General features: G+C 42.4%; 1 protein-coding gene across 2 annotated transcripts; it reads left to right on the top strand.

The window, feature by feature from the left end:
* Positions 1 to 12,584: 12,584 nt before the first annotated feature.
* snx2 (sorting nexin 2) lies at positions 12,585 to 40,001 on the top strand. Of its 2 annotated transcripts, none has more exons than XM_063194797.1 (15): positions 12,585 to 12,752; positions 15,898 to 16,018; positions 18,694 to 18,836; positions 19,324 to 19,390; positions 19,977 to 20,020; positions 20,299 to 20,440; positions 21,582 to 21,660; positions 24,021 to 24,096; positions 26,526 to 26,639; positions 28,754 to 28,847; positions 30,051 to 30,256; positions 32,187 to 32,330; positions 35,534 to 35,614; positions 37,500 to 37,571; positions 38,420 to 40,001. In XM_063194797.1, the coding sequence occupies exons 1-15, from the start codon at positions 12,645 to 12,647 to the stop codon at positions 38,468 to 38,470; spliced, it is 1,542 nt and encodes a 513-aa protein (XP_063050867.1). In that variant the 5' UTR covers positions 12,585 to 12,644; the 3' UTR covers positions 38,471 to 40,001. The 2 variants fall into 2 exon arrangements, with proteins under 2 accessions (XP_063050867.1, XP_063050866.1); XM_063194796.1 differs by having other exon boundaries at positions 18,691 to 18,836.
* Positions 40,002 to 52,500: the final 12,499 nt, after the last annotated feature.

Here is a 52,500-nt window from a genome sequence, read left to right as displayed (position 1 = left end):
TCTCTGTCTGACCTGCACCACCCTCCTCCCCCCCAGGAGAGAGCGGTGGCACCGACGCCATCATTTAGGTCTGTGTTCCTCGGCCACCTTATGTGTTGTAAACAGCAGCTCATTACGCCTCTCTAGACAAGTGAGCTAGCGTTATGGCTCAATGCCTCTGGCCGACAGTCTTTTGCAATTCTGTGTGTGTATGTCTGAGTGTGTGTGTGTGTGTGTGTGTGTGTGTGTGTGTGTGTGTGTGTGTGTGTGTGTGTGTGTGTGTGAGAGAGAGAGAGAGAGAGAGAGAGAGAGAGAGAGAGAGAGAGAGAGAGAGAGAGAGAGAGAGAGAGAGAGAGAGAGAGAGAGAGATGGGGAGGATGTCCCTTGGGTGGTGTAACGGAGGGTCTGGAGTTGTCGTCGTCACAGACTGTCAAGGTGTGTGTGTGTGTGTGTGTGTGTGTGTGTGTGTGTGTGTGTGTGTGTGTGTGTGTGTGTGTGTGTGTGTGTGTGTGTGTGTGTGTGTGTGTGTGCGTGTGCGTATCCATTCGTACGTGCAAGCGTGTGTGTTGGCAAGCGAGCGCGCGAGTGGAGTTTCTGTTTGAGGCCTTTAAAACAATCGCTCTCCCTCATCCTCACTACATCCTGGGCAAATGGCTTTTACTGCTGACATTTCGTTAAGAGGGAAGACAGATGGAGGTGGCCAGTTTTCTCTAAATCACCCGCATGGCCCTGTACAGAGCAATTCATCCTGCTCAATTTTATACATCCAAAAAAGGAAGTAACAGCGTTTTGGGTTGTTTGAGCACTCTTTGTGTTTTATTTGACATCAATGAAAACATCTTTCTCTTTCTTTTTATGCCTCTAGTGATCATAGTTTTTTTGTTTTCTTCTTTTCTCTGTCTTCTCTGTGTCTGCATGTGGTCGTTGTCCCCTAGTGTTATTTTTCTGACGTGTGCGTCTTTCCTTCTTTGTGCATTGCTTTCCCACCATGTAAAAAAAACTCCCTTTGTTATTCTTTTTCTTGTTATTCTTTTTCAAGTATTCAACTTGCTCTTTTTATACCCCCCACCACTCCCTTGTCAGTATAAAATACCCACACATTCGTTTTTATCAGCAGCGCTTGCTTGAGTCCAACCAGACGTTGGTTGGACTGGGCAGTGAACATGTCCCCTGTATTTGCCAAATAGTCTTAATGTTAACGGTTAATGTAACACGGGTGTGTTCTCGTCTACACTGCTTCAAAGTGTGATAAATGATGTTGTTACATTTTAAATCAAAGTGGTTAAAAAAAACCCTTCAAGACACACAGCCATTCTGTTTGCCATCCGTTTCATTTAGGCTACAATACAGGGTGGACTTCTTCTGTCTCGGTTTCAGAGGAACTCCTTGACTACAGGGAGCATACACTAAGGTATGAGTTACAATGTCTTTTTTTACTTGCACACTACTGTACAGACTGTGAGCCACATTCCATACATTATATGCATGATTGGCATTCCAGTATTCCCTTTATTGGGCATTATAAATGTGTGAAGGATGGATGATGATAGAGCAGTGTTTCTCAAACTTTTTCAAACCAAGGACCACCAACCAAGTCCCCCCGAAAATGTTCAAGGACCTCCTGTCAACTGAATTGACAATTGACGGTTGCAAATTTGACACTGCTAATTTTGATGCAGATCATACTTTTTTCTTATTGTGGTGAAAATGAGACCACACTTTGAGAATCAATGTGATATAGCTTATAGAGCTTTAATCACACTGGTGGGATTGGGAAAACTGGAGCATCCACATTTAACCCTTGTAAAGTGGTCAGGTCACTATATATTTTTTTCATATTCATGTTCCTCACTGAAAATGAGCCAAAGCCAATTAATCTCAGAGTGAAAGAATAATAACTGATACTATTTTTCTTAAGCTAAAAACTGAAAACGGGTCAAAATGACCCGAACCAAGGTAGTTAAAATAGAAATTGCAATCTTCCATTGTGGTGGAACATTGTTGTATAGAATGCTCAGAAAGCCACCACCTTAAATGTCCTCTGAGTGCTCAAAGCCAGCTCCGTCATGGTTCAGTCACAGCCAGACTGAGATTGATGAATAGACCCCCATCCTCCAAATATATTTGGAAAGGGGGAATTCACTGCACTACTAAAACAAGCAATTAAGACGCATTATTTCAGACAGACCATGGAATGGATAATGACCAAGAAATAAAGAAACAGGCTTTTTTAATTTTTTGTCTTCTTTCAAACAGAGAGCAATTATGATTTGTCAGACCTGAAAACGACTGTGGTTAAAATGATTCAGTTTTGGGGCACGGTGACACAATATGCTAATGCCAATGATCCTCCTCTCCACCTCTCACACTGTTTCTTTAGCTCTTTTTCTCAGCTACCTTTTTAAAAGGTCAATCAAGGTAGTTGATTGTGTGTAATTTCACATCATGCTGCAGGCATGACTGAGAGCAACAGGTTTTACAGGCAGGACATCATGTTATAGTTTTCACGGTGAGAGTGAGTGGATAAAGGCAGATCCAAGTGTCTGCGTGAACTTCCACAAACTTACTCAACAACAACTACCCAGACAGGCCCTCTGTATGCACTGCAGCAGGTCTCGTTTACCAGGCAGGGTTTGGTAGACATGTTTGTGAGGAGGTGAAATTTCACGGGGAGAGATTAGTTATGTAAATGTCATGAATCAGACAATGTGGTGAAAGGTGAATGCACACAGTACATGAGGTGGGACAATATTCATGGCTGAAACGTGTCAGTTGAGAGCAGTCAACAGTTAGCCCTGTAACTGAACGCCTGGTGATGATATTGTAAAACTAACAGATCATGTGTGAACAGTAAGAATGGATCAATAGCTATATTTTTTCTTTTGGTATGTGTAATATAGGCTATATTAAAACATTTTATGTTCAAAAGCTAATTTAAAAAGGAATACACATACATTAACTAAATGATACATAAACATCATACTGTAGTACACACACACACACACACACACACACACACACACACACACACACACACACACACACACACACACACACACACACACACACACTGAAGATATCTGAGTCATATATTAGCATGTCATGTTTACTAGTAAACAACTGTGGTTTATACAGCCTATTCATATGTTTCATTAAAATAATTTCATATTGCGTGCGCATAATGAAGAACCTACACTTGACACAGAAAACTATGTATATGGATGAAGAAGTTAAGGAATGTTGACATTAAGAATACAACTTGTCACCTATTGTCTTCATGTGGACACCAAAGTCCAAAGTTCCTATGTTGATTGGATCACTTACTTAACTACACTGATTGAATCTATTGCTGAAATGTGTGTGTATGGATCGGTCTGAAACAGTTGCAAATGTAAAGGTACCCTTCAATCCTTGCACGTATAACCTCATGATTAATGGAGGAACAGTTTATTATTCTCCTATGAAAGAATGAATAAGGTTGGCTTGCAGTAAAGTGTAGGCCTAATTCTACTACTTCTATCAACTTCATTCTGCTCACCTCATATCAACATTTGGTTCTTGAGTTCTTGGGGTTGCTTAATCAATAGGGTTACAACAGTGACTAATCAAATCAAATGCCTTCAGGAAATAGATAAGGACTTAGGAACTGAAAGGTAAAACGGAAAAGCCCCATGGATCCTGGACCAAGAGGTGACATCCCAAGAAACCTACAAAAGACCAGCTTTTGGAGAAAGAAGACAGTTCTGCTTTCGTGGCTGCGAGGTCAAGATGCAGGCTCCAGAGCCCTGCAATGCTTTAAACATTTGTACTTTTTTATATGCTGGATGCTTTGGATAAATAAACCAGCCAATTTTAAGAATTTGACACCATGCTCTCTGACTCTTTTAAAAGAACACGCTGGATTCTAGCTAATCATAGAAAGTTTGCAAAATGGATTTTTTAAAATGATTTTCATGGTTTGGAGTAAAATGGCTAAAATCCAACAACACACACACACACACACACACACACACACACACACACACGCACGCACGCACGCACGCACACACACGCACGCACACACATGCACACCTTCAAAGACTGAAGCATAAACATGCAAATATTACTCTGCAGTCGTTATGGTTCAAATAGCTTCTGCACTACCTTGGCCAACTCTAAGACCAATTAAACCAATTAAGACCAAAAAAACTTTTTATTAGCCAAAGCAACTCTGCTGTCTCCACTGTCCTGCCAAAACCAGCCCCAAAGATTCAAATCAGGTGGGAAAAAACCTTGCATTGTCATTGGTGGGTACGGTGATCTTGCAAGGACCAGGCCTCATGGACTAAGACTTCCGTGTGAATTTCCAACTAAATATGTGCAGACATGAACATCTAGAAAGATGTGTGTTTCGTTTGGATTGTGGGTTCTTCAATAAACACACCGGTACTTGAAGAGAACGGTCTTTATAGTAAATTGGTTGCACTTCATATTACAGGCGTACACAACTGTGTTACTACTACATTGTACTGCTCTGAACACTGTATGTTCTAACACTAGTCTTTTATACAATGCACAGGCGCCACCTATCTAGCACATAGGGAATTACACCATTCAGGATGACCAATCACTGGTTCATATCATTACATCTCCCTTCTTTAGATAAAAGTATTATACTTTTAAAATGGTAGCTCATGTACATTTAAACCTTATGAACTTACTTTAACTTAACTTTGAATCTATTGAAATGTACTTACTTTAATCTGAAAATCCATCCAACTATATAAAACTTTATTTCAAAATGTTACCTCATCCTGACCGAACTGCAATACTAAATCTGTTCAATCAGTCTCTCTGGTGGTCGTATAACCCTTGACGATCTCTTGAGGGGTTGTCCTGGACTCGGAGCAGGATCTGGACTCGGCTCCGGAACTGTTGCCTCAGATGATGGATTCTCTGGTTGCTGATGTTGCTCGGCTGCTTCATCAGGCGGTTGATCTGCTTTTGCTGGCCCCAGGATGTCACGGCGATTCCTTCTCAGCACAGCGCCATCTTCTGTCTGAATGTTGTATGATCTTGGTTGAACTTCTTTCAGGACAGTTGCTTTCTGTGACCATGTGTTGGCTTTGTCTTTGAGTCTCACCATGTCGCCAGTATGCAGTTCAGGTAAGTCATGTGTTCCTCTGTCGTAGTAGAACTTTTGTTTTGATTTCTGCTGTTCTTTGTATTGCTTTACCTTTCCTCCCTCCTTCGTTTTCAGCAGCTTTTCCTGGATCGGCAGGTTTGATCTCAGTCTGCGCCCCATGAGGAGTCTTGCAGGTGACATACCACACTCCAGTGGCGTCGTGCGGTACACAAGCAGGCTTTGGTAGTAGTCTGTTCCACTGTCTTTGGCTTTGTACAACAGTCTTTTCACAGTCTGAACTGACTTTTCAACTAGGCCATTCGACTGTGGGTAATGCGGACTCGATGTTGTGTGCACAAAGTTCCAGTCCTCTGCAAAGCGTCTGAAGCTCTCACTGGAAAATTGCGGGCCGTTATCAGAGAAGACCTCGCTTGGCGCTCCATGCCTCGCAAATACGGCTTTCATGGCTGTTATCACTGCCTCTGCTGTTGTAGAATTCAGCCTACTAACCTCTGGATACAAAGAATAGTAATCTGTCACGACAATGTAATCTTTTCCAGCACATTCAAACAGGTCAGCACCTACTTTTTGGTATGGTCTGTCGGGCACTGTGTGCGGTTTGAGTGGTTCAGCTGGATTGCGTGGTCGATATTTCAGACATATTTTACAACCAGACACTTCATTTGTGATGTGTTGATTAAGCTGTGGCCAGTACATCACCTCACGAGCTCTTTTACGACACGTTTCAATTCCAAGATGCCCTGCATGAATTCTCTTGAGCATGTCATGCCGTAGACTCTTTGGAATGACAATCCTGCTGCCCTTGTAGATGAGGTCATCGACTATAGACAACTCTGCTCTGCAATCCCAGTATTCTGTGATGTCGGGTGAACAATTTTGTTTTGTGTTGGGCCATCCATCTTTAATGATTTGGCGTAATCTTTTCAATGTTTCATCTTTGTTTGTCTCTGTCTTTATCAGTTCCATCTTGGTATCAGAAACAGGTAAGGCACTTGTGATCATGTCCACATAAGCATTCACATCATCATTCACGTTACTGCTCACCGGTTCCTTTGGGTCAACTGCTCTTGACAAGGTGTCGGCTGTGTACATCAGCTTGCCTGGTGTATACGTCACTGTCAATGAGTAGCGTTGAAGGCGAATCATCATTCTCTGGATTCTCAGTGGGCAGTCATTGAGTGGTTTTTTAAACAGTGCAATTAATGGCTTATGATCAGTTTCGACACTTACTTCCTGTCCTGATATGAACTGGTGAAATCTCTCGCATGCGTAAGTTATGCTCAAAAGCTCCTTCTCAATTTGTGCATAACGCGTCTCCGCATCTGTCATAGAGCGCGATGCATATGCAATGGGTTGCCATTCATCATACAGCTGCAGGAGAACAGCTCCTAGACCACTTTGTGATGCATCGGACGAGATCTTGATGGGCTTTGCTGGATCATAGAATCTCAGTACCGGTTCAAGTGTAAGCTGTGTCTTCAGGTCTTTCCATGCTTTTTCATGTTCATGACTCCACTCCCACTCTGTTTTCTTTTCAGTTAGTTGTCTCAATGGTGCCATGCGTTCAGATAGATTAGGTATAAACTTTCCCATGTAGTTTACCATTCCATTGAATCTCTGCACATCTTTTTTGCATTGTGGCCTTGGCATGTTTTCTATTGCTGTCACTTTTCGGGGATCAGGCCTAACTCCCTCACTGCTCAGTATATCTCCAACAAATGTCAGTTCTTTCACGCCCAGCTGGCATTTCTCTTTGTTCAATTTCAGGTTTGCTTTTCTTGTCGCCTCTAGGACACTTTTCAGCCTCTGATCGTGCTCAGCTTTTGTACTTCCCCACACGATTATGTCATCCATGGAGGTGTCTACACCTTCCAAGTGCTCATAGATCATATGAATTGTCTTGTGATACACTTCAGGCGCTGAGGCTATGCCAAATGGTAATCTCAAAAATCGGTATCTGCCAAAAGGACTGTTAAACGTGCACAATTTTGAGCTTGCACTGTCCAATTTCAGTTGCCAAAATCCCGAAGATGCATCTAACTTGCTAAAGTATTGTGCATTGGCGAACTGTGACATTATTTCTTCTCTTGTGGGTAATTTGAAATGTTCACGCTTTATAGCTCTGTTCAAATTTCTCGGGTCCATGCATACTCTCGGCTTGCCATTCTTTTTGTTCACAATGACCAGTGAACTCACCCAGTCAGTTGGTTCGTCTATTCTCTCGATCACTTCCAGCCTTTCCATCCTGTCCAATTCATCTTTCATGGGCTTTTGAAGAGCAAATGGCACTTTTCGGCATGGATTTATGACTGGTGGCACTGTCTTGTCGACTTGGATCGTGTGCTCTCCGGGAAGACAGCCTAGACCCTGAAACAGGTCCTTGTAATCTTCCATCAGTTCATCATATTTTGTATTTGCATTTTCCACTGCTAGCACTCTCTTTACTAGATTCAGTCTCTCACAGGCAGCTAATCCTAATATGGTCTGCACATTTCCAGCCGCTACTATGAACGCCAGTGTATGCTCTTTCTCTTTGTGTGTCACTTTGACCATGCATTTTCCTTTAACAGGTATTGCTGCGCCGGAATATCCACTCACTTTCACTTTTGTTGCATGTAATTTTGGTCTGGGTCTGATTTTGTTAAACACAGTCTCTGAAATCACATTTGCTTGTGCTCCTGTGTCTAATTTCATCACAATGTTTGTGTCATTCACTTTTAGGTTCAGCATCCAATCTTTCTTGTCTGTATTTTCTTCTGTTACTACATCCACATAGAATTCCTCAGAGTCACTCTCATTCACTGTATGCACTTTGCTTTGTTGTGCCTGACTCTTGCACTGCCTTGCATAATGGTTCTTTCTGTTGCAATTATTACACACTTTACCATACGCGGGGCATTTCTTGGGAGGATGCTGCGTGCCACATCGACTACATGCGTTTGCTTGCACGTCTCTGCGCGCCGGTTTCGTTTCACGATTGATGTCGGGAGCGCCGCCTTTCTTCCTGACTGCTCCTCGTTCTTCTCTCCTCACTGCGTCAACGTTGCAACTCTCGCTGACCAGTGCTTTTGCTTGCGTTCTGACTGTTTCCGCTGCTCTACACAGAGTTAGTGCTTTAGTTAGATCCAAATTTTCCTCTCTCAGTAGCCTTTCTCGCAGAACGTTATCTGAAATTCCGCAAACAAGCCTGTCTTTTATCAACGAGTCTGTCAGCCCTCCAAATTCACACGTCTTGCTTCTGTTCCTCAATTCGGTTACATACTGATCAATGGTTTCTCCCGTTTTCTGAACACATGTAAAGAATCTGTGCCTCTCAAACGTGACGTTTCTTTTTGGAATACAGTAATCCTCAAACTTCTGTAGTATTTTGTCCAGTTTCATTTTGTCATCATCATTATCAAACTTAAAGGTGTTATAAACTTCAAGTGCATCTTCGCCCACTACATGTAAAAATACGGATGCCTTCACTTTTGGAGGTTTATCGTCGGCACCAATAGCTGATACATACAATTGAAATCGTTGCTTAAACTTTCTCCAATTCTCAGCCACATTACCTGTCAGCAGCAGATTAGGTGGTGGTTGTAGCGCTTGCATCTTTGCTTTTGTTATGCTCTTTTTCTCCCGCGGAAAACAGGCTAACAATCCTTGGTTGACTTAGCTGGCTATGTTCTCTGTCCGGACTAGCATCAGGCGTTTTCAGTCAATCCTCTTCGATTTGCCGTTAATTTTTAAGTTTCTCCCCAAGTCCATCTTCTGACACCGTGTTTCGTTTGTGTTGTGGGATCTTCAATAAACACACCGGTACTTGAAGAGAACGGTCTTTATATAGTAAACTGGTTGCACTTCATATTACAGGCGTACACAACTGTGTTACTACTACATTGTACTGCTCTGAACACTGTATGTTCTAACACTAGTCTTTTATACAATGCACAGGCGCCACCTATCTAGCACATAGGGAATTACACCATTCAGGATGACCAATCACTGGTTCATATCATTACAATGTGTATGTACAAACAATCTAGATGAAGCTACATCAAACCGTGCATGAACAGATTTTCAAGTGACATCTTGTGCACATGTACAAGGCAATGCGAGGCCAACTCTGCACATTGCCTCCTCCCTTCATTATTCTAAAGCCAGCAGCCAACGAACACCAAACAGCTCAACTGCCTTTTATTTTATCCCCCTATTTGTTATGCTTATCAAATGTATGGAATGTATGTATTGTTGAGAGAGAGAGAGAGGAGGAAAGCTGTACGCCAGGAGCAGATGGGCAGTGAGACTGGCCACTCACTGTGGGCCCACCAGCTGGAGTGGTGTTGTGGTTCAGGGCCGAAACACCGCAGAGAAGGCTGGACACCACCTGATGACATCTGCTTCTGGCGTAAGGCTACAGCTACCTGCGAAGGTGGTTGAGGAAGGCACCTCCTGTGCATGCATTATGAATGTGTATTCCCTATGTTTGCCTATAATTGATACAATAAAGATGTTTGTGTCACAAGTCTAATTTCTCACGCTGACCCATGGGCACCGGAGGAGGTGCGACAGGCAGCAATGCCCAGCAAGTATTAACAGCTACCTGTACAATCCTGATACCAGAAGTGAGGTGGCGTACAGTGGATGATGGGAAGAGGAGAAAGCAGTTGAGGAGAGAGCAGTGATGTCAGATAAGTATACAGTGCAGCCGTTGACACTTTCAAATAAAAGTTCGCTTAGAAACACCTTGTGAATAATGAGTAAATAATCAACAAAACATTCACCAATGTTTGTGAATGTGTAAGAAATGCTATTTTAACACAATACACACCTCATGCAGCAGTCCTGGAAGTTTGCGCTCCAAAGACCAAAAAGATGAAGCCACTGGGTATAGAAGTGTCCGGCAGGCAAACAAACATCATACTCATCCAGCAGCAGGAGCAGAGTCCCACTCTGCTGTGAACATGTAGGCTGGTTCTTACTCATTTACAAACACTTGTTTTGTTTATAATAAGCTGTGATGGAGTGACCATCACTAGGGTTGTGGGTGTGTTCTGACTAACATGCCAATGAGCCTGGCTCTTTGGTGTAGCAGTCAGAGCCCTGGTTTACTACCCCAGAAGGTCTGGGTTCAAGTCCCAGCTGGGCAACTCTACTCCCCTTCGCTACATAAGCTCATTAAAATATGTTAATAAAGTGTTAAGGGACTGTTATTCCCTAAGTGTTACCCAGAGGCCTACTGTGATTATTATTTAAACCCATCAAAAGTTATTCTTGTTCAGGTTTCTTTCTCCCTTTCTTTTCACGTTTTAAACATTTGTTTGAGGAAATAGCTCACATCAATTCTTCTATGTCTTCATTTCATGGGTAAGTGGTTAAGGTGTCAGGCTTGTAGGCCAAGGGTTGCCGTTTTGATTCCCTGCCCACCATCTTCCCCATGACCGAGATACCTGATACCTAGTGTAGCAAAGGGAAGTAGAGTTGCCCAGCTGGGACTTGAACCCAGACCTTCTGGGGTAGTAAACCGGGGCTCTCTGATCACTACACCAAAGAGCCAGGCTCATTGGTGTGACAGTCAGAACACACCCACAACCCTAGTGATGGTCAATCCATCACACTGCCTTCCCCTTCGGGAAGCGCACCCGTGCGCTTCACACACTCATGGTGTCCCTCACGCAACTGCCCATCATGCTTCTCCCATCATCAATGCTTCACCCATCACTGGGGTCCCTCCCACTGGGGTCACCAATCCTGGGGTCCCTCACACTCAAACCCGGACCTTCTGGGGTAGTAAACCGGGGCTCTGACCGTTACACCAAAGAGCCAGGCTCATTGGCGTGACAATCAGAAGACACCCACAACCCTAGTGATGGTCACTCCATCACACCTAGCCTGATTATCATGACTTTCAAATCTCTTCGAGACTTGGTCTGACCAAGAGCATAACAACTAACATTCTTAAACGGCATGGTTGACTCACCTCCCTTGGTTTGCTACTGGTCGAGGGCAGAAAAGGCTGAGCCAAAAATTTAAACCAAACATTTTGTTAGTCCCAATAGAACGTCTCTGCTTAAACCACGTCACTGCCTTGAACATGCCTCTACCTATTACCGTTGGTGATTCTTAAAGGGGTATGCCACTATTTTGGGGCATGCTACACGGATCCATTGACTTTCACTAGCTTAGCGACATACTCCCTCTTTTAACTTGTCTTAAAGCAAGACAACGCTTAACATGAAAAATAAGACACTTTACCACCTTTAGAAACCCCGGCCAACGATTTTAACTGTATTAAGCCCCAAAATAGTGGCATACCCCTTTAAAGTTGATTGCTTCCCAACAAAGTGGGTGGAGTTCCCACTCCAGGGGGAACCTGATTGTAGGCCTACTGAACAAGCAATTTTTCTGAGCGTGTGCAGCTGAGCCGAAGGTGTTGCGTCACTGCGAGGGCAGAGCCTGAGTATCTGATACCGTCCCGTCGCATTGCTCAGTTTGGGGCTACCTCGGGTGGGCTTGCATGGGTGAGGCATGAATGCAATTTTATTGTGTGCAGTGAGCACTGTGTGCTGACTTTCCCGGTGGGATTTATTTATAGTCCAAAATTAACTAAAAGGATTGAACTAAAACCCAAGTCTCTCTAGCAGAGAGCCTTGTGAAAGAAATGATGTAGGCCTAGGCTACATGGACTCCGTCGTGGTCACTGACAGGCTGGGCCCAGGACAAAATCATCTGAAAGGGACCCCCCTCATAGATTGTTTATTTTTTTCATAATCATTGACATTTTTATCGTTTTTTCCACAATTACATAAGCTTATACACAGACAAGTAGGCCTATCTTCTCAAAAAACAAAAACATTAAAAAAAAAAAAAAAAAACAGGAGGGTAGGGTTGAGAGATAGGGCTGCCTGTTCGATAGCAAGGGTGTCCTACAGAAGACCCCTTCATAGAATGTAATGGTAGCACAGTCACAGTGACAGAAGAAATCTGGACAAACCCTTGCTGGAAGTGCAATAGGCTATCCCTGCACTGGCAGCCTGGTTATGGCACACTGAAGTCTCATCTGGCATGGTGTGGAGGCTGTAGGCTATTTGAGCAGTGGACATGTTGGATTAAAACGTATCCTAACTGCTTTTGTTATTGAAATTCTGCAATATAGGCCTATTCCATGAGGTTTAGGGATTTAAAAAAATGATACACTGAACAATAATGCCATTTGAACTATAAAAGTGGGCTGCATAAGACAAGCTCTCTCTCTACCCCCCATCCCATCCAACATGCTCAGTCAGATCTAACTAGCCTATTTTGCTCTGAAGTCGGATCGCCATCTTCGCCTATTAATAATAGGCTACTATATTATTGTCCCCCAATGCACATAGGCTACATTGTCCCCCAATGCAGACCACACAGGCCTGCCTGCGACATTTGGGGCGGAGCACGATATCCACGAAACCGGCAGCTGTCATAAGACCAAATTGTTACTGATCACATGACAGTTGGGCAGCCTCCCTATTCTGTCCCATTGAGTTCTGGTCCTCGCGTTTATTATTCTTCCACAGTCATGGCGGCGGAGATGGAACCTCCACCGCTGGGAGATGGGGAACAGACAGATTTCAGAGAGTTGGATGACACAGACGATCTCTTTGTGAGCACTGTAGATCAACTGGAGGTAAGACTATATTGTGGGAAACGCAAACAATCGTACAGCCGTGTTGTGTTATGTGCATCCTCGGGAGCGATCGGCCGCGATTGATTTCCTGTTGTGTTGTGTTTGTGGGACGCATGTTGAGGTGCGTGATGATGAAAGTGGTAACATCTGATGTCCGTTCTGCAGCATTGTGAATGTGTTCATTGAAAATTCTATTTAATTTTCTATCAAGAAAACAATCCTAAAAGAACTACGCATGTGTAGATGAGGTGGTCACGAGGATCAATGTCGCGTTACAACAGCGCAGTAATTGTTGGCGCTGATCTCTGCTGGCAAGAGATGCCAGGCACGCATTTCATATACAGTATTCTTTATCTAAAGTAGCCACGTCGTTCCATCTAAAGGGTGCAAGCAGATCAGTTACATTGTTCCCGTGAAATGTGTCGAGATTTGCCATAGTCAGAAATTGGGAAACCGGAAGCCAAATCAGCACTTTCCCCTGTAGGCCATCAGCAAAATCCGGAAAATTTGTCCTCGTTTCCACTTTAGAGCTGTCGCAATAATATCAGCGAATCGATGGGCTTGGCTGTCTCATTGAAACCTGTCTTTATTGTAATGTGAATATTCTACTACTCTGTGAAATCAATTTGTAATGTCATTTCAAATATTTGAATAGAACTAACAAGAATTAAAAAGACATTGACTGCACATAGGCCTACCTACACTCAATCAAGCAATAGTAATAGGCAGTAATCAGTAATAGGCTATCAACCCCCTGTGCAACACTGGTGTAGACTATTGAAAAATATATTAAAAATATGCTGGCCTATTGTATAGAACCAACAAGCATCGTGCCGTTCTCAAACAAACAAAAAAACTGAGGCTCTAGGCCCAAGGTTAGAATTCCAATGGAATTTATTATAGGCCTACCTGAGTATGGCTTAGCTCTGAAGGGCTAGGAACCATTAAAACCTTTTCAAAGTAGGCCTAGGCCTTAACAGTAAGCAGTTGTGGTTTAATATGCGATTGACCCGTCTTTCAAACAAAAGCCTGAATCCTAACTAAACTTATTGCAAGTTATTTAGGTAACTTTTCCAGTCCTGCAGTGGTAGCAATCCGTCATGTCAGCAACACCCTCTGATTGGCCAGGATGTCCCTCTTCCTGTCCAGGTAGTCATGGGGTTTTCTTGTGATTTTTTGCAAGGTTGGGTGTGTTTATGGGTTTTAAAACGGCCTCTTAAAGTTACAAGGGGGAAAATAAACAATTTAAACGTTAACCCACCTGACCACCTAGTTTGATATGATTGATTTTAGTCCCACAGTGATTTTACATTACCAGCTACTGACAAGGACGTAATGGCAACGAGCCATAAGCCATATTACATAAAATGGCTTTTTGCATTATTCTGTAGCCTACTGGGTCATTTGGGTCTGTGCTGCTCCAGAAACATAAGCACTGACAGAAAAAGCCTTCATTTGCTCCTACGGTCTTCATGTGTCTTTTTCCCCCCTTTTTTGTACAAATCCAGCTGGAAAAATAATGCAAAACTATAGAAATAACTACAGAATCTGATGGGACAGGCTCAGAACGAGGCGACATGGCAGTTTAAGGCCTGTATATGTCTTCAAGGCACTCAAACTTTGGAGGGCCTCATCTCCAAAACTGTTTGGTTTGATGTACAGCAGCATGCTAACACTGGGGATTCCGTCAGTCTGCACCAAAGGGTGCCTATACATGAAAAACTAGGCAAATTTAACAGGGTCGTTTGGGTAGGTTCATGTGAATTGATATGGAATGACCCATGTTCCATCAAATACTGAAGAGCTGTTAGACACTGTGAGGGATGACCTTTGTTAAGCAAAAACTCTGACCTTTGAGTAATTCCACCTGTGTTTTGCTCATAAACTGGAGTGGAAAACATGGCATGTATTGATTGCAACACCAGACAACACATGCACAGATCTACACACTGTTTTTTCCCTTTGGCAGCTTTTCCATTTCAGGCTTCTCTTTGAATCAGCATCATATCACGTGGGGGAAGCTGCACCGTGTGTTAGTGGTTAGGGAGGTGGTCTTTGGATCAGAGGGTTGCAGGTTCAAATCTCACCATGATCTATATCAGGGGTGGGGAGCCTATGTCTCGAGTACCGGATAACACAGCCTCAAGACATAATGTGAAGCAGCTTAATGTTATGCAGTTTCACATGGAATATGACATGTTTTGTAAAGGACTCTTGCATTTGCATCTTAATTAAGTTACATTTCAGGGGACCTAGAGAAGCTGGGGTCTGTTATAAAGGTGGCTGCCTTCAATATAGGCCTAAATTGCAGGGGGAAATCCTGGTTTGTGTTCATATTACAGCCCTTTGTTGGACTTTTACAGCCCTTGGAGGAATTTGAAGTGTCCCCTCGAATGAAAAAGCTTCCCCACCACTGATCTATACATATACACCTTCATGCACAACTAAAGTGCCCTTGAGCAAGGCACCTAAGCCTGGGAATAACTGTGTGGCACTGTATGGCGGATAACAGCTGGGACTTAATGTAGTATAATGTTATGTAATGGCATGCATAACCAGAGAGAGTAGAGAGAGAGAGAGAGGTTCCGTTGGCCCATTGTTTCCGGGTTCTATTATTGCAGACCTAAGGACTGTTCTATTCAATGCTAGGAGTATTATGACATGCCCCTTTAGGCAGACCGGAACCTGGTCACGTTAGCTGCCCATAGCAACCTATTACATTGGCACATCTCTATATAGTTAAAGAATCTCTTGCATAACCATCAAGACTTCTGGGGGACTGGCTGAATACTGTATGTCAGGTGATACACACAGGCGATCTTTTAGAAATCACAGTATTTTTTCCAAAGCTTATTAATAGTATGTAGTTATTTTTGTCTGTTTTGCATCAGTGGTGAATCTAGGGGTAGTTGGGAAGAATTCTTAGTTTCAGTACCGAAAAGAGGTCATTTGAGGACACTGAGTTATCATTTTTTTGTTTGTTTGTTTTTTTATACTTGAGTGTCCCATGAAGTATGCTGGCATAACCACATGATTGGGAATGTGTGATTCTAGGTTATTTTAGGTTGTTGCTTCTACAATGAAAGTTGTCTATATGGCATGTTTTGAGGTTGTTGTATGTGTGTTTGTGTTTGTGTTTGTGCAGTCAAGTCCGTCTCCTCCCCCGGAGTCAGCCAACCTGCTGGTGGAGGATGTCAGCGTCAACACCAACGGGCCCAAGCCGGTCGAGGTCCTACTGGATGATGATCCAGAGGATCTGTTTGCTGGTACGAGAGGCACATCACACACACACACACACACACACACACACACACACACACACACACACACACACACACACACACACACACACACACACACACACACACACACACACACACACACCTACATATAACTCATTTAGTCTCTTACAGTGTATTAATAAAAATGGTGAAAATAACTATTATTATAAACTGTGTTTGGACATCACAATCTCTACAAAACTGCTGCTCAAAGGGTATGGTGTATGGAGAGGCTGTGGTCGTCAGAGCGGTCTGAATGTGGATACGGATAGGGCGATAATGGTGTGACCTGTGTGGGCTCTCCAAGGGGATCAGATGGTCAATGGATTGGGCTCCTCTGATGCACTGAGCTGATGTGTGAAGTAGAAAGCAGATTCCCAGGACCTTTTGTGTGAGGTGGCTCTGGTAGCATCCGCTGATCTACTGTTAGGGCTTGTGCGTAAAAGGACAATGTGAGATGCATCATGGTGCAGTGGCATTTACAGCTTTCAATATAGGTAGGGCTGCTGGCAGCTTTAGCTGGGCCCGGGACTAAGTCTTTTGAAAGGGCCCCCGTTGCATTACATACAGTGTAATGAGGACACAATTTTGGGCCCCCTCTCTCCTTGGGCCTGGGACAGCTGACCCCTTTGTTGCCCCCTGTCGAGTTTCCTGAATACTGTAAGAGTAGTGAGCAGTATTTTAAAATCAGTTCTGTTGGATTCCGGCAACCAGTAGGCTACGAAGAATGGAAATTGTGCGTATGTTTTAACTTATAATCAGCTGATTTTTAAATCAGTTCTGTTGAATTCAGGCATCCAGTGTGGATCTGCCCTAGTGGAGTAATGTGCTCCCTCCTCCTAGTGTTTTGAACTGTCTTGTGGCCAAGTTTTGAGTAAGCTGTAATTTTTCCAAGTGATTTTTTGCAAGGGTTGCAAATAGTGAATTCTGGTAATCCAGTCTACTTCAGATAAATGCTTGCGTGTATTGTCAGCGCCCTGGTGGGTCAGGAAGCAGCAAGGGGCTGACTTGGGCAGTTTTCCTTGGATGTTAGTTTGCAGTCTTCATTATGTCTTGGTGTCAGGTTCAAAACTTAAAGGGACAGTTTGGTCAATTTCAACATGCAGTTGTAATGCTCACACTACCCTGGACTTGTCAGTGCCTGAGATTTTTTTTTCTTCTTCTTCAGCCGTTTCCGAGATCCTGGTCATTGTAATGGGGGCAGCTCTTTGTTTACATTTCAAAAAAACATTTTTAGTTATTCCCAAAAACATCCAAAAGGTTATAAAACATCAGCAGACAACTAGCAAACAGCAGTACCTTTTGGGAAAATATTTGGAGTTGGCCTACGTTTCATTTTTTAAAAATTTAAACAAACGCTGCCCCCATTAGAATTGCTCATATCTCGGAAAGGGCTGAGCCGAAAAATGTGGCATCACCAGGTACTGACAAGTCAAGGGTAGCGTGAGCAATACAACTGCATGTTGAAATTGACCAAACTGTCCCTTTAATCCACAGCCAAAGACAAAACCTAGCCTTGGTGCCTTGTCTTTGACGTGGTGGTTTAGGTTTCCAAAGGGAGAGAGGTACTCAGGTTAGATCTTTTTCGGCCTTAGTCTGATCCTCTTCATTTAGTTTTAAGGATTTATTAGTCATCCATTGTGTAGTAGCTGAGAAACAAGATGTTTGGGTGCATAGCAGTGTTACGGTACATGTACATGTATGTAATAAGTATTACTGATAGACTTTGTCATAGCTGTAATTTTATTTAATGGCTTAGCAAAGGCTTCATGAGCCTTAGGATGAGTGAAACATTTTCACTTTATATTGCACTATATCTGTGTGAAATGAATGAATATTTTAGGTTTAAAAAAAAGTGTTGTGGGAGAGGTCAAATTACTTCCTACCGTCCTTTCCTGTTGCTTATGGCCTTGCGATGCAAGGCTTGACGTCATTGGTTGTCAAAGTTTTATTCATTATCTTGCAAAAGAACAACTAAAAGGACATTATAGCATTTCTTTTTTTAAAAGATTTTTTTGGGGCTTTTTTGCCTTTATTTCAGATAGGACAGTGAAGAGCGATTGGAAACAAATGTGGAGAGGGGGATGGGAAATGGGAAATCAACTGATGGGAAACCCTGGGTGCAAACCTTGGGCATGCAAGCCCAAGTGGGGGTGGCTTAGCGCGCTGCGCCACAGCGCCCCCTAGGACATGATATAATTTCTAATCGGTGTTGTTGAATGGGGAGCAGCCCCCCTAAAAGTTGCTCTGCCTAGGTTGACAGCAGTAACGTTGATTGTTCTCTCCATGGAGGCAGGCCTACACAGAAGCAATACAACTCTAGCAAAAGGAAAGGATGGTAGCAAGTAGTAGTTGACTTGCTGAAACCTGTGATGTTGATGATCGATGGAGGCAAAAGGTGGCCTGTGGTTGTCATATACCTACAAGTGTCTCTGGATATTTAATAATGAACAAAGGTAAACTTTTTTTTCACCATTCATCAGACTGATCATAAAGTGAATATTTCCATCCCATAATTCCATAAGTCCATAATTACACGTCAACAAACTAAAAATATACAAATGATCTTCTCTGGAAGGATAATGATGAAACGGTAACCACAGGTTTTTGGTGTATGCACCAAAATAAAAAGTAATAATTTTGTTGTTTGTTGTCAGAAGCCACTGAAGAGGTGTCCCTGGACAGCCCAGAGAGAGAACCCATCCTATCCGACGGCCCATCCCCCGCCATTACCCCAGTCACCCCAACGGTTATGATCACGCCCCGTCTCGAACCTTCAATGTTTGACCGCTCCCCAGACGAGGTCTCCAAATGTTTCTCATATTTTGTCATTTAGTGTTTTTGTGTTTTTTTTTAAATTATCTGGGTTAAAATTACAGGGTACTTTTAAAAGCCTTATGTCTTGCAATATCAGAATGATCTCGAGTTACAGGTGTTTGTTGGAGATGTGTTTTGCTGTGCTTTGGTACTAGGGAGGAGCCCACATAGCTGAGATTTTAAAGATCTTGAATTGGCTTCCAAAGTATTGTACGGAGGAATATCTATGTTCACGAACATAGTCTTACCCCCCTGTCCTGTTTAGGTTCCAAGATGGCAATATTGTATATTTAATTATATATTGTCCCTCCCAGTACCGTTACTGGTAGATGGGTTACTAAATTGCAATCAATGCATCAAAGTATGGCTGAACAAAATGAGAATCATTGTAAAATGTTGAAATCGTTGCATGGTTCTAAAGTTGAATGGGTTTATGAATATATGAACTGACAGTATTGTTGGTATGACTGCAGGAGGAAGAGGAGGAGAATGGTGATACATTTGACATAAATATATCCGTGTCTGATCCAGAGAAAGTTGGTAAGTACTTGTGTATTTTTACAATCAATCACTCATAAGTATTGTAATAATATATCAAATGTCTTGCTCCCATCTTTAAGAAGTAAGCAAGGCTTTATATGAAGAAAATCACATTCTCAGAGGGCTCCTAATGTTGCCTAAAATTACTTGCGAGGAGTTTTGAATGATTCTGAAAATATCTTGGAGCAACTCTCCAGGAGGGAACAGAACCTTTTAAATTTACTTAGGATTTGAGGTTGACACATTTGCTTGCCCTGACATCTTGTTCTGTAAAATATCTGAACGTTTTTTGCTATCAGGAACAAAAAAAAAAGGTGGGAGTCCAGCAAGGAATAGCCAGTGAAATCAACAGATCATACAATCTGTTGGCCACTAGTTAATGCTCCACACTATGTAAACATATTCTTTCCCTCATTTGTGCTAATAAATGTATTGACTTGCTCATAGTTGTGTGTTTGTGTATTTTTGTACTATACTAGTAAATGTACTACGACATTATTCTTAATATTATTATTTGTAGAGATATCATTGATGTAAGGAGTAATATTTTCACTGACTGTTCCCCTTCCTCTTTCTCTCTTTGTAGGTGATGGGATGAATGCTTACATGGCATATAAAGTCACCACAAAGGTAGATACCACTTTCTCCAGGAATTATGAAGGCTTTTCCCATCAGAGATGTACATCGATTTTAAACAATATGCATTAAAAAGTTGATGTGGCACACATGATTGAAAAAGAGTTTCCCCAAACCTACCGCATCTCTCTTCTCCACTCTTTTCCTGTCTCACTCTTCCACTGACTATCCCAGCGAATAACAGTGCCCAAAAGGCGAAAAAGCGAGAGAAAAAAACAAAGATAGACAGATCAATGATTAGCCATTATAATGTCCCTCTTCTCCATTTTTAGACTTCGTTGAGGATCTTCAACCACAACGAGTTCTCTGTGAAGAGAAGGTTCAGCGACTTCCTGGGCCTGCACAGCAAGCTGGCCTCCAAGTACCTCCACATCGGTTACATAGTCCCACCTGCCCCAGAGAAAAGCATTGTGGGTAAGGGCAGCCTGTTCATATATGGAAGAAGAGATGGGTCATGTGGAAACATACGGCGCAAGCAGAAAAAGTGTTAAAGTTATCTACAAAGCAACTTTAGGCCTACTGCAGGAAAGTGACCTTACAATATGTTTCATGTATAGAACTTGCTTTTAAAACCCATTTCAAGATTTTTGCAGAACATGGAACTGTGCAAATAGAAAATGTTGTCGAGTTACTTTATTAATCCCAAAGGGAAATGAAGGTGTCAAGTCGCTCTGGTCAAAAGCGCCTGCTATGTAATGTAAATAGCAGCCTACACATAATACACATTGCAAGGCCAATCAAACACATTGCAAGGCTGATCAAACATACTGTACTGCAGTGGTTCTCAACTGGAATAGTCTTGTGACCCACAATTTGCCGTGGTCAATACGTTGTGACCCAAACTGCGTGTCGCACCGTCAAATTCTTCCAATAATAATGAAAAATATTATCATGCATTTCATAATAGGCATTATTTTTTGCATTGTATGCTGATATACAATGTGTCTTATGAAGTAGTGGAGAGGAAAAGGCCTATTAACCATGTTTCACTCTGTCTTCAACATCATAGTCATTTTTAGTGCATTGCATCACAGCTCCGCGACCCACCAAGGAACCCTCCGCGACCCACTTTTGAGTCCCGACCCACCAGTTGAGAATCACTGCTGTACTGCACACATACACATATATATGGCTCAAACATGCTACACAGCTCTTTGTACACACAAGCTGCTTGGGGGGAAAAGTACTAATGGTAGTCCAACATGATGCACAAGTGTCCTGATCATGTGCCTAAAAGCTAGTCAAATAGATTAAAGTGACCAAACTGGGTTGTCTAGTATTAAAGTGTTGTGCACAGTGTAATAGAAGTCTGGGGTGCATTTCTCGAAACCAAAGTTGCTTACTACATTAGCTACTTCGTTGTTTTCAATGCATTTTCCCATTGGCAACTACCGAAGTTGCTAACAGGCTAACAACTTCTCTTTTGAGAAACTCACCCCTGAGCTACAATAGAAATTGTCCAAAAAAGTAGGAAGTGTTCTGATCTAACAAGGTGGCTTGTAAGACACAATTGCAAAGGGCAATGAGCTCAAGAATTCTTTGTATACTTTTTCAGGAATGACGAAGGTCAAAGTGGGAAAAGACGACTCGTCATCAACTGAGTTTGTGGAGAAGAGAAGATCGGCCCTGGAGAGGTATCTAAACTAATTCCTTCTATGCCTGTAAAGATTCTCATTCTTCCAGGTCATCGTAGTCACAGCCACAGCGCCCCCTATACAATAATTTAGTTTTAAGCATATTGTTGTAACTTGGAAACGGTTCAAGACTGCTCAACTGATGGATGAAGATGTCCGTTTTAATTCTAATGTGGGAGTCAGATCTATTTAACACTGGAAAGTATCTGTCAGAGCAGTGGTTTTCAAAGTGGGGGCCGGGGACCCATGAGGGGCCGCGAGGGGATGCCAGGTGGGCCGCGGCAGGCTGGCAGGAAAAATGTAGCTAAATAAAATCAATAGCTTAATGAATTGAATCATTTAGATAAGCCAAAATAAACCAAAAATAATATTAACTATCCCAGTGGAATCATTTTCTTTACAATGTTTACGTCTCATGCTTTCTGTAGTAGGCTACTTGAATGGGTTTAGGGATGCACCAACTTAATTGAGTTTTGAAACTGGGTGCACAGAAAAAAATAATGTGGCACGGCCCATGTTATCGGGGCCTTGGCTGGAATCTACCGGTATAGGGGGGGTCTTGTCATGGTTAAGTTTGGGAACCCCTGTGTTAGAGGACCAACCCCTTTCCTCGCGACCAGGTGTGAACTGGCTTCAGTTGTCAGTTCAAGTAGTCATACATTTTAAAGCTACAAAAAGAAGTCCAGTTTTCTACACTCTACACCAGTGGTTCCCAAACTTTTTCCCCTGCGCACCCCCTTGTACATTTCAATGTGGTTCGCGCACCCCCTGAGCGAATATTTTGGTGTGCTGATGGCCGCGCAAGTATGGATTCACTGCTCATTCACTGCATATTAAGCACAGTCGTTTTTGGGAATCCTCTTTTCCAATAGCCTTGGAATTAAACTCCACTTCAGATGGACCCTTCCAGCACACAATGCAACATACAATTAAAAAACTACTTAATGTTCATTAATACTGGATAAAAACTACCATATCCGCCATTGCTCTATTCAGCTCGCGCACCCCCTTAAGGCAGGCCGCGCACCCCCAGGGGTGCACGTACCCCAGTTTGGGAAACCCTGCTCTACACCTATACTCCTTTGGCTAGATTGTCCTATATTTAGTATGGGGCCAGCGGTTCCCTGTCTCTTTAATGTTATTTTTACATTTGCTGTGAAGCCTAGCAAGGATAATAATGCCATAGCAGAGAGAATGCAGGAAGTATCTTAGTAGAATGTAAAAATACCATCGGCCATAGCGCTTCAGCTTGTCTTAATACTTTGCCAACCAATCAGAGTAGAATTTGAAGGTAGAAACGATCGGCTTCAAATTAAAGTCCAGTCCACCAGGCTGTAAAGAACATCCCCCATGTCAGCCCATTTCTCCTCTGCATCAACTGCCTCTAACTCCCCAACCTCAATCCAGACATGAAGCCACTTGAGCACAGGAAAAGAGCATTCTTGTTCTGGTGTTTTGTTGGTGGAAAGGTTAACCAGCCAAATATTAGACAGGCCATAATCTCAAAGCGCCTGGGCATTTACTATATGTCAACATCAGGTGGAGGAGAGGCCAGGGGGGTGGTGTGTGCGTGTGTGTGTGTATGCGCGTGTGTGTGTGTGTGCGTGTGTGTGCGACTTACTGTAGAGCACTACAGGAAGCTGGAGGTTTTCCTGCCAGGTGGTTTGACCTACTGTATTCACTGTTTTCCCCACTCACCTCCTTTTTAATCACTCTCTCCCCTCTCTTCCTCTCGCATTTATATCTATATTCTTCCTTTCCCTGGCTTTCATTTGGCTCTGTTTTTTTATCATTTTAATTTTAGCGTCTGAAAGGTGTTCATGAAATGAAATCAAGCAAACTGTCTTTTACCTTGACCTTTTTTCCTGTTCGGCTAGAAGGTCAGGTGTGTGTCTGTGTGCCTGTGCGTGCGTGCGTGCGTGCGTATGTTTGCGCGTATATTCGTGTAGAGTGAAAGATAACATGGCAGGCCAGTTTTCATCACCCGTCTTAGAACTGTACTGTGATGACTGTGGGCAGTTAAATCAGCCATGGAGCACTGCTGGGTTAAAAAGCTGTGGAGCTGGCGCAGCACGCTAAGCCCTCCACATTTGGGCTTGCATGCCCACCCACGGGGACCCCGGTTCGAGTCCGGCTGGGGTCATTTCCCGATCCTCCCCTGTCTCTCTGTCCCATTCGCTTCCTGTCTCTCTTTCACTATCCTGTCTCACAAAAACCAATAAAGGCTGAAAAGACCCAAAAAAATACTTTAAAAAAAAGAACTGTACTGTGATGACTGTGGACAGTTAAATCAGCCATGGAGCACTGTCTGCTGGGTTAAAAAGCTGTGGAGCTAACTAACTGTCTGTGTTTCTCTGAAGGTACCTGATGAGGACAGTGAAGCACCCCACCTTGAGGAAGGACACAGACGTCCAGCAGTTTCTGGAGAACAATGAGGTACTTGGAATGAGCATGACACTTACACTTGAAAACTCTGTGGCGATCACAGTCCAGGACTATAGACTCAAATATTCAAACTTGTCCACCTCTATAATGCCTTGTGTATACCAAGCGCGACCTACTCTATGCGACCCATGTAGCGGAGGTCATTGAAGAAGTTTCTCCATGAATTCGCTTTATTCGCTCTGGATGTGACATTGACGTGTTTGATTTAGCTAATCACATAATGGCTCCGACTTGACAGCCTGGGACATTCAGAGATATGAGCATTCCAATTGGTCTTCGCCGAACTGCGTCATAGCTCATTGCCATAACATTAGCTTGAATTTAATCGTTGAAATTCGCTCTGGTCGCTCTGTTCGCTCAGTTTGCTCCGCTCCTGGCGAATTTGCTTTGGTCGCCAAGTTCGCTCACCCTCCATAGAGAAATAATGACTTCTGGCGCTCAGTTAGTGCAGGTCGCTTTTGGTGTACACAAGGCTATAGACTAGCCCGGAGATGACTGGAGCACCCCTCAGTCTTTTTTGGTTTCGTTTTTTACATTTTATTATTATGGTGCAAACACACACCATGACTGTTTTGACGGCAGCTATGTCAATTTTCTCATCAACATGCTACTACCATGATGTTGTTTGTATCATCAAAAGGCTATTTCAGGAACAAAAAATTGATTGAAATTGTGTAGTAAACCCCTGTATGTCTATACTTCTTGTGTTTTGTTAGCATAGGTGCATAAAGTGCTGTTTACTCTAAAAGGCTATGTTTCTTAGTGCTGTAATTCACAGATCACAAGTGGGCACTTTATAATAGCATTATGTATTATTCAACCCATTGTGTCCTGGAGACACGTATACGCTGCATTCAGAATTTTGAGATATGAGCTGTGGGTATGTTGGAGCTGAATGAACACATTATAATGTAAGAGGAGGGTCTAGGCTTTTAAATGTTACTCATTTCATGTTTGTATGTGCTTCGGAGGCTAACATATTTAGAATTTAATAGGCAGAGGGCACCCTTTCCCAAAAAGGGCTTAGGACAAAATGGGTTGAGCAGATTCGCTTAAATAGTTCTATGACATTTACTAGAGCCCCAACTTGAACAAAATGTCTGTAACATTAAGAATGCGAGAGTTGGGTTTTTAGAACAGAACATGCGTGCAATGCCCTTTTTTAAAATGTATTTTTGGGGGCTTTTAAGCCTTCATTTTTCGAGATGGTACAATGGAGGAGAGACAGGAAATGAGTTGGGGAAGAGAGCGAGAGACTGGGAAAGATTGTCAAATGACCCGGGTTGGATTCGAACCTGGGTCGCCGGCTTAGCAGTCCAGTGCCCAGCCGTTAGAGCCAGCCGGCTGGGCTGTACAGTGCCTTTCTGTAGGATGTAGTGTAGTAGGGTTCTTCTATGTTTTTGTTATTCTATTCTGTGGCTCCCAAGATAATTTGGAACATTCATCCACATCCATCCTCAGCATTTCCATTAGCCCTGTGTGGGACTGTACACCCTGAAAGGTTAAGAGGAGGTGGGTTTCGTCCATTGCAAAGCAATTACTGTATTAACACTCCTCCTAATAAAGCGCCCAGGCAGGGAGGCAGGGTAGGGGGGGAGGGAAAGGGCCCTTCAGCAGGAACAATTGAAAGCTATTTCTCCCCTAGCTTGCCTCTCTCCCTGGGGCCAGTTTTCAACTCTCCAATGTATGAAATTAGATCGAGCATTGAAATGTATGGGAGTGGAGAAAACACCAAGGAGTAGAAAGGGAGGGAGAGAGAAGGAAGGAGAGGAAAGGATGGAGGGAGGGAGAAGAGAAGATGGAGGGGGGGGGGGGAGGGGGGTAGATAGGTGTGCAAGTGTATGGGGGTGTGGAGTTTGAGGGGCTCCGTCAGGATTGGGTCAGAGCCTTCGCCCTGTTAACAGAGCAGGAGAGAGAGAAAGAAAGGGAGGAAGACAGGAGGGATAGATGTGTGGGGGGGGGGGGGGGGGGGGTGGGGGGGGGGAGAGACGGGGGACTGGGGCTGGGGCTGGGGCTGGGGGGTGGTGGTCAGTTGCTATCAGAAGGTATTTGGTTGGCGCCCCTCGGCCTGTAAACCAGTTTGTTTCCCCCTCCTCAGATCTAGCATTGAAATGTATGGGAGTGGAGAAAACCCAGAGGCGAGAGAGAGAGAGAGAGAGAGAGAGAGAGAGAGAGAGAGAGAGAGAGAGAGACAGACAGAGACAGAGAGTGAAAGCGAGAGAGAGCGAGAGATGGAGAGAGAGACAGCGAGAGAGCGAGATGGAGAGAGAGAGAGGGTGAGAAGGAGAGGAATGGAGGAGGATGGATGGATGGGGTGGGGTGTGACGAGATGGGGTGGGGTGTGGTCCCGGGGGAAGCGGGTCGCAGCCCTGTTGCCTGTTAACTGGTTTGTTTGTCCTTATTTGTCATGTCTTCCCCAGCTGCCGCGCGCCGTTAGCACACAGGCCCTGAGCGGAGCTGGGCTACTGAGGATGGTAAACAAGGCCGCCGACGCTGTCAACAAGATGACAATCAAGATGAATGAATCGGATGTGGTGAGCGCTGATTTTTAAGGCTTTGAATAATGAGACGAATTAATGAGCCTCTCGCCCTCAAGAATTGCTAAACCGAGGGAGAGGGGGAGGCGAGCAGGCAGGCAGTTAAAGGTAGAGCGAGAGAAGAGAAGAAAAAAGAAGAGAAGAGAAGAAAAAAGAAGAGAAGAGAAGAAAAAAGAAGAGAATGGGAGAACAAAAGGCCATAAGGCTGGCCAGAGTCACCTCTGCATCTGGCTAGCCAGTTTTTTAAGTTTTGTTGTATTGATGGAATTTTATTGTTCCTTCAACCTAATTATTTCTTCTTGTGTGTAGATGTTTTTTATTTATTTGATATTTTTACATTTAGAAACCCTTTCATAATGTGGAAAGTGAATGACATGTGAAAAGAGAAATTAAGCAAAGACCATTATATATAGTACATATTATTGTAGAGCAGTGGTTTTCAAATTGGGGGCCAGGGGCCGCGAAGGGGTGCTAGGGGGGCCGCGGCAGGTTGGCAGGAAAACTATAGCACAATTTTTATTTAAACTAGACTGCATTCTTGTAGACGATGCAAAAAGTGGGCTTGCCTTTTGGACCTAAGCATACATGTTTTTTTGTTTATAAAACGGTGTTGTGAGGAGGGGCAAGACACTGGCAGCCAACCATGTGAGCTAATTTTTTGACCGACAGCGGTCTCCAACAATCAAAGGTTGAGTTGTGTGCAGCCAGGCTTGTGCAGGCAGGGGCCAGGGCAAAACAGAAAATGAGAACCCATGTATACATGGATTTTGAGTGTTTATCAACACAATGTTATGAGGAGGGGCAAGACAGCGGCAGCCAACCACGTGAGCTAATTTTTTAACCGACAGCGGTTTCCAACAATCAGAGGTTGAGTTGTGCGCAGTTAGTTTCGCGCAGTCAGGTTATAAACAAATTTTAGAATGTATAGCATTTGTAGTAAAAATAACAATCTAACTTGGCTAATGAACACTGAAGAGTAACTGTCAGAACCATTAATTGGCAACACCTGTTCTGGTTGACTCACTAGGCCCAGCAGCTAACTAATCCTCACAGCAAGCAGTGGTTGCCATTGAGGTGGTTGTTCTACAGCAGAGTTCTAAAATTAAAATATTGACAGTTACTCTTCAGTGTTCCATGCCTCCTTTGATTAAAAAAATTGGCCACACCTGTTTTGGTTCTGAGTAGTCTACTGACAGTTAATGTTGTGCAGTAAAAAGTACACCAAAATAAACCAAAATAACCTTAACAATATTCCCAATAGTCAAGAGCTGCATTATAATAATCTTATTGCATCTCTGAACATTACTTCTATTGTTGTCAAGTTATTATTTTATATATTCCAGTGGGGCACTAACAGACCTAGACTATGATTGTGAAAAGGGATGCAAAGAAAAATAGTGTGGCATGACCCATGTAAGGGGGCCTTGGCTGCAATATACCGGTATGTGGGGGGCCTTGCGATGGTTAAGTTTGGGAACGCTTTTTGTGGAGCATTTACTCAGACTAAAATTAGAACAGAGTTGCCTTCATCTTGGACGCCTGTGAAAACCCTGAACTGAAAGTGATTTTGATCTGTACAGCAAAACCAATGAGGTTTTCATTTCAAGAGAAGCGATTAGGCTAAGGGCTTTATTCAGGGTAGTTGCAGGTGTACGTACAATGCTGGCCTGGTTAAGAGAACTAATGGGAACTGAAAGCAGAGGGTTGCAGTTTGAATTCAACCAGAAGTGCCCCTGCGATAGCCTGGCAAACCAGGGGTGAGTTTCTCAAAAGAGAAGCTGTTAGCCTGTTAGCAACTTCGGTAGTTGCCAATGGGAAAATGCATTGAAAACAACAAAGTAGCTAATGTCGTAAGCAACTTTGGTTTTGAGAAATTCACCCCAGGCTATACCATGAAAAGTATAGTCTAGTATCGCGCCACTGACTGAGCTATGGAACCGGTGGTTAACATTCAAACCGGTTCAAACTGCTGGGTACTTTGATTTACAATTTATGGTGGTGGTAAATAAACATGAAAAAGATCCTGAATGGGCAGCATAAATATATACATTTCACTGTCTTTTTTACTTTTCATAATGTAAGAGAAACTGAGGTGTGTGTGTTTCTTGCAGTGGTTTGAGGAGAAGCAGCAGCAATTTGAGAATCTGGATGCCCAGCTACGTAAACTTCATGCCAGCGTGGAGTCGTTGGTCTGCCACAGGAAAGGTACGGTACAGTCTTAGCACGTCTGAGCTTTACTTTCACAACTGTTTTTTTGTTCCGACACAAGCCCTGGACTGACACAAATTCTTGCCATTGCTCCAGGATTGTGTTCAGATGTACAGTATATTTAGAGAGGAAGAAATAAGGATATATGTACACTGTTAATGAATGGTTCTAAAGGTTGATGAAAGTGAGCTGACTCCAAAAGCCCATGCAACTGGTCTGGAACAGTTTGTTTTGATCTTCAACAGAGGACAATTGTTTCCAATAAACCCAGTCCCTGGGGGCAAGCATATGTGTGAACATGCAGCTCTGGCAAAAATTGGGACCACCTCGAAAATGAGCAGTTTTTCTGGTCTTACTACTTATTGGCATGTGTGTCAGTAAAATAAACATTGTCGTTTCATTCTATAAACTACTGACCACATTTCCTCCGAATCTCGAATAAAAATATTGTCATTTAGAGCATTTATTTGCAGAAAGCTAGGTCAAAATAATACAAAAGATGCAATGTTTTTAGACCTCAAAAATCCAAAGAAAACATGATGATATTCACTTTAAAGGGACACTGTGCAAGAAATGGTCAAAAAAGGTACTGCAACTATGCTGCTCATTGAAACTGGGCTGCCTATTGCCAAATTTGATCTTTACATGAAAGTTTACTAAGTAATAAATACATATTTTCTAGTAGTGTCCAAGTAGAGTCATTTTTGCAGCTAAAAATGGCTATTTTTGGAAATTCAAAATGGCGGACCATGTAGAAGATCCCCCTTTTCATGTATGAAAAGTGCAATTTTTCCAGTCATAATGAATACTTAGAATTTGATGGTGGTGGTAAGTATTCATGAAAAAGGTAGCATTAGTGAATGGGCAGCATGAATTCTGGAAATAAACAACTAAAAATCTCACACAGTGTCCCTTTTAAAACAACATAATAGTAATGTGTTAACTTAGGAGTTCAGAAATCTATATTTGGTAGAATAACCCTGGATTTTAATCACAGCTGTGTCATGCATATTGGCATTCTCTTCCTTCGTTGTCCTGTTAGAAAGATGAAGATGAAGAGGAAAGAAGACTGGGCTAATATTGCCTCATCAATATGTGTGCTGATTGACTCCTACCGAAAAAAAAGACGCATGCTTTTCATTTGTGCATAAGTTCATTTTATGTGTGTGTCCGCGTGTGTTTACATGCTTTTCCTTTTAGAGTTGTCCCTGAACACGGCATCCTTTGCGAAGAGTGCGGCGATGTTGGGGAACTCGGAGGACCACACGGCCCTGTCTCGGGCCCTTTCTCAGCTGGCTGAGGTGGAGGAGAAAATTGATCAGCTGCACCAGGATCAGGCCTACGCCGATTTCTACCTGTTCTCAGAGCTGGTGGGGGACTATGTCCGCCTTCTTACTGCCGTCAAGGTATGCTCATATTCATAATATATATATATTATATCAAGCTGTCCACATACACTGCTATGTGACTCGGTTATCCTCCACACTTGCTATGATATGAATAAGTTTCCACATACAGTGACAAGTCCTAGTCTGGCCCACAATTCCAGTGTGCCATTTGGCTCCTGTGATGCTCCACAAACTCTCACTTCTAAGTTAGTCTAGCCAGGCGACAATCTAGAACATTTCAGATTTTACCAGGACTCAAAACCAATTCATTTTCGAGCGTTTCCAGCAGCTCAGTGTGACGTTTACGGTAATCACGTTCTAGCTCTATTGGTCTGATTGACTCAACCTCCAGTCAGTAGTACATGGAGGCCTTTCTATGCATAACATATGACAAAGAACAACATGTCTACACCTTTTTGATTACCTATGTAATACATTACACAACAGTACATTTAGACTTTTTCCGTTCAATGGGGGAAAAGTAATGAATTTCAGGTATTTTCTGAGATTAAAGGGTAAGTAGGGTTTGGCATGTCATGTGAGCGTAAGGCAATGAGTGTAAGGCTACTGTTCACACAACTTCCATTCACCTCCGAACACAAGAGTCTGAAGCAGTTACACAATCCAGTGTGTAAAAAGCTGGGAGATGTGATGTTTAACTCATTGAGTGCCAGCCATTTTCAAATTCAGACCGGGGGGTTGCCAGGGTTTTTTCAACATTTGAGTGTTTTTTCAAGAGCCATAGAAATTGAGCTCTTTGTCCATGAGAACAACAAACATACCAGATCAACGTGTTAGGCCCCACCCCCCATAAAAAAACGCAATTGACTTGATATCAAGTTTTTGGCACTGTGCCATACATTCTGAAAAGACTCGTTTTCAAGTCCATGGCACTCAAAGAGCTACTTTGCCGTTGCTGTATAACATAAGGTGTTCCAACAGTTTATTGTTTATCTTCTTAAAATGGCTGTTCACCGGTCAGTGAAGCTACACAGTAGCGTAATGTTGGAGGGAAAGACCCCACAAGATGAAAAGATTTTAATTTCGAGTGCTTCACATTTTCAGATGGCCTTTTCTGCTTTTCTGCCAGTGCCCAGCTGGGTTGCTGTGTGAATAACACCGGACATATTAAATGTTTCTGCCTGTTTTTTATTTAAATTTTACGCACGATAGGACACCTGACACAAAATATACAGATGCGTGCGTGTGGTGCAGTATTGACACAACCACAAGGGGCGATCTTCCAAACTTCCAAGTTAAGGTTATGGTACAGTCAGAGGAAAATATGAATGAGAGCCCCGTTGGCTGTCTGGCCTCTACATGATGCCTCTAGTATCACGCTTAGCGCTTTGTTGGCTCACATGATGGTCACCCCTCGTGAGTGAATCGCACAGTTTCGCGTTTTGCTCTTGAGCGCATCCTCGCCTCCACCTCAGGTGCGCGTTTCTACTTCCACGTGTTTGTCATCCGGAAAAAAAAGTCTGTCGTGTTGTACAAGGCAAGGCAAGGCAAGTTTATTTGTATAGCGCATTTCATACACAGGTGCAACTCAATGTGCTTCACAAAACTAACAAATGCAAAAAGAAAGGAAACGGGGAAGAAAGAAGGAAATAAAGAGTCAAAGAACATTTAAAACATTAAGATAAAACATGAGGTAAAAATAATAATAATAAAATAAAAAATAAACATAAACAATGTCAGCACTCTGGTCGCATCCAATCCTTGGGTCCTATAGTGTGAGGACGTGAGTCATGAGATGTGAAGTTTTAAACCCTGCAACTCGCTCGTTCAGTGTGGAGGAAGCAGGAGCTGAATACCTGGGACTGTGAATATTGCACAGTGTATGCCTGACTTTAGGGTGCATTTGACCAGCACGTGATGACCTGGTCCAAGTGTCTTTATAATAAATGTGTCTGCTTTGGTTTGCCTTTCTTCCTCCCTTGTCTAGGGTGTGTTTGACCAGCGTATGAAGACCTGGTCCAAGTGGCAGGATGCCCAGGTGATGCTGCAGAGGAAGAGGGAGGCGGAGGCCAAGCTCCAGTACGCCAACAAACCTGACAAGTTGCAGCAGGCCAAGGATGAGATCAAGGAGGTAAAGATCCCGTGTAGACACACGCACCGATACCCATGCACAAACACTATACTGTTGAAAAAACATATGTCTGTAATATGGCTGTGTTGGTACTGACACACACACACACACACACACACACACACACACACACACACACACACACAGCACTAGCTGTTTATGGTGAATTTTTGGGCTGAGTCCTAACTAACCAGGCGAATAGACCGGCCGCGACGAGATTCAAGCGACAGAGAATCGCTTCTGTGCAGCAAGAGCGATTGAAGCGACTAGAGTCTGTCCGTTGAAAGCAGAATGCAAGCTTTCCAACATTCCTATTGGCTGTGGCGGCTGTCGTCGAGCCTCGTCATAACTGTCGCTCTCATCGCGTGAATCATGGCCTTTAGTCACCCTACTCGCTTTTGTCGTGTGATTCAATACAAAGCCAACTACTTCCGTTCCTCACCTCGCTCAGGTCGTGGCTAGTGTATTCGCACGGTAAGGACTGATGCTTGTGCCGAGACAGCTGTGGTCTGTGCCCTGGAGGACATCCATCAGAGGAATGTCTTGGGAGCTACAGTAATACACCACAAACATGAATGACTTAATAATAAGCAAATAATCTCAGATCCTTATGATCGCACAGCATTTCTGCTTTTTCCGCCTCTATAATTTGCTCATTTCTTTTATCATGCTTGCCCCAAACCAAAGGAGATTGTGGAGGTAGGACTCTGGCTTTCACTGAATTCTGTGTACATTTGTCTGTTTTCACTCACGTAGTTTTTACACACATGCATTATGCACATTCATACCAGGGCGTTCACCTCATTAGCATGGGTGGGGATTAGTGGAGTTGGCCGTACAGTGCTGAAAGATGAGGGCAAATGAGTTGTTGGAAGGTTGAGTTTTGACGAGTTGGGGCGTTGTCTTCACTAAGGATGCTTGCGCATTGCCTCAACAGACATAAATAAACTGACAATGACAACAGTATGTGGTTTTTATTCCGAATAAAAATACAAAGAAAAAAGGATTTTGAGTGTGTGGATTCCTCACGCTAAAATTGCAGTCAGCCTTTTCCTAACATGTGCGCAATCTTCACCTACATCGTTGAAGGATTCCATGTGTGGTAGAGTTGATGGTTGACTCCTGGGCTGAGCTGCTAAGAACAAGGCTCGTTGGCGTGAAAGTCAGAACACGCCCACAGTCCTAGTGATGGTCACTCCTCCATCACCCAGGTTTGGTCAGGGGGTGTTCACTCACGGAACTAGCTACTAGCCACAACTGGCTAACCCTAATCCTACCTAAGTGCAAAATGAATGGGTGTCAACGGAGTTTCCTACTTTATAATTTTTGTGATTTTTTTTACAATTTTTTGTCCTGAAATATTAATATTCAGTTCAAAGCTAGAAATAATAAGACTCCATTTGAGTAGCGTTTCGATTATTTTGCGCCACTAGATTATTATATACTGGGTCACAAAGCTCAATTTTTATCAGTCCAAACCCATAAACATTAGCGGGATGCTAGCGAGTACAGGTCGAAATCTTCTAACCTGCTGTAAAACTACACACCTGAACGATTTGTCAATACAGCCTATTGTTAAACACCAGTCATAGTGCTTACCAGGAATGTTTTGTTGATGATGTTTGTGACTGGAAATCGCAGGAGCAATGTATTTAGCATATGGGTTCCCCTTTCCATTCAATACGTTTTCCCACATGAAGGACTTACTGACGCTCGCCAACTAGTGGACACTCCATAGGAACTGCAGTATGCATGCAAAGTTAACTGGCTGCAATGGGAACCAATCAGTGTGAACATCCTCCCTGTTAGAGATTCTCTGGTTTGGTGAATAGCATGTTCCAAAACGACAACTGTGCGTGGAACACTTACAGCTTCCATGGGGGAGTTGTGCAGCATAACTACACTGATCTGGCAAGAAGCAGGTTACATAAGTTATGCAACTTCTTCTAAGAATGGGGTTTGTTTAGGCGTAACAGTTAATTTGTGCAAAGGTAGTTTGTCCAGTGGGATCTAAGAATAGTGCCACGACTCAAGAGAGGGCTTGCAATAGAATCACTGTTCATTTATTTTCAGAATCATTGAACCATTGTCTTATTTTTTTAAATGTATTGTTAATTTTAAGTTTTTGATATTTATATCAGGGCTTTGAACCAGAATTATTTCCCGAACAGAAACGGAATTTTGACGTTTTCGGTTTTGTGTTCCACCATTAAATAGACATTTCCAAACCGATTAGAACAAAAACGTTTTTTTTTTCCCGGAACGGTTAATTACGTTCCCTGACAGCTCTGAAACAAATGGCAATACAATTATGTCTCATCCATCTTAAACTAAATGTAATACTATAACAACCTTCATTAAATAACACAGGAATAATCAGAAACAATTATTATGTCAAATATGTTGTTAATTGTCAACCGAAGGATTTTTTTATACAAACGTTAACAACATTATAAAGTCACGTGACTATGCCACTCAGTGGGCAACAACAAAATCCCACATCTTTGAGGAACAAAATAAAAGCCAGTCCATTATTTTGGTACCAGAACATAAAAATAATAAAGTTTTTGGTTCCATGTAAAATAGGAAAAGTTCCTGGTTTTTGTTTTTGTCCTTGAACGGTTTCAAAGCCCTGATTTATATTTTATATACACATTACACATCAGTTGTCGTATAGGTACAATATACCTCAGTGGTTTTGTGTAGGTACTTATACGCATGACTATGTTTTAGTGTTGCATGCTCATCCCATCCATTGAGTTCTATATTGTTGTGTATGTCAAGGTTTTTATCATCTCATCCTTCATTTTAAGAACATTTTACTTTATCTAGTTGTAGATACATTACGTTCAGTATGTCTTCTTGTTAAATAGTCATTAGTTCTCTTGTTAAATATAGTAGCCTAATCCGTTCTCTTGTTAAATCTAGTCATTAGTTGTCTTTTGTTTTAGACATGTAGATTTGTCAGGTAAAGCACAACACTTTTACAAAAGAAAACTGATGACTATATTTATCTAGTAATTTATGAGCAGTATCTTTCACTTATCCATTATGTCAACAATCTGAAGGCTTTCGTTGAGCAGTTCTTCATTGCTTACACAGAGAAAAAAGAACATTATAGAAAAGAAGAGCCCCAAAACAAAAACAAAACAAAGACTGATTCATCTGGATGGAAATGTATTTCTTTTTTTCTCTCCTTGTAGTGGGAAGGTAAAGTGGAACAAGGAGAGCGAGACTTTGAGCAGATATCAAAGACCATTCGGAAGGAGGTGGAACGGTTTGAGGTAAGGGCTCATGATACACATGGTTGCTAGAGTGGATATCCATATGCAGCAAGTAGAGATGTACAGGATCCAAGATCCGGTTCCGGATCCGGCAGGATAATAGGGTTTTTCAGGCTATCCGGATCCGGCAGGATCTTAAGCAGTGGATCCGGTATCCGGCAGTTACCTAAAAATCAGGATCTGGGGCATCTCTACTTTTTACGTAGCCTAGGCTTTTCAGTCAGTCTTTCACAACCCCAATCGCTGCGTGGAGTGAAAGCCCTTTGCAAGCGGTTGTTGAAGGCAGTGTGGCAGTTAGCCAATGAGCTTTAAAATAGTTTGCAGTAACGTAAAAAAAAGGGCCCACATGTGCGAGTTGGCTATGTGTTTCAACCCATTCGTAGGATCCGGTATCCGGTTCCAGATCCGGCAGGATCTTAAAGGATTTATCCGGAGTTGGAACAAATTTGCCTGTTTTTTGCATGTTTGGGATGAAATACAGTCACTCTAGAGCAAAATCAAGGCAAAAGGATGCGTTTTGAGAAAGTTTGATAATATCACGTTAGCCTCGTTAGCCATATCAGCTATGCAATATGAAAGATGCGGGCATCGTTTTTCGGCGGTTACACACATTTCAAAAACACAACATTTTAAAGTCTTGCACAGCTCAAAACAACGTCACACTTACCTCGTAATATGTTGAGGGTATCCACACATAAACCGAAGTGTCCAAAGTCCTTCATGTATTCTTGAAAGGTCTGCAGAATGTGTTTTGTGAAGCTACTACCTTGAGAACTACTGTTTGACACTAAAGCCCACCAAGTAGATTGCCGAGTGCGTCGCACCATCAGCTGTGGTTACTCGCTATGGAAATAATCATAGCTGATGGTGCGACGCACTCGGCAATCTACTTGGTGGGCTTTAGTGTCAAATAGTTGTCTTGACCGTAATTTAGATATTCTCAAGGTAGTAGCTTCACAAAACACATTCTGCAGACCTTTCAAGAATACATGAAGGACTTTGGACACTTCGGTTTATGTGTGGATACCCTCAACATATTACGAGGTAAGTGTGACATTGTTTTGAGCTGTGCAAGACTTTAAAATGTTGTGTTTTTGAAATGCGTGTAACCGCCGAAAAACGATGCCCGCATCTTTCATATTGCATAGCTGATATGGCTAACGAGGCTAACGTGATATTATCAAACTTTCTCAAAACGCATCCTTTTGCCTTGATTTTGCTCTAGAGTGACTGTATTTCATCCCAAATATGCAAAAAACTGGCAAATTTGTTCCAACTCCGGATAAATCCTTTAAGCAGTGGATCCGGTATCCGGCAGGATCCTAAAAATCAGGATCCGGTGCATCTCTAGCAGCAAGTGAATAGCACACTGTAAAAGAGTTGCTGTAGCTCCTCAAAAACATTCAGTTGCCCTGTGGGGGAACCTTAACATTCCCTGAAGAGCCCTCAAGGTCCCTCAAAAGAATTTTTAGGGATTCTTCCGCACTGGCAATCAAAGGCTCCTCACTTATTGGATTCTTGGATTCTGTGAGGAATCTTCAAGAAAATCTCTAGGTTCTTCCAAGAACAAGTTTGTCACCTATAAGTTCCTTGAATGTTTAGGATCCTTAGAAGAAATGTTCCGGGTTCCCCCTCAACTTGAAGTTACTTGAACTTCTTTGGAAAATTTTAATTTTTATAGTGCCGACATTAGTTCCTACCACTCCAGACGCCATTTTACTCGAATGAGCATGCTTAATCTATAGGGAAAATTTGCTAAATGGTGAAATCACGTTTCACCACGACAGCCCATCTCTCACAGTATCATGCCTAATGACCAACAGTAATGACTATTCCAAGAATGATAACTGGACGCCTCTTTTGTGCTTTGTGCTTCGTCCTGCAGAAAGAAAGGGTGAAAGACTTCAAAGTGGTCATCGTCAAATACCTAGAGTCTCTTGTTCATACTCAGCAACAGGTATGTCATCGCTTGGGTGTTCTTTATGGGTTGTCGGGTAACAATGCAGACTTTCCCGATTACATCACTCAGTTCCCGGTACCAATGGGTTGGTGGGGGGAGTGACAGTCACAGGAGAGAATGGCGGAGAGCAGGAAATCAACTATACATGTACCAACGGAGAGTGTGGAAATAACCCTACCGACATGCCCTCATAGTACATGCACAGGGGTGAATTTCTCGAAACCAAAGTTGCTTACTACATTAGCTACTTCGTTGCTTTCAATGCATTTTCCCATTGCCAACTACCAAAGTTGCTAACAGGCTAACAACTTCCCTTTTGAGAAACTCACCCCAGCATTGCAGAGATCTCCTTCAGAAGTTGCAAGCTAGCTAACAAACCCTGGCCCGTTCAGTTTTCCCTCTGCCATGCTGGGATTCACATACCATGGCGTACAGGGTACAACACACAAGCCAAATTGTAAAATGTCTGTGGTAATAACGTTAGTCATAGTTAATTAGTAGTTAGTAGTTTTCTGATGGCATTCTTTTCCTCACAAATCATCTTTAAAACGGCATAAATATACATTCAACAGTTTGCATGTAGTCCCTTAAATTATGTAGATCCTTAATTGAGACTCAGATGAGGTAACGGTGTCCTTGAGCTACCTCTATGTGTTAAGCAGTTGGTTGGGGTGCCCATACCTCAAATCTAGTGAACTGGGTCTGACTCTGTCCTGCCTTTATTTCTTTACCCTACCCCATCTCCCATCCTACCCAATGAATAGTTTGAAGTATGTAGCTCTAGGCTAAATGTGAAATAATGTTTCAATCATTGTTGATTTGATCTTTTTTCCTTTCTTTTTCAGCTGATAAAATACTGGGAAGCATTCTTACCTGAAGCCAAAGCTATCGCATAACCCAACACATTTTGTTGTTTTGATCCTGTAATCTCACTCTAAAGGATGATATACATGACAGTTAAAAATCTCAAACGACCACTTGAAAATTAAGCACTAGAAATCTTTTGATGGCTCACTCCACACTTTATGATTTAAGTAAATAAAACTAATGTCTTAAGATGCCCCATTTCACTTTATTTTTCCTTTGAAGTCATAATGTCACAGGCCAGTGTAATGGGGGTGTTTCTAAACGTCCTGTTTGTTGACATCATTGCTGTACATAGCGTGGAGCCCCAGCTCCTTATCACATGGGCTGAAGCCAAGATATTCATTGAAGGGCTCTTTTCCAAAACGCAATATATCCATTTTCAAAACAAAACAAAAAAAATCAAAAATAATGTTGAAGTCTCAGTCAATATCACTGAAATCAGTGTTTTGATATATGAATTTGATATGGAAATAAGACATTAGCCCAGTTCCAGTAGCCCCAATGCTGTCTTAAAATCAAAACACAATTCAATTTAAAAAAAAAGATTTAAGAAATTTGTATTTAAATGGGTTTTTTTTATTGCGTTTCCGAAAAGAACTCTTCAGTGTTAACTGAGTAGCGCACCAACTGGTGAACATGTGACCATTTGGAACACGGTTGTCCTGTTGTGTGACGTGTTTAATGTTTGGTAACCCAGCGTCAGTCGTTACGGTCCCATACTGAACCTCCAGTTTGTTCCAACCATTTACATGATCAGCGTGACTGCTATTTTTAGTGTACAGGTTGAACTGATGATTTCACTAATTTAACTGATTTCATGAAAGGCTGGAACAAGTTGTGGGTATGACATTTTGCCATCTGACGTTGGCTTGGCACACGGGGGGTTGTGGGGGGATGTGAAGGACAGGTATGGTCGCTTACCCGTAAAACATTCAATTCAAGTAATTGCACTACTAATAGCAGAACTATGGCTTTGTTTTGCAACAAAAAAAATGGACACACGAGATCCCTCTGCATTCTGTTTTGGTATTTAATTCACACTTCTCTTATCTGGGTTGATCTCTACACCCCTGACTTGAAATACTCCCCCTACCACCCCAATACAAGAGTCAGTTATGTGTTGTGTGTATTTTTTTTTTAACCATGTTCCCTGTTCCAGTCAATGTCATGCCCGTGAAGAACATGCCGTTGTCGGGACAACAGGGTTGACACATAGTGACTGATCACATAGTGCCTACATTACAGTTTGTAACGTTACAAAATGTGTGTGGACATTTCTTTTCAATATGCCATTTTCATTTTTCCCTCAGCTTTCTACACGGTTCTTGTTTTAAAACCCTGTGGTGCTTGGCCCCCCATGGTTTTTTGTTTTGCTGCTCTTTTTATTTTTGACTTTGCTACGTAATCTGGAGTTTTTGGATATTTGAATACCTTTGTTTGATTCTGTGTTTGAAAAGCCTTGTCCTAAAAAGATTTTTTAAAATTCATTTATTTTTTACTTCACATTCCTGTGCTGAAAATGCTTGTGTCCTAAATAAAGGAATGTACTGTATATCTTAATTGGCGTAGTGTCTCGTTATTTCCCCCACCACACAGTAGTAATTGTCCGCAGCCAAACTTCAGGAAGACGATCTACTGTTGGGAGGCAATGTACTTTACACTAGCTTGCTAATGCTGTGTATCTCTATGTATTGCTTCCTATTCATAGAAACCATATAAAACAGTGGCGTGTTAAGTGTATGTCCGTCACTGGATGCAACTTGTACTTGTGCAATTTGAATGCATTGAATTTAAAGGTGTCTGACACCACAGGAAAAAGGTCCACTATCCATGAACACTGAGTTGTTTTGGTGGGTCTTCAGCTGCCTGTGCAAGTCTCTCAATGGGTGCATCCCAATATGCGACCTTGCCTCCTCCACTTGTGCTTGTCTCCTCGTCCCGCCTCCTGGCCCCTCCTCCGTGGAGAAAACGATAAAGTTTCCCAGCTGTCAGCCTCGCCACAACAACTTTTGAGGGACTGTTTTTCATTCACCATCTCAATTGCAAATGAAAAAAAGACTACAATTGAGCTTTTGCAAGATATTGAAATATAATGCTGTTGTCAGTGATGTCATCATGACGAGATGCAAGTGGAGGAGGCAAGGTCACATATTGGGATGCACACAATATACTTGTAGCAAGCTCCATCTTGCTGGGAAGGGTGGTGTGTTGGGACCATAGAGGTAGAAAATAACACTAGAGAGGACCCCGCCCCCCTTTTTACGGCAATCTGTATCGGCCATTATCTGTAGTTAGATCAGAGAATGGAAATTAACGGAGAACGAGGCTCACCTCTGTCAAAAATGGCTTAATCATGTGGAAATGTCCATCAAAACACTATACAAGGACAATAGTTGAAGTGTGTTGCTAGCTATCTATGTTCATAAAAGATATTATTTGCTTTTTAAATGTATTTTATCGACTCATATTATTTAAGTAGATATTTAGCCTGACATTTCAAATCTGGTCTTTGATTAATGTGTTACTTCATATTCACACAGTTTTAGTCAAAAAATTGACAGGGGTTGGCGTGTTCTCCATTGACTTGCATTGTCTGAAGGTACCTACACTACCTACGGAAGTTGGGAAGCTCCAGCTGCCATTTTCCAGTGCTGTCGCAAATTGCTGTGTCCTCTCTAGTGTTATTTTCTACCTCTATGGTTGGGACACATGTAATGCTGATGGAATTAAAGGGGTATGCCACTATTTTGGGGGTAGCATGCTACATGGATCCATTGACTTTCACTAGCTTAGCGACATGCTCCCTCTTTTAACTTGTCTTAAAGCAAGACAACGGCTTACATGAAAAATAAGACAATTTACCACCTTTATAAACCCCAGCCAACAATTTTAACTGTATTAAGCCCCAAAATAGTGGCATACCCCTTTAAGACCCCTTTTCAAGAGAGTTTCTGTTCCTTATATGGGGATCTAGTGTGTGTTTATGCAATGTTTAGTCATCTTTTTTCCCATGAATATTTACAAGACCTACTGTTCATGAGTATGAATACATGAGAACCATTTGTGGGTTATAGAGTCCTAGACATCTTTGGCTGCAAATCCTTCTCTGGTCACCAGTAAATGTTAGTTTATTTACTGAACATTCATTTTAAAAAAAACTTGTGAATGGGCAGCATGCATTTTGGAAATTGACTACTACATTTGCATACTAGACCTTTAAGGCCACCTATTATATAAGAGGGCAACTGTTGGACATGGTCAGCACTGGCCAATTGACAAGGTGTAATATTTAATATAAAGCAAAAATAAACATTATTTATACATGTAGCAAGACCTTTAAGTTGCCCATCCCCACTAACCGAAAAAAAAAGCTATAAACACAGTGCACGTGTACATGTATATGATAAAATTAGTAAATTAAAAAAAGGGCCACAGGTCCTAATGTGCATATTAATTAGCAACCACGAGGATGCTCTTATTCATGGAATCACCACAGGTAGAAGGGAAACGTGGTAGACCTTTACATACCAGGCTCATAGATGTGTGCGCAAAAATATCTAAAATGACCTGTAGCCATACAGTTGATGTTCCATATTTAAGACCCAGTGTATAATATTAGCCATTTATTTTGAAAATGTACGTATGTGGCCCATTCACAAGTTTGATCTTTTCATGAATGTTGGCCCGGTATGATCGGAGTATAGCCAACAATGTCAATGATGTCTATGACTGGTCATTTTATGGTGGAATGGTGTATTATTCACAGGGACAAGATCCATGTATGAAAAGTGTTCCAAGCCACAATTGAAACTAATACACTGATGGTAGCGGGAAACATACATGGAAAATATAACATTTTTGAATGGGCAGCACAAATTCTCGAAATAAATTTCTAAAACTTTACACATTCCTTTTAAGGCATGAATATTAAGTCATGAACATTTGTTAATTTGATTTCTTTCTGTGAATTTTTGCAATGCTCTAAAATCTTGAAAACTACTGAGTGATTCACTTACAGGTGTACAAGGTGAGTGGATCTAGGGTGCCACTTCGACCAGAATCCCATTTCTCACTTGATAAAAGGGATAATAACAAGCTCCCTTTGGTTAGACCAGATTTTTTTTTTTTTTTTGTAGTTTATTTGGCAGGGACAATGCAGTGCACATTGTTACAAACATGACATGGCAAAGCCATGACACAACTTGCAGATGTGAATACATGGAAGGTTTATAGCTAGATAGCTAATTTGCAACCTCAGTCCCTGATCAGGTAACCTACTCTAATAATACATATAAATCATCTAAAAGTACAATTGTACAATACAGTATACAAGACAATAATAAGCCAACTTGAAACATGCTCCCTATAATATAAAAGCCTTGTGCATTAAGAAAAAAACAAGATGATGATGGTGACCTATATATGCTGTGTGTGCATGTGTGTGTGTTAACTATTGTGTGTTGTTATGATTACATTTTTGGTTTTCCTTCAGCCAGTGTTTCAGTTGTCTGTTAAATGTTTTAAACTCTGTTTGGATTTTTATTACAGTTGGTAAACTGTTCCACATTTGACAAAAAAGAGAAAAGGGAATGGTTCACTGGGTCCTGTATCCAGTTAGTAAAAAAGGGTTGCTCATCAAAAAGAACTTGGGTGTCCAAAATTCCATGAAATTTGAGGCACTCCTTACTAAAGTTTAAAAAGCCTTTATTAAATACTGGCTACATGTCTACGCGGTTCGACCCATTGTCTTCATCAGGGCATCAGGGTTCCACATTTGAGTTCCAATAACTGAGAAACTAGACTGACCAAAAGAAGTTTTGCGCACCTCTGCAATGCAGTTACCATTCACTGCTCCTCTGGTGGCCGCTCTTCTTGAGCTTATTTTTGTTACAAATGGACACAGTACAACAGGAGCAATATTGTTTGCACATTTAAAAATGAGTTTAAGAAAAGAGAACTTCATAAAATTCTCAAAGCTTAAGAGGTTATATTTCTTTACTATGAGGCAGTGGTGCCACATTATTGGTTTCTGGTCCAGTATCTTTAACCAGCACTGTAGGTATGGAAACACACTGGAGCAGTGTGATGCTTTCTTAGTTCAATTCTAACAACTTTCTCTTGCGCTGCGCAGGAGTTTTGGCTAAGGAGTTAAAGAAGGACAAGGAAAAGAGAAAAAAAAAGCGACCCAAACTGATAAAATGCTGTCCTCGCGCCTCCTGGTCCTGTCGACTGTTATTTATCATATCTCCAAATAGGGGCGTTATGTTGTGTTGTTATGGTCAGAATACAGTGACCTCCATGTGATCAAGTGGGGCCCCTGGGCCGGCTGATAAGAGCGGCAATATAATAGAGTCCAATGAAAGCCGGTGTACTGTAATTATTTGTGCCCTGTCAAGCGGAGGGCCTTTGGACCTTTGGGTGATTCAAATCTGGGGGAGCCGCCGCCGCCGCGCTCGTGTACAATGTGGAAGCTAAAGCAGTGCCAGGCTGGAGACAAATATCGGAGTGCTCTGGCGACACGCTGGAAATTGCATCAGTTTGTCATGCACAGCCCTGCCAGGCGCTGCCCCCAGCCCACCACTGTAACCTCCTCCTCTCAGAAGCACAGACACCCGGCCGCCCGCCACCCACCTACAAAAAAAATGCACGAGTATCAGTATTACCCCCATAAAGCAGTCTCTTATTATCCTTAAAGCTGCACTAGATTTTAGAAGCATATTTCCAAAAATGTGCTTACCATTCACAGGTATCTTCTTTTTAAGAAACTCTACTAAGTGAACAGGCTAATTTTTACAGGTATGGCCATAGTGTGTTTTTACAGCCAAATACTATATGTCTATAGTAAATCAAATGGCAGATTTAGAGGTTTCAACTATTCATGCATGAAATGTGGACATTTGCAAGCCATAATGAGCTTAAATATGAACGTAAATATCCATGACAAAGAATAAAATGTGTGAATGGGCAGCATCCATTCTGAAAATAGACTACCAAAAACCTGCAACACACTGCAACTTGGTCATTTCCAACAATGGACATCTCAATGTCACAAGTTGGTGCATTTGCACCTGAATAGCACAATTCGAATGAAATTTTCAGTCATATGTTTTGATGAAAGTGCATTTTATCTCCTAGGATACATCGGCCACTTAGATTATGAAAAAAGTGGCACAACCGGCAATATACATCACTTTATTGCAAGAACAGAAATGATATGCCATTGTTTTACATTCCATAATCCATCTTGCAAGCTGAAATAAAGCTTGTAATGAAGCTTTGAATTGTTTTGTCTTTTGTGACACCTGGTCACACCCTCAGAAGTCATCAATGCCAGGGCATGCTATTTATAATATAAACTTTGTACAGAATATTCTCATTTACATGGAATTTCCAATTCTGATACCTTTTTAAGAAGGGAAACTGTCCAATTAGCAGAGCTAGTTTTGAACAGCACTTCATACATAGCACTTCTAGCAAGTCTGCTATTATGTATAAGGTTATGCATAGAGCTCATGTCAAAGTTCATATTGCATGGCTCTAGTGATTTTTTTTATTTATTTAGTATTCTTTTGTTTCCCAATAATCCAAAACAAATAACATGAAAGGATCCATGGAACATTGGAACATGGAACTTCACCTTGATTAAGTTTAATATCTTCAAGTTAATACTTTGTAAAACCTTTGAACAGTGCATCTGAGCCAGGTGGGCCATGTTCTTGCCTGAAGGACGACGGGGGATGTAAAGTAAAGCAGAAAGAGCTGGATCATGGAAACTCTTCTCATTGGCCCAATCCCAAGTTTGTCCGCTCGGCCGGGGGAGTATACATGTGCTAAAGGAGTTAAAGATAAGGTCTCTCTCTCTCTCTCTCTCTCTCTCTCTCTCTCTCTCTCTCTCTCTCTCTCTCTTGTTGGCGGCTCAGTCTTGTATTAATTTATTTTTCTTATCTGCCGATACGGTGGGTGGCCACCCTACTCTCTCGATATATATATATATACCACTACATGATCCAATGACTGCTCATTTTGCGCCCCCACCCCACCCCACCCCAAGAGAAATGATTTAGCACGAGGATACAGCTTTTATTTATGTGCTCTGGGTCTAATTTCGCCACACAAAACAACAGGTCTTCTCCTGCCTCTGCATGGGGTGCCTTAGATGCCAAGGTCGTCGCGAGCGAGGAGATCTGATAAATAAATGGCAAACGTGGTTAAATACATGAAGTCAGATAATGTCTGAAATGGGCAAATGTTGATGTTGTGGTTAAATGCAAAAAGTCAGATAATATCACGTATGGGCAAATGTTGGTAATGTAGTTAAATACTGTACTGTACAGACAACCAGATAATCCAACTGTTGTGAGTTAATCTGCACACTCAGTGCTACGATAAAGGAGTAGGTCACCTATGTATGACTGGGGGCTCATGTGACCTCTGCCCTTGGCCACACACGGACTGTAGGTAGAAATCCGCGTCCGGTGTGATCACGGCCTCAAATATGTGTGGCTGCAGTGTAATTGTCTTAAAGGGACACTGTGTGAGATTTTTAGTTGTTTATTTCCAGAAATCATGCTGCCCAGTCACTAATGTTACCTTTTTCATGAATACTTACCACCAGCATCAAATTCTAATGATTCATTTTGACTGGAAAAATTGCACTTTTCATACATGGAAAGGGGGATCTTATCCATGGTCAGCCATGTTGAATTTCCAAAAGTAGCCATTTTAGTAAGCTGCAAAAATGACTCTACTTGGACCATACTAGAAAATATTTGTTTATTACTTAGTAAACGTTCATGTAAATATCAAATTTGGCGATAGCCAACCCAATTTCAATGAGCAGCATAGTTGCAGTACCTTTTTTGACCAATTCCTGCACAGTGTCACTTTAAGTCAGTGATTCTTCCCTCAGGGGTGCCGCGGAAACATGACTGATAAATGAATTGTGTAGTATCATATATATTTGTCTAAATTAATAAATGAATGCTAGTCAGTGGAATCTTTCATCTGCCATTTGCGCACAATGAAGTAAATTTAGGTCGCCCCAGCAAGCTGCAAAATCAAACGTAGGTTATGTGACGTCTTCAAATGTGTTACTTTTCTAAGCTTGTGTGGTATTGGATGCAATGCCATGTTACGGCTTGTTGGTTTGGGGTGCCTTGACATTTTTCATGAATTGAAAGGGTGCCTCGCCTAAAAAAAGGTTGAGAAACACTGCTTTAAGTCAGGGATGGCCAACTGGAGGCCCGCGGGGCACAGGTGGCCCGCCTTCTCACTCTGTGTGGCCCGTAGATAAAACATAATTCAAAATAATAATAATAATAATGACCTGATTTTTTAAAAAACACTGAATCAATCCATTGAACATGAATCAATCCATTTTACTGTAGGCCTATATTGAGAACACTCGTAGTCCTTCCAAACAATATCGGTAGTCAGTGAGGAACCAACTGCACCTAAAATTCTCATTTTGTCATATGGCCCGCCGATGGTGGCGATGAAAAAATTTATCCCTCCTTATCATTGAGTTGCCCATGCCCGTCTTAAGTTGTTGAAAAATGGCACTTTCGACACAAGATCGTTTTTGGACATTTAAACCTGTGTAAATATATGTCTACCTTAAAATGGTGTAGCTAAAGATTATTTTAAAGAGAAAAGAAAAACACTCTCTGCGTGTTGCAATAAGCCTAATATACAGTTAAAATAATTGTAATTTTGCTAAATGATGAATCGCAAATTGTTGCTGTATGTAAATTACCATAAAAATGAAACCCTAAAATAAAATGACTAGCATTGCTAATAGTCTACAGTCTACTGTGTACTATCCCCAGCTGTTCTCCATGGCACTTTTCTCCTTCCTCTAGGCAGGCCGCCATGGCCTATAAAAGTGTTCCGCAAATGCATATTGCATCATTTCCCACAAGATTTCCTTTTTAAAGTCTCCATTTCAGACTAGTTATACGGGAAACATTTCCGCACACACTTTTTTTTCACATAACCTATCCTGGTTTTTTCCCCAAAAAATGCCAAGCACCCAGCTCCCTTTCTCGCATCTTTCCAGCATTCTTGTGACCTATAGCCACTGTCAATTTAATATACTTAAAAGTCTGCTTTTCTATGAGTGATGTAAGCGATTCAAACAAGTATTCTGAGTGTTTAATGAGGCCCGTGGTCCTTAAAAAACATTGATTTACACCCAATGACTTCCTGTCCGCGTGGTAATGATTGAACGCCGGTGTCGACCTTTGCTTTGAATTTGTTTGTTCCCGTGGGCCCCAGCTCAGCAACACGCGCCACTCATATTTTATTTCTTGAATTTTATCGAGTTTAAAAACTTCCCATGAAGATTAGTTGTGATGGTCACCGCCAGATCCATACTCTCTCTCTCTCTCTCCAGAAATGACTCTTTAGAGTCCTGTGCTTGTTAACTCCCTTTTGGGTATTCCTTAACAAGCGCCCAGAAGACAGAAGGCCGAAAGCAGAAGGCAGAATGTATTAATCTGACGAGATTTTAATCTACTTTAGAGACACACCGGACTTGATATATCTTCTTGAAAATATTCTCGTTTTTTTTTTCTCTTCACAGCAAGTATTTCCCTATATTGCTGATTTTATTTGACAGGATGTGTTCCTTCTCGTCTCGTTGTGAAGGCTCAGTAAATTTACAGCCGAGGCTGCAAGATTGAGCCGGCGGCCATTTGCATACATAAATTTATCGGCTATCTGACACGCTACCGATACTGGGCTGCTCTGCGGGAGATGGAGTTGACAGCAGACCAGCGCATTATCATTGCTGATGGGCCTTCTGTGTAGTCCTTGCCATTCGCCCTGTGTCTGTGTCTTACACCTTATATGGCATTCTCTCTCTCTCTCTCTCTCTCTCTCGCTCTCTCTCTCTCTCTCTCTCTGTCTCTCTCTCTCTCTCTCTCACCTGCTCTGATTCACATTTGCTTTATTGACATGCCATTTTCATCAGTATTGCCAAAGCTTACAGAGAACAATATAGTAACGATATTAAAGTCAAGGTCTCTCTCTCGCTCTCTCTCTCAATATTCAAAATTCAAGGGTGCTTTATTAGCTGCGGTGAAGTACAGTGTTGCTGAAGCATTGACATACGGTACAAATAATGAAAACTCTCTCTCCCTCTCTTCTTTTGCTTTTCACTCCATATTCTCTCTTCGTTCGCCCAATCACAGGAGTCCACGGTCTATATATATGGGCAAATGCAACCCCCCACTTGTACCACCACCACCACCACCACCACCACCACCATCATCACCATCACCACCCTCCCTCAAAGTTGTGGACTGTTTTGTGAAAAAAAAAAAAATGAAACAAAACAAGAAAAGATAAATACCCCAAAGCATCGACCCCTGACGATAGTCAACCCACCAGGAAAATCTCCCATTTTTTAAACTCCCATCTACCTTTGCACTGGTGCTCCTGAGCCCCTGCAGCTCCAGGAGCAGGGAGACCACATATTTTTGTATCCTAACTCAAGCTGATTTGGATGGGAACATCGTCTAATGCAATGATTTTAGAAGAAGGTAGCTTACTTTAGAGGTTGGAATATATTTTGTATTTTGTTCCATTTCCAAAGACTTTTGAGAATTAAATCTAATCTCAGCCACCGATTAGTACTTGGCTTGTGTTACTAATCTAGAACAGAAAAGTTTTCAAGATTTATGACCTTCAGAATTTTTTTATGTCGAATATATTGTTTGTTCCGAAAGCGGCAGTTTTCCTTCTCAAAGGTTCTAAAAGCCACTATTAACTTTTTTTTTGCAAAATGGTTATAGCTGATCAGCAACCCAGTAGAGTGCTGCCAGTGGCAGCTTAGCTATTTTCTCCTGTCTCGGTGGGAAAAAGGTCAGAATTGCAATGGGAATTAATTTAATTGTTGAGCAGGGCCAGCTGCCACTGCCTCGGTGTCAAACGACCCAACACCCCCACCCCACCCCCCGAGCTGGACTTCTTCCTCATCCATTACCCTGGCCTGTTCAGCAGCCCCGTGTTCGCTAAATGCGCCTTGACACCCTCAGCATTTGGTATGCAAGAGATTATGAATGGCCACTGTTAGCAGTTAATAGGGACCTTATACACCAAGAAGAGGAGAAGGCAACCCACCCCCACCCACCAACCACCACCAACCACCACTACCACCACCCACCACCACCACCACCACCACCACCCACCACCTTCCCTTTAGTCCCATCAGCACTCCCCGTGCACTTGCAAACCAATCGCAGGGCCCTTTGAAATGATAAACACAACTGGCAGGGCGTAATGGAGTCGTGTTCCTTAATAAAAGTGGCACAAGGTGGTAGCGACGTCAAAGCGAGCAAAAAGAAACCACCACCACCGCCACCACCCCTCAAGCCCCAAACGGAACAGAGGAGCCCCTCGCCTCTCCAGACGTAACCTCATCTGCGTCCTTTGAATAGTTTGAAGCTGATCAATAAGTATTTTTCTGTGGCCTTTCAGCATTGTCAGTTGTCATTGGAGAATGCAAATGCATGTCAGAAACTAGCTTGACAGTTTTCCCTTTGTGACTTTTGCAAAGAAGGGAGGGAAATGGAGGAGAGAGAGAGAGAGAGAGAGAGAGAGAGAGAGAGAGAGAGAGAGAGAGAGAGAGAGAGAGAGGAGAGAGAGAGCGAGAGAGAGAGAGAGAGAGAGAGAGAGAGAGAGAGAAAGGAGGAGGGGGTGGAGGAGGAATGAGGCATCTCCTGCCGGCCTGCAAGACAGAAAGTAGCTGATGTGGCCTGGCTGGCTGACTGCTGGCTGACTGCTGGCTGACTGCTGGATGGATGGCTGGCTGGCTGACTGCTGCCTGGATAGCTGCCTGGATGGCTGACTGCTGGATGGCTGGCTGGATAGCTGGATGGTTGGGGGCAGGTTGCAGGCATCGAGTGCCCCAATATTGCTACTTTTGCGAGTTTGAGCCCTCGCAATAATTCCTCAATAAATCTCCAAAAAAATTACCTTCATTTCCTTCAGGATCAATAAACTCTACTCTACTCTACTATATCTGAAGAAGCTCTCAGATATACTGTACGGCAGACAGTAGCTAGTTTAAAACTAAACTAGATATAACATGTAGTGTGACTGTGATTTAGGATTAATGTTGCCATTGTGGCTCTCGCGACCACTTCCACGATCCGCTGTCAGAAAACCCCCCATGCAACTTTTGGCGGCGTGGTCTGAAGGAGTCTCGTGGGAAACACTTTTCATTTGAAAACAACGCTTTACATACCGCATTCAGATTTGTATCAACTGCTGGCATTCCGTGATGAAAACAGTCTCACATCGTGAAGGTGCCTGCTTATTGTGTTTTTGTTTTTATTTTCAGTACTTTTAATGTTATTGTCATTTGTTTTTATTGTCCCTATTTTATTTATAGATATTGTTGCTATGCCTTTTTTGTTGTTTATGTATGTGTCAGACTTTTTCGTAAAAAGGAAACATGTAAATGTCAGATCAAGGGCCTTGAAAGAAATGTTTCACAATAAATATATTTGAAACGAAGGAGCCTGAGTGAGGGAGCCAATCAGAGAGCATGGAGGGGTGGAAAGGCGGTGGAAACCAACATGATTGGCTATGGGCTATGGATATATATGTCAAAATGATACATTCATAGCGCCCAGTAAGCGGCCATGGGCAATTGTAAACCATCTCTCCTACAGGAAGTTGCACAAGTCGACTCCAGACTATCTCACTTGCAGATGCAGGCTACTAAATACGTATCAGGGGTTTCAACTGGTTGTGGCCCAGGGTCCACCTTTCCAACAGTAGAGCGGCCCACTGTTTTTGCTCGTGGGTTCAGGTTGGGAGAAAGGATTGACGTTACACCTTGTACTTAGAGCCTCTGAATTCATGCACTGTATTGTATGTGAGCAGGTTGTCTCCTGTCCAGTATTCTCTGGTCTCTGACTTTATTGGACATTGTGAGGGCATTAAGGTGAAGTTACATCTAGCATCTTTTCAAATGGTAGTTAAAATGGATTGCAAGTCACAGACCACCAGCAAGGGTCCGCTGGTTAGTTCTCAGTCCTTAAAATGATCCTTCCTTATAACCTATCAACATCCCTTCCTCCTCCTGCCTGGCTATACCCCCAAGTGTTTCTTGGCCGTGACAATTAATTGAGGTCCTTTTCCCAAACACTCATCTGACTCCAGTCAAAGACGAGAGAGAGAGAGAGAGAGAGAGAGAGAGAGAGAGAGAGAGAGAGAGAGAGAGAGAGAGAGAGAGAGAGAGAGAGAAATGGGATAAGGGGAAGGAGTGCATTGAGCCAGGAAAGTGGGATGCTGACAGCAATGACTGCGGATTTTCTTGAGAAAAGATCTTTACCTCCAATCCATTGTTTTTTCTGCGTGTTTTACTGTTACAGTAGAAAAGGCGTTATTGGTTCCTCATTACTGGCGGACTGTTCAGGTGCTGCTGTTCAATACTGCGTTGCTGCGTACGGAAAGCTTCTTTTTACCCCGTCGCTAATTCCCTTTCAAATCAATTGGCAATCATCTGCCAAAGGAGAGAGGAGAAAAGCATTTAGGGGAGGAGGAAATGTGTGATCTTTAAACTTACACGTTCAATGAAGCGCACATCAAATGAAGTTTAAAAGTCATAGTTAAGAGCAGCTGGTGACATTATGCATCAAGCCGTAAGGGGCAGTGGTAGAAATAATGCCCGAAGAACCTGGCACAAGACACTGACGTAAGGCCAGTTAAGAGATATGTGTGGGGTAGCCATCTAGCCTGATTATCATCGACTTTCAAATCTCTTTGAAACTTGGTCTGACCAAGAGCATAACAATTAACATTTCCCAAACGGCATGGTTGACCGGCCTCCCTAGGTTTGCTACTGGCTGACTGGTGTCCGGCAAAATGGGTGGAGTTCCCGATTTTTCGGGAGATCAGAAACGACATTTACATTGCTCGTGGCCTGACTAGAAGCGACGCCGTAGTAGGCGATACGTCCCTAGGAGGGCATGGCCTGGCTAGTAGCCATCTCCCCGAGACTCCTCGAGGCCTTGGGGCACCGTGGCTCTGTGGGCTAAGGTGCCAC

Source organism: Engraulis encrasicolus, chromosome 3 (assembly GCF_034702125.1).
Source record: "Engraulis encrasicolus isolate BLACKSEA-1 chromosome 3, IST_EnEncr_1.0, whole genome shotgun sequence".
NCBI classification, from domain to species: Eukaryota; Metazoa; Chordata; class Actinopteri; order Clupeiformes; family Engraulidae; genus Engraulis; species Engraulis encrasicolus.
This window is presented reverse-complemented; position numbering and strand designations above follow the sequence as displayed.

What these genes read in the sequence shown, in the direction of transcription:
- snx2 (XM_063194796.1), top strand. Translation starts at nt 12,645, where the DNA reads ATGGCGGCGGAGATGGAACCTCCACCGCTGGGAGATGGGGAACAGACA. An exon ending in GTCTGATCCAGAGAAAGTTG is followed by an intron (nt 19,391 to 19,976) that starts GTAAGTACTTGT and finishes CTCTCTTTGTAG; the next exon opens with GTGATGGGATGAATGCTTAC. An exon ending in CCAAGGATGAGATCAAGGAG is followed by an intron (nt 32,331 to 35,533) that starts GTAAAGATCCCG and finishes CTCTCCTTGTAG; the next exon opens with TGGGAAGGTAAAGTGGAACA.